Raw genomic sequence first — 72089 nt, forward strand, 5'->3', positions numbered from 1 at the left:
GGCTTGCCAGAGTCAAAATTCAGTGCCCTCTGGAGGAAGATAGAATCAGCCAGCACCTCACATTCTCTCTTCAACTCTTTCTATGTCCAACACTCAATCACTAATAACGAAACATACAAAAAGGCAACCACTGACTGAAAATCAATAGAAAAATAGACAATAGATACAGACCCACAGAAGACCCAGATGTTAGAGTTCTCAGACATAGACTTTAAAATAATTATAATTAATATATTCACAAAATTAAATGACCTGATGAAGAATTATAGCTATACAAGATTGTTTACATATAAGAGGATTATATTAAGAAAAATTGGAGCCAGGTTTCTCATCATTAATCCACTGAGAGGGCCTGGGAGCGGCAACACCCTTGTCTTAGTTAGCTCCAGCTGCTATAACAAAATGTCATAGACTGAGTGGCTTAAACAACAGACATTTATTTCCCACAGTTCCGAAGGCTGAGAACTTGAGATCAGGGCGGCAGCCTGGTCAGGTTGTGGTGAGAAGCCTCTTCCTGGTTTGCAGATAGCCACCTTCCCACTGTATCTTCATGTGCTGGAGAGAGCTCTGGTCTCTTCCTCTTCTTGTAAGGCCACTAGTCCCACCACAGGGGCCCCATCCTCATGATCTCATCTGCACCTAATTATCTCCCAAAGGCCTCATCTCCAAATACCATCACACTGGGGATTAGGGCTTCAACATATGAATTTTGTGGGGATACAAAAATTTAGGCCATAACAACTCTAGCCACAATGAGTGCACCTAGCACCCAGACCTTGGTTTCTAAATACCATTCTCCACTAAAAGGAACCAGGGCTTTTTGGAGAAAAGGTTAATTCTAGGACTGGGGCATGGAAAGCATAAGAGGAGCTTGAAACTTCTTTTTGTCCCTAAAAGTAAAGAAGTGCTCAAAGAATGATGGGGGATGGTCAAAAGGACACAGAAGCCAGCCTAAAAGGGCTCCCACTGGCTAAATTTGAGCATCACAGTAAATAAGAATAGTAATCAATTAAAACCCACTGAATAAAGTAGGAAGTCAGGAGTCCCTACCGATATGAATGAATGAATGAATGAGAAGTTTGATAAGGAACTGGGGAGTTATATAGATATAGATACAGATATAGATATAGACATAGTTTTAAAGTACCTCTCTACAAAATACTTACTAATTGCAAAGGGAAAAAGAATAACATTACAGTGGAGAAGCTTGGAAGACACCACCTTAATGCAATGAAAGAACAAAGCATCACTTCCATGCTATTCCTACCAAAAACTTATAAGCTATTAATATAATCATGAGGAAACATCAATAAAACCAAGTTATGGGACATTATACAAAGTAACTTGGCTGTAATCTTCAAGTGTCAAGGTCATAGAAGTAAAGGAAAGACAGAGGAACTGTTGCATATTGAAGGACACTAAATAGACATGACAACCAAATGTAATGCTTCATTCTGAATTAGAATCTTTGGCTATAAAGGACGTTATTGGAAAACTGGCAAAACTTGAATGGGATCTGAGTATTGAGTAATAGCGATATATCAATGTTATTTTCTGATTTGATGGTTATATTGTAGTTTTGTAAGAGAATGAATGCCCTTTGTTTTTTAAGAAATATACATGGGAATATTTTGAAATGATAGGGCATCATGTCAGTGACTTACTCATAGAAGGATCAGGGGAAAAAGTTCTTTGTACTATACTTAAAATTTTTCCGTAGGTATGAGATTTTTTTAAAATGTCTTAAGGGGTTTTAAAAAAACATGAATTAAAATCCATGACATTAACAGAACATGACAACAGCTCAATTTACAAAGGAATAAATGGAGTTAAGGTGTTGAAAGTTCCTTACATTAAGCAGCGGTAAAAGTACTAATTGCAGGCAGGTTTTAGTCAAGAATGGGTGTTGTAATTTTTAAGTTAACAATTAAAAGAGTAATAAAAGGCTGTGTTAATAGTAAACTAAAAGATGGAAAATAGAGTAATAAAAAACACTTCACTTCACACTTACTGACTCACCTCCAAAGAATAGAGTATGGAAAGGGAAAAAGATAATAACTTCACAATGGAGTAACCTGGCAGACACCACCTTAATGAAGGTTAATGTACCAGTAATAAGTCATGATGATAGCATGTACCCTCTGATATGACGTGACGAGAAAGGCACTTTGTCTCCATGGTACTCTTTCTCAAAACCAAATAACCCAATCTAATCATGAGAAAAACATCAGACAAACCCAAATTGAAGGACATTCTACAAAATACCTGACATTCTGCTCAAAATTGTCAAGGTCATGAAAACAAAGACTGAGAGATTGTCACAAATCAGAGAAGACTAAAGGGACAAGACAACTAAATGCAATGTGGTATTGTGGGATTGGATCCTGAAGCAGAAAAAGAACATTAATGGGAAAACTAGTGAAATCCAAATAAAATCTTTAGTTAATAGTGATGTGGCAATGTTGGTGTCTTAATTTCAAAAAATGACAAGATTGGGGAAATTGAAACTGGGTAAGGGGTATATGGGAACTTTCTGTATTATCTTTGCAACTTTTCTGTAAATCCAAAATTGTTCCAAAAAAAAAGTTTCCTTAGAGCCGGCCCTGTGGCGCAGTGGTTAAGTTTGCACGTTCCGCTTTGGTGGCCTGGGGTTCACTGGTTCAGATCCAGGGTGTGGACCTACACACCACTTGTCAAGCCATGCTGTGGCAGGCATCTCACATATAAAGTAGAGGAAGATGGGCACGGATGTTAGCTCAGGGCCAGTCTTCATCAGCAAAAAGAGGAAGATTGGTGGCAGATGTTAGCTCAGGGCTAATCTTCCTCAAAAAGAAAACGTTTACTTAAAACAAACTTCATAAATCCAAAAGTAGACAAGAAAGGGGAAAAAGGAAACAAAGAACAGATATGGCAAATAGGAAACAGAAAGAGGGCAGATATAAACTTAAATGTGTCAATAATTACATTATATATAATTTGATTAAAGAAACAGTCCAACTATATGAAAAAACCACATGCTGCTTGCAAAAGACACATTTTAAATGTAAGGATACAAAATAGTTAAAAATAAACAAATGTCAAAATGACATACCATGCAAGCAGTAACCAAAATCAATCAGGATAATTATGAATATCAGATGCAATAGACTTTAAGGGAATCAGCATCGTAGAGATAAACAGGGACTTTTCATAATGACAAATGATTTGACTCAATAGGAAATGATAACAATCTTGAAATTGTATATACCTAATAACATAGTCAGAAAGTATATAAAGTAAAAGTGACAGAACTAAGAGAAGAAATAAAGAAATTCACAAGCAAGTTGGGAGATTTGTACACATCTCCCCCAGTAATTGGTAGAAAAAGCATATTGGTAGAAAACATCATTAAGCATCTACAAGAGTTGAACAACATGATCAACAAACTTGATCTGACAAATATAGAACACATATTCAACAACTGAAGAATACATATTCTATTCAAGCGTAAATGAAACAGTCACCAAAATTGACCATAATGTGAGCAATAAAGCCAGTCTTAACAAATTTCAAAGGACTGAAATCATACCGAGTATGTTATCTGACCACAGTAGAATTAAGCTAGGAATCAATAACAGAAAGACAACAACAACAACAACAAAAAATCTCTATTTGAAAATTATGTAATACACATCCAAATAACCCAAGGATCAAAGGAGAAATAAATAATAATGAAAAAATACGTTGTACAAAGACTTATGGGATGCTCCAAAAATAGTAAGTAAAATTAGAACCTGTAAGACAAATATTGGAAAAGAAGTGTCTTAGCCATGGTTCCCCACAAAACAACATCATTTGAAACAAGACTTTGAGTGCAAATAGTTTATTTTGAAAAGTGGTATCAAGGAATAGGAGTGGGAGATTTGGATGAGTGGAAAAGGAAGAAGGGAAAGCCAACCCAAGGGTATGAGGTTACCAATCAGGTTCACCACTGTGTCCAAGTGGGGCTCAATCTCACCGGAAGGTCCTCTGAGGAAACGTGGATTATGACAGAATTGTCCATTGAAGGAACAAAGAGGGAAGAATTTATCCACAGACTCACCCCCAATGGGGAGGGTTGTCCAAAGGGGAGTTAACACCCTTGCACTCCCAGATTACATATGCATCAGAATAGCTGAGTGAATTCTAGCAAGCATCCCACAAGGTAGCCCCAGAAGAGCCCTAGAACAGAAAGAAAAAGATGAGCACTCCAGCTGAAGTTAACTAGTGTCAGTTTATACCTATACACAGCTGTATGCCTCAGCGACAAAATTAAAAAGTGGGCAGAGATATATGAGGAGAGGCGCAAGATTTGTCTGATAGAAGGAAAACAAAGGTTAAATACATTTTCAGATCAATGATAGGTAAGAGAATTCATCAAAAGCATACCTGTACTGGGAGAAATGCTAAAGGAAGTTCCTCAAGTGGAAAAGAAATAATACCAGATGGAAATTCAGATCTTCAGGAAGAAAAGAAGACTATTGAAAATGAAAATATGGGGGCTGGCCCCGTGGCTGAGTGGTTAAGTTCATGCACTCAGCTTCGGCAGGCCAGGGTTTCGCTGGTTCGGATCCTGGACTCGGACATGGCACCATTCATCAGGCCACACTGAGGTGGCATCCCACACGCCACAACCAGAGGCACTCACAACTAAATATACAACTATGTACTAGGGGGATTTGAGGAGAAAAAAGCAGAAAAAAAGAAGATTGACAACAGTTGTTAACTCAGGTGCCAATCTTAAAAACAAAAAAATTAAAATATGCAAATATTTTTTAAAATCTACTTTTTTCTTTCCTTCATTTTTTAAAAGCCAATTGACAGTTTAAAGCAAAAATAATAACATGAATTTTGGGGTTTGTAATGTAGAAAGAAGTCAAATATGTGATAACAATAGCACAAAAGACAAGAAAGAGTGAAAATAAAATTATGTATAATGTTCTTATATAATATGTGAAGTTGTATAATTTTAATTCAGGTAAACTGTGATAAATTAAGGATACCTATTGTAATCTCTATAGGAACCGCTAAAAAATTATACAAAGAGTTATAGCTAAAGCCAACTATTTATATTAATTATATTATATTATATTATATTATTATACTAGATATAGCTAAAGCCAGGTAGAATAGAATACTAAAATATAATTAATCCAAAAGAAGATAAGAAAGGAGGAAAAAAGAAACAAAAACAGGGGACAAATAGAAAACAAAGAACAAGATGATAGACTTAAAATCAACTATATCAATCCTTACATTAACTATAAATACCAATTAAAAAGCAAAGACTGTCAGACTGTATCTAAAAAATGGTAAGGCTCAACTATATGATGCTTACAAGAAATATGCTTTAAATATAAAGACAGATAGATTGAAAGTAAAAGGATGAAAAAAGATATCCCATGCAAACATTAAGGGTAACGAAGATTGTATGGCTCCATTAATATAAGGCACAGGTATAATGCACTTCTAGACAAGTATTACCAGAGATCAAGATAAAGAAGGTCATTTCGTAATGATAAAAGAGTCAATTCATTAAGAAGACATAACAATCCAAAATATAAATGAACTTAATAAGAAAGCTTTAAAATACACGAGCAAAAATTGACAGAATTAAAAAGAGAGAGAAATCCACAATCACAGGCAGAGATTCTAATATCCCTCCCTCAGTATTGATACAAGTACACAAAAAAATCTGTAAGGCTATGGAGGATTTTGACAACACTATCAACTAACTTGATCGAATTGATTTATATTTATAGAATAGTATACCCAACATCTGCAGAATGCATACTCTTTTCTAGAACACATGAAGCATTAACCAAGGTAGATGATATGTTAGGCCATAAAATATGTCAACAAATTTAAAAGACTTAAAATCTTACAAAGTATATTCTCCAACAACAAAGAAATTAAATTAGAAACCAATAATAATAAGATATCTAGAAAATCCCCCAAATGATTGTTTCTGCTTCTAGACCAGATGGATTAACAGTTACTGGATCTACCCTCCCAACCTGAAACAATCAAAAAACCTAGACAATATATATATATGAAATGGTTGTCAAAACACTGGACATCAGATAACAAAATACAATGATCCCTGAGAGGTGGGGAACAAATGAGGATAGCCCTACAATTACTCCATCTTACTGCCTGGAGACAGTTTCAAGGCTGTGGCACATGAAGGATGAACCTAGTTTGATGCCAGCAGACTCCCAAAGTTGAGATGGAGCTGAGAGTTCAGGAACAATATGGTGACTAAAGTTCTCAGAACAGAGTACCAGAGGGAAGAAAGCAGCATAGAAAGAGAACTTGAGAGATTTTCAGAGGGTCCTCCTCAAGGATCCATCTGAGTACTGACCAGCACATGTGTGTGAGGAAACTACCCAAGTCTGGGGAAAGAACACTCTAAAAGGATTAGAGGTAACAGTGCCCGGCACTCTCACAAGACCAGGAAAGTTGTCTGTTGTCAACTGACCAGATTGAAAAGTTCAAGATTCATGAGCCATTGGGTAGAGTACACAGAAAGGTCACACCTCAATAGTGGGGAATAATTAGTGCTAAACTAAGCACTACTCCAGTCCCACATAACAAATCCTAAATGCAAGACCCAAAAGGATCAAACTGTTTCTGAGTAACTTTCAATGCATCTGAAAACATAATTCAAAAATATTTAGGGGGCTGGCCCCGTGGCCGAGTGGTTAAGTTCGCGCGCTCCGCTGCAGGCGGCCCAGTGTTTCGTTGGTTCGAATCCTGGGCGCGGACATGGCACTGCTCATCAAACCACGCTGAGGCAGCTTCCCACATACCACAACTAGAAGGACCCACAACGAAGAATATACAACTATGTACTGGGGACTTTGGGGAGAAAAAGGAGAAAATAAAATCTTTAAAAAAAAAATATTTATAAGAATACAAAAATATGCAGCACTCAACAAGGTAAAATTCACAAGGTCTGGTATGCAGTGAAAAATTACTAGGCATGTCCTAAAATTAGATTGTGGTAATGGTACAATTTATATGAATGGAACATATGGTATATGAATTACATCTGCAAAAGTGGTTCAAATAATGACTTCCAGAATGGCCCAGTGAGGACCTTGCCAAAGCCTCTCCTCAAAAAAGAATGATAAAACTGGATGAAATTGTCAAAACCAACAATTTCAGACCCCTGGAAATTAACCAAAAGCATACAAGACATTGAAGAGTGTTTATATGAGAAAAGCTGCTGAACTACAGCAAGAACAGCAAGATCTGTGATATTTTAATTTGAGGCTTCTCCCATACCCCCAGTTCCAAAGTGCAGAAGCCTTGGGGACTGGAGAACTGGCAGTCTCAGGTAGCTAAAGGGGCTGACCCAATCTGACGCTCCACAGAAAAGCCCTGCCCAATAGTGATCTCAGGGGAAAATAATCAAGGAAGGCCAGCATCACAGCTATGATACTAAAGCTGTGATACTGGTTAGAGCAAGCAACAGACCAATCAAAAATTTATAAAGAAGATCTGGAAAGTGAGATGACCATAAGGAGCCTTGATAACCTCCCATACATTTGGGGGGATCTGCAAGGCTGTGCGCATACACAGGGCTTTACACATGCTCAAGGGAGATCAGAGATGGCCCCAGTTATGTACTCATTCATGGCTGACCTTGAGGCCCTGTACAAGTAGAAAGTGAAAATCAGAGAAGATTTGTAAAACTGCCTGAATTTAGAATGAGTGTACCAACACATGCACAGATTCCTTAGGAAACTTTACTGGCTCAAAGTGTTTAAGCAAAATCTCTGACCAGTAATTAGCTGACCACTAAGCTATCATGACCGAAGGGTGAACTCTAGGTAGCTAGGCTTAAAAATAAGAACAATCATTTTTTTTTTAATGGAGCAGAGATTCCGGTTGTCACACACTGCAGGGGAAATACAGTCTACATAATTAATCCAAGCACATCACCAAACAAAACCCCAAAAAAATTAAAATTAAAAAAAGAAACAAGGTGCAGCCCATACACAGAAAAAAAAAAAAAAGCAGCTTATATAAATTGTCTCTGGGAGGGCCTAGGCGATAGATTTAGTACATAAAGACTTCAAATAAGCTACTACAAAAATGTCCAAAGAACTAAAAGAAACCATGTTTAAAGACTTAAAGGAATGGATGATGACAATGACTAATTGCATAGAAAATGTTAATAAAGAGAGATGAATTATAAAAAAAGAATGAAAATTCTGGAGTTAAAAGGTACAAGAACTGAAATGAAAAATTCACCCAAGCAGCTCAACAGCAGATTTGAGCTGATAGAAAAAAAAATCAGCAAACTCTAAGGTAGATCAATAGAGATTATCCAGTCTAAAGAACAGAATGTAAAAAGAATGAAGAGAACTAAAGAACCTCAAAGGCCTGTGAGACCCCATCAAACACACCACATGTGCATAATGGGAGTTCTAGGAGAGGGGAGGAGAAAAAAGGGACATAACAAGTATTTGAAGAAATAATAGGTGAAAAAGTCTCAAATATGATTTAAAAAAAACACATTAATGTACACATTCAAGCTCAATGAATTCCAAGTAGAATAAACTCAGATATTCACAGCTGAAGAGATCATAGTCAAACTGTTGAAAGCCAAAGAGAAAAACTTGAAAAGCAAGAGGAAAATTACATGTTATATACAAAGAAACCACAGTAGGATTAACAACTGACTTCTCATCAGAAACAATGGAGACAAGAAAGCAATGTTGTCACACATTCAGAGTGCTGAGGGAAAAAAACTGTCAACCAAGAATTCTAGGAGTCAGTTCACCATAGCAACAGTTCATGACAACAATTCCTCCTCCCCAGCTTCTGGGTGTCCCTTCAGGTCTGCTCTAAACTGTGCTGAGAGGAAAGGCGTGGGAGGTCTCTGACTTGCCACCATGGGAGATGAAAGAGGTGACAACTTTGAAGGTATGAGCACCGAACGCCTTAAACTGGAGTTAATGGAAGAAATCCATATGAGAAACTTAGTACAACTCTCAATACTTGAAATAGGAAACATGATTGTGGAACTCAATACTAGAAATAAACCCAGTAAGTGGGAAATCCGTTATAAAACACAACTTGAACTGAATCATCAACTAGAAAAGCAAATTGCTACTCTCAAAGAGAAAATGGAAATGGTCCGTGGAAATCCTTCAGATAGACTATCTTCTATTCATCTCTATGAGCAAATGCCAGTGGAATCCTTAAATATACTACTTAAACAGCTAGAAAAAGAAAAAAGGATCCTTGAAAATCAAGTGAAAGACTATGCACTTAGACTGGAACAAGAAGCAAAGGCTTACCGCAAGGTCAGTAATGAACGCCGTATATACCTAGCTAAAATGTCTCAAGTCTCTGGCTCACGCCAAGTTCCTAAAAGGCAACAGATGGATCAACTGCATAGAATGAAAGACAATCTAGTGCAAACGGGAAAACGTAATCCAGCTAATCAGAAGATAGTAAATGCCAAGAGAGAACCAGCAAAAAAGACCGCAAGATCAAACTATCTTCCCAAACTCAATCCGTGATTCCAGAACTGGGTGGATTTCTATTTCTTCTCCTTTTTCATCTGTAATATTCAACTTGTGAAGTTAATGTTCAAGACTTTTGTCAGGGAATGAAATAGATAAAAATGAGCTATTAAAACTCTTTAGTTCCTTTTCCAGAAGTTTGTTCCTTTGTCTGCATGAAAGTAATTTTCTTAGTAATTTAGTTTAGATTCAAAAATAACTTTAGAAAGTAATTGCAGTGACCCTAAAATATCTAATAGCAGTGTTTGTGATTCTTAAAATATCCTATGAAACCTGAAGTTTGTCATCATTAAACTTGCTTTTAATAATATACCCATGCTCTGATCTGATAGTAACATTGTTATTATATTTGGTTTCTAGTTGGCTGTTAGCTAAAAATGTGAGTTCATGAAAACTTTTTGCTATTCTCGGCATATTATGTTCATTTTTTTTAAACCCAAGGTTTTAAACAAAGTTGCAAATCAGATGCATTTTAAACTTGGGCTTGAAATATTATAATATTGTGGAAATAGCGTTCAATCAGGAATCAGCTTGGTCCTGGTCTCCACTCTGCCATGAACTTACGAGATCTTGGGAAAGTCCCTTTACCTCATCTTTATTTCCCATGCCTGTGAAATGACTGAGGCAAACTATGCAACTTCTAAGGTTTCTTACCATTCTAGACAACCAATACTTATCCAACTACAAGGTCCTGCCACTTAGCACACGGTGATTTAAGTCATTTTGTGACGTTTAGTAATTTATAGTGATGCCCTAGTTTTTTGGACCAAACTTTGCAAGTGTCCACCATACTCAAGTTTAGAAATGAAGATGGAAAGAGAATAAGAGAAGGGTTCTTTTAAGGCATTTTAAAAAATTATTTAATTTTCCCATTCACATTTAGACTATTTTTGTAATGGTCACATAGGTCTGGAACATATATATCATTTATTTGCCCAACGTAATAAATGAAACTATCAGACTTCAGATTTCCAGAAATCACCCAATGGTAAGTATAGTTTCTAGCTAATGGTGTTCTCACCTTATATCTGGCATTAAAACCTAAATTCTCTTCAGTATCACCAGTAATGAATACCAAATGCATTTCTATAACTATCTCTATATTCACTTTATTTATTTAAGGAAGAATGCATAAATTTTATATAGCCACATAATTTTTATATGACTTTAAAATGTAATGAAGTGAAATATAAAGTAACTTCCTATAAATTACTCTACATTGGAGCTGTTTGGAAATATTTTCCCCTGTTCTTAACCAAGCTAACTACAGATATTAGCTACCATGACCCATATCATTAAACAAATACTAGATTTTTATGTTGTATGCCATCTTTCTTAGCATTAGCAGCACATTGATCATTTGAATATTAGTAATAAGTATAATCATCACAGATATTCACTGAAGAATAAACAAGTTCGTTTCTATCATACTGAGGTAAGCCGTTACAGGGACTGGATTGAGGAACATCTAAAATTATCTCAATCATTGTGATGGTATATTAGTTGAACATCTTATCATGGGGACTCTATCATGTTTAAGTATTAGTTCTGTAGGAGCTACTTTGGAATATTTTCCAGATGTCAGAAAACATTTGTCTTAAACTGAGTGGTGGAATATTAGTGGGGTAGTATAAAAACTGAAATGGGAGGAGTGACGTCAGCAATATGGCAGAGTGAGCTGTTCCCTTTATGTCTCCCCCTTTGAACTACAACTAAATGGACATTCATTGATCAATGCAAGATACCTACACAGGACAACAGGACTCCTGAGAGACCCACACAGCTATACATCTGAGGGTGGACGGACTGCCCCTTGGGAAGTGGTAGAGATTGGTGAGCACTCTTCTGCCCCCCAGCAGCCCTGTGCAGGTGCATGAATGCTCTCCTGACTGGTGAGAGCACCCATAGTACCACTGCAGCCCTGAAACTGGGAGCAAGCCTCAGCATGACTGTGGGAACTCAGACACGTGAGGAAGCTCCACCCACCAAGCACAGCAGCCGGTGCAACCATAAGAGGCAGCCGCAGATCTACACACCTGGGTGAACAATTCCCCAGTGCCCTGAACACCCATAGTACTGCCATGGCCCCAAGGGTGGGAGTGCAGCTCGGCACAACACTGGGAAAAAGCAGTGGAAACCTGAGCCCCCACATGATCACTTTCCCTTCTGATGGGAGAGCCCACAGTCAGACCTGGACCCGGTGGGGAGGCCTCGCCCACCAAGCACAGGGGCCAATGCCACCATAAGAAGAGGCAGCAATTAGGCAAGAAAAAGAAATAAAATGAATCCAAATAGGCAATGAAGTGAAACTCTCGCTGTTTGCAGATGAATTGATTTTGTATACAGAAAATAAGAATCCATCAGAAAACTATTAGAAATAATCAATAGCAAAGTTGCAGGGAACAAAATCAACTTACAAAAATCAGTTGCATTTCTATACTCTAATAATGAACTAACAGAAAGAGAACTCAAGAATACAATCCCATTTACAATCACAACAAAAAGAATAACATATCTGGGAATAAATTTAACCAAAGAGGTGAGAGACCTATACAATAAGACATTAGTGAAAGAAATTGAGGGGCCGGCTCCGTGGCCGAGTGGTTAAGTTCGCTCACTCCGCTCTGGCAGCCCAGGGTTTGGATCCTGGGCACGGACATGGCACCGCTCGTCAGGCCACACTGAGCCGGCGTCCCACATCCCACAACTAGAAGGACCTGCAACTAAGATATACAACTGTGTACGGTTGGGGGGGTGGTTTGGGGAGATAAAGCAGGAAAAAAAAAGATTGGTAACAGTTGTTAGCCCAGGTGCCAATCCTTAATAAAAAAAGGAAGATTGGCAACAGTTGTTAGCCCAGGTGCCAATCTTTAAAAAAAAAAAAGAAAGAAATTGAAGAAGATATAAAAAAATGGAAAGATAGTCAATGCTCATGGATTGGAAGAGCAAACATAGTTAAAACGTCCATATTACCTAAAGCAATCTGCAGATTGAACGCAATCCCAATCAGAATCTCAGTGACATTCTTCACGTAAATAGAACAAAGAATCCTAAAATTTATGTGGAACAACAAAAGACCCCAAATAGCCAAAGCAATCCTGAGAAAAAAGAACAAAGCTGGAGGCATCACACTCCCTAATTTCAAAATATACTACAAAGCTATAGTAATCAAAACAGCATGGTACTGGCACAAAAACAGAAACACAGATCAATGGAACAGAATCAAGAGCCCAAAAATAAAACCACACATCCATGGACAGCTAATTTTCTTTTTTTTTTTTTAAAGATTGGCACCTGGGCTAACAACTGTTGCCAATCCTTTTTTTTTCTGCTTTATCTCCCCAAACCCCCCTCCCCCGTACATAGTTGGATATCTTAGTTGCAGGTCCTTCTAATTGTGGGATGTGGGATGCCACCTCAACGTGGTCTGACGAGCGGTGCCATGTCAGCGCCCAGGATCGGAACCCTGGGCTGCCGCAGCAGAGCACGCGAACTTAACCACTCGGCCACAAAGCCGGCCCCACAGCTAATTTTCAACAAAAGAGCCAAGAACATACAATGGAGAAAGGAATATCTCTTCAGTAAATAGTGTTGGGAAAACTGGACAGCCACATGCAAAAGAAGGAAATGAGACCATTTTCTTGCACCATACACAAATTAATGCAAAATGGATTAAAGACTTGAAACCAAAAAAGACCTGAAAACCATAAGACCTGAAACCATAAAACTCCTAGAAAAAAATATAGGTAGTATACTCTTTGAGATCAGTCTTAGCAACATCTTTTCGAATACCATGTCTACTAAGGTAAGGAAAACAAAAAAATTAACAAATGGGACTTCATCATACTAAAAAGCTTCTGCAAAGCAAAGGAACCCATGAACAAAATGAAAAGACAGCCTACCAACTGGGAGAAAATATCTGCAAATCATATATCTGACAAGGGGTTAATTTCCAAAATATACATAAAACACAACTCCATAACAAAAAAACAAACAACCCGATCAAAAATTGGGCAGAGGATGTGAACAGACATTTTTCCAAAGAAGATATATAGATGGCCAACAGACACATGAAAAGATGTTTAACATCACTAATTATTAGGGAAATGCCAATCAAAACTACAATGAGATATCACCTTACACCTGTCAGAATGGCCAAAATTAACAAGACAAAAAAATAACAAATGTTGGAGAGGTTGTGGAGAAAAGGGAATCCCCATATACTGCTGGTGGGAATGCAAACTGGTGCAGCCACTATGGGAAACAGTATGGAGATTTCTTAAAAAATTAAAAATAGAAATACTATACAATCCAGCTATCCCACTACTGTGTATTTATCCAAAGAACTTGAAATCAACAATCCAAAGAGACATGTACCCCTATGTTCATTGAAGCACTATTCACAATAGCCAAGACGTGAAAGCAACCCAAGTGCCCACTGACTGATGATAAAGAAAACGTGATATATATATACAATGGAATACTACTCAGCCATAAAAAAGACAAAATCGTCCCATTTGCAACAACATGGATGGACCTTGAGGGTGTGATGGTAAGTGAAATAAGCCAGACAAAGACAAACACCACATGATTTTACTCATATGTGGAAGATAAATAAACACATGGACAAAGAGAACAGATTAGTGGTTACCACAGAGGAAGGGGGTTGAGGGGTGGGCAAAAGAGTCAAGGGGCACATATGTATGGTGATGGATAAAAATTAGACTATCGGTGGTGAGCCCAATGCAGTCTATATAGAAACTGGTAAATACTAATATACAACTGAAATTTCACAATGCTATAAACCATTATGACCTCAGTAAAATAATTATTTAACAAAACTGAAAAGCGAGACTCTCTAAGATCTGTGTTCTGATATCAGTTTTGCCACTTCTAAGCTTCTGATTGAGTAAATCACTTTTCATTGCCTCACTTTCATCATTTGTAGAATTGGGAATATTTACCCTAACTATTGCCTTGGGACTGCTGTGCAAGTCAAGGGCACTTACTCAATATTTATTTATTTACTTCTTTATACCTTATTTCCCTTTAAAAAGGAGTTAGCTTTACTAAATATAGAGGTATAAAAACAACACTCATCTTTATAAAAGATAAAAATAAGAGTTAGTTTTGGAAGAACTCATGACTAAGAAAAACTCTAACTTTAAGCTTTTTAGCAGCCAGTACAAAGAAGGAATGAGTTAGCAAGCTCTCACTTTTTTTGTAGAAGGCATATACAAGTGGAGAAAAAGGTTTACCGAGTTCTAAGCTCTGAATATAATTTGTCATGTGAGGTTTTATAAGAAAATGCAATTATTTATTGCAATATGCAATTTATTGCAATAGAGCAAAATTGATAGAATGGCGCCTTTTTTGGTTTAATACTGAAATTTGTATTAATGTAAGTATTTTTTAAGTCCAGAATTCATAAAGCAAAAAGAATATTTTTAAATATTTATAAATATTGTTTATCAGTAAAACAATATTTAATATAGTTCAAAATTTAAAATGTATTACAAAATATCAGAAATACTATTTATAAAAACAAATGTTGCTATAACCAAAAAGACAAATAACGAGTGTTGGTGAGGATATGAAGAAACTGGAAACCTCATGGACTGCTGGTGGGAATGGAAAATGATGCAGCCACTTTGGAAAACAGTCTGTCAGTTCCTCAAAAGGTTAAACATAGAGTTATCATATGATCCAGCAATTCCACTCCCATGTACATAGCCAAGAGAAATGGAAACCTATGTCCACATAAAAACTTGTACATGGATACTTAAAGCGCCAATATTCATAATAGTCAAAAAGTGGAAACAACTCAAATGTCCATCAACTGATGAGTGGATAAACAAAATGTAGTATAGCCAAACAATGGAATATTACTCACCAAAAAAAAGAGATGAAGTGCTGATATATGCTGTGATGTGAATGAACCTTGAAAATAATATTCTGAGTGATAGAAGCCAGTCACAGAATACCACATATTGTATAACTGCATTTATATAAAATGTCAAAAATAGGCAAATCCATAGAGACAGAAAGTAGACTAGTATTTGCCAGGGTCTGGTGGAGCCAGGGGGAGGGTCGATGATGGGGAGTGACTGCAAAGGGTACAGGGTTTCTTTTTAGGGTGAGGAAAATGTTCTAAAATTGATTGTGATGGTTGCACAAATCTGTGAATATAGTAAAAACCATTGAACTGTACAATGGGTTAATCGTATGTTGTATGATTTTTATCTCAATAATGCTGTTATTAAAAAATAATTCCACACCTTGCAAAAGAACCCTTAAAAAATGAAGGCCCCACAAAAGAAGACATTCCTAGAAAAAACAAAGCCAGCAATTCCATTGCAGTTTCTGTATACTATTGGAAATAAGTTAGCATTAATGTGAAGTATACTGTTTTAAGTTAGGTTGTATATTGTAATGCCCAGAGCAACCACTAAAAAATTATTCAACAAATAGAGTAAATACAGAGAATTAAAATGGCACCCTAGAAAGTATCTATTTAATGCAAAAGTAGGCAGTAAAAGAGAAATAGAGGAGAAAAAATACATGAGACATAGAAAATAGCAAAATGGTAGTTATAAATAATTATATTTACTTTATAATCAATAATTATATTAAACGTAAATGAAATAAGCACTACAATAAAAAATAAGAGGTTATCAGACTAGATTAAAAACCAGGATCTAACTGTATGCATCTAGGACAGATACACTATAGATTCAGGACATGAATAGGCTGAAAGGATGGAGAATGATATACTATGCAAACAGTAACCATAAGAGAGCTGGAGCGACTGCACCAATGCGTTAGTTTTCTATTGCTGTGTAACACATTGCCACAAATTCAGCAGCTTAAAACAATACTCATTTATTAGCCCACAGTTCTGCAGGTCATAAGACCAGACAGGTTCTCCGCCTAAGGTCTCAAAAAGCCAAAATCAAGGTGTCAGCCACCCCGGCCTCTTATCTGAAAGCTCCAGGAAAGAATCTGTCTCCAAAGAAAGAAAGACTCTGCTTCCAAGTTCAAAGACTCTGCCTCCAAGTTCACGTTGTTGGCAGAAATTCAGTCCATTGCAGCTGTAAAACTGAGGTCCCCGTTTCCTTGATACATGGTTTCCACTGTCTTCAAGGAAACAACAGAGCATCAAATCCTTTTTATGCTTTGAATCTCTGAATGATGACCTCTTCCAGTGCCAGCCAGAGAAAACTCTCTGTATTTAAAGGGCTCACCTGATTGGGTCGGGCCCACTTAGTATGTGAAATAATCTTTACACAGTAAGGTTAACTGACTTGAGACTTTAATTACACCTGGAAAATTAATCACTTCATAGCTTCAGGTTAGTATTTGATAGAATAAGAAGGGAACAGAAATCTTGTGGAGCCATCTTTAGAATTCTGCTTACTGCAACTAATATCAGATAAAACAGACACAAAAAATATTGCTAGAGAAAAAAACATTTTATAGTGACAAAGGTTTAATTCATCAGGAAGACATAACAATTATAAATATACGCCTCACAAAGGAGCCCCAAAATAAGTGATACAAAAACTGACGGAACTGAAGAGAGAATAGTCTCCAATTTCTTCTTTCAATAATTAATAGAACAGCTAGAGAAAAAAACCAGCAAGAATAAAGAAGACCTGAACAACACTATCATACAATTTGACCTAAATGATATGTATAGGATTCCACCCAACAATGGCAGAATACACAATCTTCTCAAGTGCACATGGAACATTCTATGTTGTCTATGTTTGTGGCCTATGCTAGGCCATAAAAGAAGCCACAATAAATTTTAAAGGATTGAAAATTTTTAAAAAACAATTTAAATTTTACAATGTATAAATCTGACCATAATGGAATTAAATTAAAAATCAACAACAGAAGGAAATGTAGGAAGTCAAGAAATATTTTCAAATTACACAATATATTTCTAATAACCCATAGGTAAAAGAATAAATCACAAAGGGAATTAGAAGGAAATTTGAACTGAATGAAAACTGAAACACAATATGTTAAAATGTATGGCATGCAGCTAAAGCAGTGCTTAAAGGGAAAAATTATAGCTTGAAACGACTATGTGAGAAAAAAGATTTCAAATAGATAATCTAAGTTTTTACCTTAAGAATCTAGAGAAAGTAGGGCAAACTAAACCCAAGGCAAGCATAAGATGCAAATAATAAAAATTACAGCAGAAATCAATGAAATAGAAAACAGAAAAAGAATAGAGAAAAATTAATGAAATCAAAAGTTAGTTCTTTGAAAAGGTCAGCAAAGTTGATACATCTTTAGGTAGACTGACAATGAAAAAAGACAAAGGAGTTAAACTACTAAAGTCAGGAATGGAAGAGGGGACATCACAACTGACCCTAGAAAAATTAAAAGGTTTATAAGAGAATATTATGAACAAGTTTATAACAACAAATTAGATAACTTTGATGAAGTGGACAAATTCCTATAAGATGACTGCCCGAAGTTTGGCCAAGTGTGTTGTTTTTTGGTTCTGTCCTTTGTTAGAGATATCCTGGCTAAGGGATGGAAAGCTGGAAAGCAGCAACGTTTCACTGAGCTCTACCATGTATGATCATTAGCAGTGCCATTTGCATAGTCTAACAATCCCCATTGTTGTTCATCAGTTAATCCCAGGGGGTTTCCCAGGTAGCCAAGGGTGAAGGAGAAGGGTGACTTCCTCCAGCACCCTGGCATCTGGCAAGGAACTGAGGACATGGGATGCCACCTGCTCCTGCAGGTGGAATATGTCAGAGGGCCCAGGTTTGGTTCCATCCTGTTTTAAGGCGGTCTTAGTAACTGTACTGAGCTTGTGGGGTGCTGTTTCCATGACTCAAAGCATAGTGGGCACCTGAGTTTGGAGGGTTATGGGCTCAGTGTCTATGATAGCCTCTATTTTTAGGAAAGCCCAGTAGGCAGCCAGTCATGTTTTGCTTTAATAGTGTATTGCATGAGGCTGAGAGGGACAATTTCTTGTGCCAAAAGCCCGTGGGCAACTTATGGCCATCAGAAGTGGTCCAGAGACTCCAAGAGGTATGAGAAGAGGTTGCCAAAGTTTCTTTAGTGAAGGAGTTTGGCGGGGGCACTAACAGGAGTGCCTGTTGATTTTAATTTGGAAGTAAAATTTGTGAAAACGGAAGATGTTGTCATTAGAACCCAAGAAGAACTAAAAGATGTTGGAGTTGTAAGTCCTTAATGAGTGTGTCAAACAAATCTCCTTGGAGGAGGATGTTATCAATGTAATGTCATACCTGTGCTCCTGGAGGAAGGTGGATGTAGTTAAGGTCTTTGTAAACACTGTGTGTGACGGCAAAGCTGTTGAGATGCCCCATGGATAGCCTGGAGAAGGTGTATTGTGTCCCTTCAGAGGTAAAGGCAAACTGCATCTGAGGGGCTATTGAAATAGCCAAATCTGTATGAGCAAAGTATTTACCAGCTGTTGACTGAACAGAATCAGTAATTTTAATAAGATTGGATACCTGGTATGGGGGCCTTGATGGATGGGACCACAGCATAAAGGTAGTGGTAATCTATCATGAGGAGTACCCCCACAATTGCCTTTTTCTTTTTTTAGATTTAAGAATGGCAAAATTGGGCTGTCAAATGGAGAAGCAGTGGGGATAATCTTATGCCCCTTTATTAATTAGGTCTTATGTAATAAGTTTTAACCCTTGATCTCCCTGTTTGAACTTATATTAGGCCAGGTTAACTATTGTAACTGGGGGTCCATGGGGTCCCATTTTATAAAGCCAATTTGTAAGTGTCAAAGACTTACTTTAATTTTAATATATTATTTATTGTGTCAGAGCACCTATGTCCAACATGGAATATTTTAGGGCTATGGGAATTATGATTTTGGAAATTTAGGCAAGGCGACAGTTAGAGTGAGGCATCTCCATTTTTTCTTCACTTTATATTTACTTTCTTGAGAGTACAGGGGACCCAGTGTTTAAATTTAGTGGGATCCCTAGGTATTACTATAATTTGAGCCCCATCTTGATTAAGTCCATAAAGTTCTGGTCATTTGGTTTGTTTCAGCAAATGTTAAAGTTAGTTTAGAACCAAGGTTGTAGAGGGGCAAAAGCCAATTAGCAGTCTGTTTACCATTTTGCTATATAAATACTTGAGTATATAAATTTAGTATATAAATTTTGGATTTCCAATTGGGTCAAATTCTGGGACTTTTAAAAATCCTATTTTTATATTACATGCATGTATATACAATTCATCTATTATATATTTATATTAAAATATATGTGTATACATAATTCTTTAATTGCCTTTTATTTTCTCCCCCTGTATCTGGGGGCTTGTTTTCTATTTATTTATTTATTTTTATTGATGTATAGTTGACATACAATATTACATTAGTTTCAGGTGTACAACATAATGATTTGACATTTATGTACATAATGAAATTATCACCATGATAAGTCTAGTTACCATCTGTCACCATACAAAATTATTTACAATATTATTGACTACACTCCCTATGCTGTACATTATATCCTCGTGGCTTAATTTTAAGCTTTCGCACAGCAAAGGGAACGATCAATAAAACGAAAAGACAAGCTACTGAATGGAGGAAAAAAATCTATTAATATGTCGGATCTTTGGGAGATGATTCATTCATGAGGGTGCAGCCCTCATGAATAGGATCAGTGCTTTTATAAAAGACATCCCACAGAACTCCCTAGCCCCTTCCACCATGTGAGGACCCAGAGAAAAGGCCTCAACTCTGAACCAGGAAGACAGCCTGCACCTGACCATACTGGGGCATTGATTTTGGACTTCTAGCCTCCGGAAATGTGAGAAATAAATTTCTGTTTTTTCTAAGCTACCCAGTCTGTGGTGTTTTGTTATAGCAGCCCGAACAGACTAAAGTAGGTAGCAGGCAACCCAAGTGGCCATTGGCAGATGAATGGATAACAAAATGTGGTCTATATATACAGTGGAATATCATTCAGTCTTGTGAACGAAGGAAATTTGGGCACATGCTACAATATGGATGAACCTTGAAGACATACGCTAAGTGAAATAAGCCAGTCACAAAAGGACAAATATATAATTCCACTTATATGAGTAGTCAGTCAAAGAGACAGAAACTAGAACAGTAGTTTTCATGGGCTGGGGGGAGCGGAAGTAAAGTTAGTGTTTAATGGATACAGAGTTTCAGTTTGGAAAGTGAAAAAGTTCTGGAGATGGATGGTGGTGATGATTGCACAATAATGTGAATGTACTAAATGCCACTGAGCTGTGCACTCAAAAAGGGTTAAAATGGTAACTTTTCTGTCTTGTATATTTTACCACAATTAAAAAAATTCTCAAAAAAGTCAGAATAGAAGGTAAATTTCTTTTTTAAAGATTTCATTTTTTCCTTTTTCTCCCCAAAGCCCCGCGGTACATAATTGTGTATTTTTAGTTGTGGGTCCTTCTAGTTGTGGCATGTGGGATGCTGCCTCAGCACGGCTTGATGAGCGGTGCCATGTCCACGCCCAGGATACGAACCGGCGAAAAACTGGGCCACCGCAGCGGAGCGCGAACTTAACCACTCGGCCACGGGGCCGGCCCCGAAAGTAAATTTCTTAAACCGATAACGGGCATGAGAAAAGCCTATAGTTCACTTCATAACATCATCGTAGCATCAATGGTGAAAGAGTGAAAGCTCTCCTCGTAAGACTGGAAACAAGTCAAGGACATCCACTCCTGCCACTTGTATTAAACACTGTACTGGAGATTCTAAGCCAATGCAATCAGGAAAGGAAAATAAATGAAAAGCATCCAGATTAGAAAGGAAGAAGTAAAACTGGCTTTCAAAGAAGAAACCAAATGTAAAATTATAAAGATGGACGATAACAAAGTTTTGACCTGGCTGTGGAGAAACTGGAAGCCTCATCCATCGCTAGTTTGAATGTAAAACGGTGCAGCCTCGTTGGAAAACAGGTTGGCAGTTCATTACCATATGACCCAGCAATTCCATTCTTAGGTATATACCCAAGAGAAATGAAAATATAAATCCACATAAAAACCTGTACAAGTATGTTCATCATGTATGTAATACCAAAAATAATACCATCAAAAAGTGGAAACAATCCAAATATCCATCAACTGATGAATAGATAAGTAAAATATGGTGTATCTATAGAATGGAATATTATGCTAAAATAAAAACAAAGTACTGACGCACGCTATAACATGGATGAACCTTAAAAAATTATGCTAAGTGAAAGAAGCCAGTCACAAAATACCACATACTGTATGGTTCTATTCATATGAAATGTCCACAATAGACAAAAAGTAGATTAGCGGTCGCTACAGCTAGGAGGGATTGAGGGGTCCATATGTGTTTTTTTTCCACACCACCAAGCAGTTCTCCAATTCTCAGTGACACTGAGAGGGTGTCCCACAAATTAAACTCAATTCTGACACTATGTACCTGGAGACAGCATCAGATCCCACAGGTTAAGGGCCCAGTCCCCCAAACTCTTCCCATCCCACTTCAGATGCCAATCGCAAGTCCAGATTGTTACCTGTGCTTCTCACCGACTGACTATAAGTCAAGGGTTCCTATGACCCTTCCTCAGGTTCAATTAATTTGCTAGAGTGGCTCACAGAACTCAGGAAACCAGTTTACTTACTAGATTACTAGTCTATTTTAAAAGGAGGTAACTCAGGAACAGCCAGGTGGAGGAGATGCAAAAGGCAAGATATGTGGGAAGGGGCGTAGAGCTTCCTTGTTCTCTGGGCACGCCACCCTCCCTGCATCTCCATGTGTCTACCAACCTGGAAAATCTCTGAAACCTGCCCTTTTGTGTTTTTATGGAGGCTTTATTATGTTGACATGATTGATTAAATCATTCGCTATTAGTGACTGAACTCAATCTCCAGCTTCTCTCACCTCCCCGGAGGTTGAGGTGGGGGGAGGGGGGAGGGGCTGAAAGTTCCAACCCATTAATCATGGATGGTTGCTGGGGGTTGCCAGCCCCCACCCTTAGGTTACTTAGGGGCTTTCCAAAAGTCACCTCATTAACACAAACTCAGGTGTGGTTGAAAGGGGCGCCTCATGAATGGCAAAAGAATCTCCTGTCACTCAGAAAATTCCAATGGTGTTGGGAGCTTTGTGCCAGAACCCAGGGACAAAGACCAAAAACACTTCCTATCATACCACAGGGGTGGTGGCTAAAGGGTACAAGGTTTGTTTTTGGGGTGGTGAAAATTTTCTAAAATTTATTATGGTAGTGGTTGCACAACTGTGTGACTATACTAAAAACCATTGAATTGTACACTTAAAAAACAAACAAAAAGAAGGAACAAACTTTTTTAAAGATTTTGTTTTTCCTTTTTCTCCCAAAGCCCCCTGGTACGTGGTTGTGTATTTTTAGTTGTGGGTCCTTCTAGTTGTGGCATGTGGGATGCCGCCTCAGCATGGCTTGACCAGCAGTGCCATGTCTGCACCCAGGATCCAAACCAGCGAAACCCTGGGCGGCAGAAGCAGAGTGCACAAACTTAACCACTCGGCCATAGGGCTGACCCCAGGAACGAACTATTGATAATCTGAATGAACCTCCAGTGAAAAACATCCAACCCCAAGATGTTGCATCCTGTATCATTCTATTTATATAACATTCTTGAAATGATAACATTATAGAAATGGAGAACAGATTAGTGGTTGCCAGGAGTCAAGTAGGAGGCAGTGGTGGGAGGGAAGTGTTTGTGCTACAAAAGGGCAACATGACTGATCCTTGTGCTGATGGGATTTTTCTGTACCGACTGTATCAACATCAATATCCTGGTTGTAACATTGTGTTAGAGTTTTACAAGATGTTACTGTTGGGGTTAACTGGGTAAAAGATACACAGGAACTCTCTGTATTATTTCTTACAATTATATGTGACTCTACAATTATCTCAAAACAAAAAGCTTAATAAAAAAAGAATAAAATGGCATAATGGCTGTAAAAGCACTGTCTTACTCAGTTCAGGCTGCTATAACAAAATACTACAGACAGGATGGCTTATAAACAACAGAAATTTATTTCTTGCAGTCCTGGAGACTGGTAGTCCAAGATCAAAGTGCCCGTGTGGTTGGGTGACAGCCCTCTTCCAGGTTCATAGCTGACACCCTCTTATTGTGTCCTCACATGGTGGAAGGGGCAAGGGAGCTCTCTCCGGTCTTTTTACAAGGACACTAATCCCATTCGTGAGGAGCTCCACCTCAGCACCCAAAGGCCCCACCTCCTAATACCATCACCTTGGGGATTAGAATTTCAACATATAGGACCGGCCCAGTGGCGTACTAGTTAAGTTCACATGCTCTGCTTTGTTGGCCCAAAGTTCACAGGTTTGGATCTCGGGCATGGACCTGTACACTGCTCATCAAGCCATGCTGTGGCAGCGTCCCACATACAAAAAATAGAGAAAGATTGGCACAGATGTTAGCTCAGGGGCAAAAAGAACTTCAACATATGAATTTGAGGGGGACACAAACATTCAGACTATAGCAAGCACTCTGTAAATTCCAACATTATGTACAAATAATTATTATGCATCTTTTATGAGAATGAATAGCATGGAGCTAATATGACTTTATTTACTTATTAATTAAAAAATACTTATTAAGCCCTTACTATGTTGGAGGACTTGGTTAGACACTACAGGACATACAACTTCATAGATTTATGGCAAATTCACAGTTGTGGCCATGTGACAAGTTTTGGCTGAGCCTGGGTCCTTTTTGTGAAATGTAAATCAGTTGAAATATAAACATACTTGTGGGGGGAAAACATCTTTTTATTTACTGATAATCACTAATAGCTCTAATCGGGATCAAAGCTTCTTACCTAATTATCTTTCACAACTCCTGTACCCAACTACATTCCTGATATCTCCACTTAGGTATCTTGTTTTCAAACCTCAAAAGAACTAAACTGAACTTTTGGTCTCACTCCCCAAATCTGTTCCCTCCATCGCTAGTCTTCTGCATCTTAATAAATAGTCTACTGCGCTTGTTCAAGCAAGTAACACAGGCTTAATCATTCTCTTTCTCTTACCTCCTACATTCCTCTGGTGGGCCCATCAATGACTATCTCCACAGTCACTACCTATTCCAAGCCATTGCCATCTCTTGCTGTACTACACAATAGCTTCCCAACTGGTCTCTGCTTCCACTTGTGCCCTACTCCAATTCATTCTCTACACAATAGCCAAAGTGATTTTATTGAAATTTAGATTATGTCACTCTCCTACATAACCCCTTCATTTGTGGCCCATTTTATGTAGAGTAAAATCCAAATTCTACCATGGCCTACAAGGCCCTACAATCTCTCCATCCTTCTCTGTTATATTTACCTTCGTTTTTTTTTTTCACTTGAGGAAGATTTTCCCTGAGCTAAAATCTGTGCCAATCTTCTATTTTGTACGTGGGTCACCGCCACAACATGGCTTGATAAGTGGTGTAGGTCGGCGCCCAGGATCCAAACCCGCAAACCCAGGCCACCAAAGCAGAGTGTGCAGGACCTTCTTGATCACTGCTATTCAGCTACACTGGCCTTTCACTTGCTAAAATATAGCAAGCTCTTCCCAGCCCAGAGGACCTGTGTATACATTCTTTCCTTTGCCCAGAACACTCTTCCCCAGTTTTCTGCAGTGCTGGCTCCTTCTCCTTTAGGTCTCAGCCGAAACACTGCATTGACTGTTTCATAACTCTACATATGAGAGAAATGGAGCAACAATCTGGTTAGAGCTGGGATGGGGGAGTACCTAGGGGACATGTCCCAAAGCTGTATTTGCATAGCAAACACACTGTCTTTCCTTAGATTAAGTATAGATCAATAAAAAATGTCAATGCTTTCTTAAAATGCTTTTATTCATACTTTATATAGGATTAATAGAACATCATCTGTTCATAAAAATATAATTTGGAGTGCCTCGGGGGTAGTAGCAAGCAATTCCAAGAGGTTAGAGAGGTAGACAGGGACTAAAGTTGATGAGGGTCTATCTGCATCTTTTTAGTAGGGGCCTGACACCACCAGACTTACATGGTTGGATAAGAGACTAAAGACTGAAAAGCCAGTAAAAAATATTATAGCTAACCTTTATTGAGCATTTAATGTGTGACAGGTATTATTCGAAGGGCTTTGCATTTATTCTAGTGCTTTATGTATATTAATTTAATCCTCACAACTACCCAATGTATTATTATCATACCAGTTATAAAGATGAGGAAACAAAGGCACAGAGAGGTCAGGTGACCCACTCAAGAATTACAAAGCTAGCAAGCAGCAGAGATAAGATTCAAACCCAGAGAGTTCAGTTCAAAATGCATGCTCTGTGTCAAGATGCTTTAATGCTCCCCTTTTCTATAACACATTAAGCAGTACCACAGGCTTGAAATTCTAAGTCTGATACAACGGCAATAATGATGGAAAGGTGGGGATATACATCAGACACATTCAGAAGTAAAACTGACAATGTGAGCGAACAACTGTGAAGCATAAGGGAGAGAGGAATCTAAGACTTTTGACTTGACTAAGTGGGTAGTTGACACCAATTAAAGAGATGGGAAATACAGAACTCTGGCGGAAAAGAAAGAAATTATTGGTCACTTCATGTTTCATGTGTCTGTGGGACAAAAAGGATTGCCAGGAGGCAACCAGAGAGTCTGGAGCTAGTCTGGAGCTCAAGAAAAGTGATCTAGGCTGGAGATGTAGATTTTGGAGTTCTCATACAAGTGTTAAAGGCTTAGGAAGAGCATGTGGAATATACAAACAGGTCTGAGAAAAGAACCTGGGCATCATCATCATTTAAGAAGTAAGTACAGAAAAAGTATCCAGCAGTGAAGACAGAGGAAGATAGTCATAAAGCTAAGATACCAGGAGAAGGTGGTGTTATGGCAGCCCAGGATGGAATTCCAACAACACAAAATTATATTTAATCCCACTAGAAAGTAAGCTCTATGAAGCCATGGAACAGGTCTGTTTTGTTCACCAGGGTATCCCCAGTGCCTAGAAGCCTGGCACACAGTAAATGGTCAAAAAGATTTCCTGAATAGGAATAAGAAAACAATCCAACAGGATCAGATACCACACAAAGTTCGGGTAAGACAAAGACTGACAAGTGTCCATTTTATTTAGCAACCTCGGGCGTCACCGATGATCTTGTTCAGAGCAGTCTCAGTGGAATGGTGAGGCCACAGCAAAATGGGAGCGGCTTTAAAGAATAAATGCCAAGAATGTTTTCGTGTATTACTTTCCTACATTTTTTAAACTAAAACAAATTTCTTAAAAGTGATGGGAAGGGAGGACGTTGCAGCCACTGACACAGCCCGTTCTTGGATGAAACTCTGTTCCAAAGGGAAGGAGGAACCTAGAGCTGCAATGACCAGGGAGCACAGGATAAAGGGGAATTTTTCCTCCCGAGGGGAGGAAACCGGCTTCGTTCACTGTCGAATCCCCAGGGCCTCGCACGATGCTGGCCACCCCACGGGCGTTCAGCGAAGCCTCGAGCTGGCCGCCGGCGGGCTCCAGGACGCCGTCGAACACGGGCGGCCGCTGAGCCTCGCCTTTCGCATCAGGCAGGGACAACGCAGGCTCGGCCCGTCCCCGACAGCCAGCACCCTCGCCCTCAGCTCACCCACTCTGGGCCGCGTGGAAAGGAGAGGCCGGAAGGACCTACAGCGCCGCCCCGGGAGACGGGGAGGGGCGGGGAAAGCAGAGCTCCGCCCGCGGGCAGCCTTTCATCTCCAGGCCCCCGGTTTCCCCAGGCCCCACCCGCCGCGCCTCCGCTCGCCCGCTGGCCCCGGGGGGGAGCGGAAGTGACGTGCGTGTCGCACGGGATTGGCGGAAGCAGAAATCGCTTTGCGGCCGGCACGGAAACTGCTGTCCTTTTGGCTTCCGCTCCAGGCCCATGTGAGGGACCGGCTGCGGCGATGAGCGCACTCCGGGCTGAGGAGAGGTAAGGGGTCCAGACACGAGGAGAGTGTCCGCGTCTCGTTGGGAGCCGGGCTTCCCGGCTTCTGAGAAGGAGAAGCCGCCTTTATGACAGACGACAGTTGTTCCCCTCCCGCGAGCTCGCCATTCCTTACTATTTCTGCGATCCATCCTTTAGAGCCCTTTTATTTGACTTTAAATGGCTCCCTCGGCTCCCCAGCTCTTTAGCCTCATCCCTGTTGGTCCTGATGCGGCTTCTCCTCTCCAGCTAAGTTAATATGTTGCACTTTCCTCGTCACGTGACTCCTTTTTCTGCCGCTCTCGCGGCGCGTTTCAACCCTCTGCGCAGGCAGTGCCTGCGTTGTAAACTCTCTTTATCTTGGAAACCTTTGCTGATTGGAGTCATCCAGCACGTTTTCTCTCCTCTGATGTTTCCTGTCCCTCCCATAGGGGAACTGAATATAATCCGTTTAGTAATGGTTGCCTTGCAAAGATTGGTATATACTGTTAGGTAGTAATAGGCTGTAATTTACTTCTAGGTACCAAGCTCCTTAGTTAAGCACTTACTTTGCCGGGTAAGCTCCAGGGAAAATGGCTTACTCCACTGCTTTCATCCAATTTCCTGTTTCCCCATTTCAGGGAACAAGTGATCAAGATGCCACCTTGGAGTAAGCTGCACCTATAACGGTGTCTTCCATATGGAGGATGCTTAGAAATATTAATGGTGAAACTAACTTGCCTCAAGGGCCAGCAACAGCTTCTTCTGCCACCTTACCTAGGGTCTGGCATTTTTACAGCCACAAGAGGTGTGGGAAATGCAGTGCCAATCCCTGAAGAGTGTTAGGTCTTTTCCATGCAGTTCTGTGTGGATATCAGCATCCACTGCTCACCTCTTGGAGGTGATGCCTGCCTTCTTCAGTCTAAATTCAATGTCTTGACAAATTTCCAAAGATGCCCACACTGCTCAGTTTTTCCTTCTTCCAGGGTCTAGAGCCATGCTGTGCTAGGAACTGAAGTTATGTTCTAGAGATTGTTTTAAAAGAAGGAAAGTTAGTTCAAGTAATACTATTTCTCTTTTGTCTCCTTTAACAGCCTTCTGGCTTTAAGGCAACAGGAAGAACTAGAGGATTTGCCGAAAGAATACCCCTTGAGCACCAGTGAAGATGAGGTGGGTGACAACTGCTAACCTGCCTTCTCCACTTTCCCTTCTGCCTCAAAATCAGAGTAGAGGCACATTCCTGCAAAGGGAAGGGGTAGCAACTTGTTTATATTTGTTCAGGTCTTACAACTAAATTACAGTTTGGTGTTTCAGGTATAAGATACTGTATTAAGTGCTATGGGAATTTGAAGACTATAAGATACAGTCACTCTCCTTAAGTTAACTAAATATAATTGATTATATAAGATCAAAACATATGGTCCTCGTTATATGATTTCCCTATTTCCCAGGTTTGGATTTCTGTAGAGAGTTATTTAAGTATCTGACTGAAATACAATTTACATAATTAAGCTGGATCTCCAGCAGATGCTATAGGAATTCCAACTCTTCATTCTCTTGACAAAACTTGAACTGTTTTTTTTAATGTCAGAGTTTCTGTGTCAGATCATACTATATATTCTACACAGCAACATTATTCTCATAGCAAGAGACTTCCCCAAACAAGCTAAGACAAAGGCATAACATTAGCTCCCAGTTACTAAGGCTCTGTGTTCCTTATAATGAGGGAGTTTGGTTTTGGAAGCAGTTCTTTTAGTTGGAGCCAGAATGCCTGCACACCAGACCTCATCTGGTTCCCCAGTTCTCCACTGACCAAAAGAACGAGAGGTTTTACATGGGCATCAATTTCCACACTGCCTTTTCCCTCCCCTCATCATTCTGCTGGTTTTTCCTTTTCTGTGTCTAGGGAGACAGTGATGGAGAAAGAAAGCATCAGAAGCTTCTGGAAGCAATCAGTTCCCTTGATGGAAAGAATAGGTAACATTCTCATCAGTTTGGACATGTTGTAACTAGCTGATTCCATGAGACTTATCTGCAACTAACGTTTATTGAGTGCCTATGACAACGAAGACACAACTGTCAGCATCGTTATTAAGAGCACATACTTTGGAGACAGACTGTGTAGGCAAATTTTTTTTTATTCTCTCTGCACCTCAGTTTCTTCAACTAGAAAAGAAGATTTATAATAGTACCTACCTTGTAGGGTTGTTGTGACATTTAAATGAGTTAATAAATGTAAAGATCTTAATCCAATGCCTGGCATATAGTAAGCATTATGTAAGTGTTAGCTCTTATTGTGTTAGGGGTTCGTGCATTTGAATTCTGACTTAATCCACACTTACAGTCTTTGGAAGCATTGAGTAGGCATTACTTATCCCCATTAGAGAAGTTAGTTGACTTGCCCCAAAGTCACTCAGCTCATAAGGGGCAGATCCAGGATTCAAATCCAGGTGTGTTTGAATCCAAGTCTAGTGCCTTTCCCACTATGCCTAACTTGTATTGCCTTGTGGTTTGAGGGACTGAGTCTACATTAAGAGATGGTTAGACTACAAAGTCCCGGTTAGGGACAGATTTCCTGGTTGCTTTGACAACCCTGACCCTAGAAGAGAGATACATGACACCAAAGCCTTGTTTGAAGAGAGAAGTGTTTGTTCCCCAGCAAAATGCATCCATTCCTACTATATTCTGTTTTGCCTAATTTCAGGCGGAAATTGGCTGAGAGATCTGAGGCTAGTCTGAAGGTGTCAGAGTTCAATGTCAGTTCTGAAGGTAAGTTGAACAAAGGAAGCTATCAATGCAGGGAGCTTGTGGTGTTCCGAAAGCTTAATGGTCACTTGACCCCGCCAGGAACCGGTTTTGATGGGTAAAGGAATCATACCACAAATCCTTGCCCTGTGAGTGGGTGAAGAAGGGGAGTCAGGCACCGTTGAGTTTCTTCCATTTCTAGAAGAAAGCCTAGGAGGCCATGGTCCAGGGCTCCTCCTGAGCTTGATGAGCTGCTCCTGCAGTAGAGGGACATGAATGAAGATGGCTGCCTCTCACTGAGTCACGTTCCTGATTTCATTTTTATTTCAGTTCTCAGTATTTTGAGTTGAGACGAGCAGCTGATCTCTCCTGCTGGAGCTCAGAGAAGTCAGGTTACTCAAGGGCCTTCACCCAGTACAGTGCTTCTCAAACTTTTTTTTTATTGCTCCCCTGAGGAGCCTTTTTAGATACTTTTTTCCTCACTGCCTCTCCTGCCCACCCGACTCCCCCGAAATTAAATGCTAAGGAAAGAGATTTTATTGGGTAGGTTTGAGCTTTGGAGGGACAAAAAACTTAAGATCTAAGGTTTTTGTCACCCCCCACCAAGACCCAGCTTTCACCCCCTGTGGGGAGTGCTGTCACCCCTATTGAGAATATGTGATGTAGTCAACGGCAGAGTCAGGATTTTCACCTGCTAGCAAGTCTAGATGCCGAATCTTTTTCACCATATTTACAACTAGGCAGCTTGAATGAGTGAGTCACACTTGCGGTAACCACTGACGTACCAGCCCAGAACAAGTAACAGTGTATTCTTCCAAGCTTAGTCATTCAGCAGAGACCTACTGTGCCCAGAACAAGTAACAGTGTATTCTTCCAAGCTTAGTCATTCAGCAGAGACCTACTGTGCTTCTACTAAAGTGAGAAAGTGGCTGCTTTAGGTTGCTGGTGGTGAAAGGTCTCTGGAGAGGCAAAATTTAAGCTGAGATAGGAATGACGAGAAAAGTCAACTGTCCAGGCAAGGGGGCAGCTAGTGCAAAGGCTCTAAGGAAGAGACACGCTTAGCATGTTCAAAGAATAGGAGGAAGGCCAGTGTGACTGGAGCGTTGTGGAGATGGGAATAACATGAGATTGGAGAGGCAGAGGGGGACCAGATCCCATGGGGCTGTGTCCTTTAGATCAGTATAATCCCAATGGGGAGTCATTGAAAGACTTTAAGCAGGATCCTGACATGCTGTGATTTACATTTTCAAAATATTACTCTGACTGCTGTGTGAAGACTGAATTGCGGTGCGGCAAGAGTGGAAGCAGACCAAGAGAAAAGCAAATGACTTTTTTTTTTTTTTTTAAGATGTGCTTTTTGGTGAGGAAGATTGGTCCTGAGCTAACATCTCTTGCCAATCTTCCTCTTTTTTTTTCTCCCCAAAGCCCTAGTACCTAGTTGTAAATCATTCTAGTTCCTCTATGTGGGATGCTGCCATAGCATGGCTCGATGAGCAGTGTGCCATGTCCATGCCCGGGATCTGAACCGGCGAACCCCGGGCGGCCGGAGCAGAGTGCACAAACTTAACCACTTAGCCACCAGGCCAGCCCCTGAGTTTTTGAAACAACTAATTTTCTTTTCTCTTCTACCTTCCAACACGTTTGGGAATGTAGGCAAGTGATGGTGTCATTATGGCTAGCGATTGAAGTAAGAATTATTCCTGTTTTGCTGCACATTTGCCTGTCTACCAGCATTTTCTCCTGAGGCCTCTCCCTAGGTGATATGGAGATTTTGCCTCACTTCTCAGTCTGACCAGAAAGTTTGGTCTTTCTACAGGATCACGAGAAAAGCTAGTCCTTTCCGATCTGCTTGAGCCTGGTAAAACTTCATCCTCGTTGGCCACAGTGAAAAAGCAGCTGAATAGGGTCAAATCAAAGAAGACTGTGGAGTTACCCCTTAACAAAGAAGAGGTTGAGCGGGTGAGTTATGGAGAAAGTGGTCCATTAAGGGGAAGAAATGGAACCGACAAGGAAAAATAGGGTAAGCAGAGAAGGGGGAAAACCTGGAAAATGGGAGGAGGGGAAGTTGTGATCGCCTCACCATGGAAAAGATTAAAACTAATCTCAGGGAAGGTGCAGTCCTGAGAAGTAAGCAAGAGCTAATCTCTAGCATCCTGGTTCTTTCTTGGGCTAAGAAACATTGCCTCCTAATTTCCTGCTAGTCCTTTGAGTTTGAGGCTTAATTTCGTGGCTCTTTCTTTTTGTGTACTTTGCCTTCTTCAGATCCACAGAGAAGTGGCATTCAATAAAACCTCACAAGCCCTCTCCAAATGGGATCCCATTGTCCTGAAGAACCGGCAGGCGGAGCAGCTGGTTTTCCCCCTGAAGAAGGAGCAGTCAGCCTTTGCTCCCATCGAACATGTGCTCAGTGGCTGGAAGGTGAGTGCAGCACAAGGGAACCTCACCTTGGAAGGTGAGATTGCACAGCATGGAGGTTGCAGAGCCTATGGTCAGTTTGGTTGGACAGGTTAAGCCAGAATCCCAGCTGTGGTCATTTTAGTTTAGCAGTCAAGGCAGGCAGAGAGGCGGGGAGCAAGGTTCATGTCAGTCATGCAATGGCCAGAGTAGCTCTGTAGTCGCCTGTCATCAGTTTGTAGCATACAGTACATGGTTATTTCCATGTTTTTGTGTTAAACATCCAATTGCCAGTAGAGAGGGAACATAATGGATATCTTCTTTTTTACACCCCAGTTTTTAAAAAGCTTTCAAAGCCACATTCTGATCTGGGGAAAATCAGGAACTCGGCAGCATTGCTGGTATACGAGCAGCAGAACCCCAAGCTTCCTTGTAGGAATACCTCATTCGAATATAACGTATTGCTGAGAATGACTGGAATTTTAGCAAGTAATTCATTATCTCTCTGAGCTACAGAAAATGAAAAAGATGTTTTAGAGCTGGCTTTCCCAAACACTGAGCCCTGGCAAACCTTTCATCCACCTGAAGCAAAAGGATAATTGTGAGTATGGTGGGTGTAAGGTTGCCAGCCCTTTTGTATTGTGAGGTTATTCTTTCCACTTTAATGGTGCTGAAATAGCTTTTCTTTTGGGAAATGACGGTGGTAATAAATGATGCCGTTGGGGTGGAATGGTAGTTATGCCCTTGGCAAAATTAACAGTTGGTAATCCTTTCTTGGTCCCTAAAGTCTCAGAAACTTTAGTCTGTGAACAGCTGCTTCAGAACAGCTAGCCTTTCGTTTCCAATACACCCTTGGTCTATAATGGGATGTTCTGTCTTAAGTAGAAAAATAGGCAAAAACAGCAATGCGCAAACCAGGGATAGATGCCCTCTTTCTGCTTTTCCTCTGCCTTCTAAAAATCCAGGAATAATAGTGTCCTATGTTCCGGGAACTTGAGGTAATTCAAGCTAATCAAAGCTAACATGACCCGTCACCGTAGCTAGAAATTGAGCGAGTAGTTGCTTATTGCGGGGATAAGCTCTGTTTCTGATGCTGTTGTTGAAGTCATTGCCATTCTCTTTCTAGGATGCTTCCTTTTCCTCATGAAAAAGAGATCAGGTTTAAAGTGTGGCTGCAGGATGGAAGGGAGACTTTAGGAAAAAAATTTTAAGAGGTAATACACTTTGCAGGATTCACAAATGAAAAGTATAGAAGATACATAGTGGAAAGTCTGACCCCACCCCTGTTCTCCATTTGCTCATTTTTACCCCGGTACTCACCCAAAGTAACTTACCACTTTTATACGTTTTTTGTTGTTGTTAACTTTTGAGTTTTATGAATATATTCATGTTTACCGTGTTTTTTAAATCAAAAAAGTAGTAGTGCACTGCTACACACTGTTGTGCACCTTGCCTTTCCCAAATGACAGCGTAAGCTTGGAGATCGCAGGAAAGTGCCAAGTTGGTTATTGAAGATGAGATGATGGAGGAGGAGGTTGCAGTAAGAATGGCACGTCCTCTGCTCTCCAGGAACTCCCTATCCAAGACAAAAGGGGGCCCAGACGCTGTACATTGAATCGACTGTACCATTCGTTCTAAGATTCATTTTTGAGAAATTATGCCAGCATGGCACAAAGAAATAAGGAACTGCCTAGGCCAGGGGCTGCTTCCTGGCCAGCAACTCGCAGTTCTCTTCGTACACCTTAGATTGCAAAGTACCGAGGACTAGTAATCTACCAGTATTTCTGGTGATTAAGAATCCAGAAAGTCTGCACTGTAGTTTTGGTCCAGCTTCCCAAAATTCCATTTGACTCTAGCCAAGAAGCCTTAAATGGGATAATGCGTGAGAAAGCGTTTGTAAACTGCAGAGTGCTGGAAAGGATGTAATTTTTCCCACCACCTAGCAGCCTACACTAGCACTTCCCAAAGTGTTCTCCTCAAAACCGTAGTTTCTCAATATGCCTTCACAAGGCGGGTGGCAGGGTTCCCTTGCTAGAAAATGCTGCATGTCCCTACTGGAGATGGACAATTCACAATGTATGCTAGTCTTTTAAAGGCTATGAAAAGATAGTAAAGAAACCCCTTTGATTTACTCTAACCCAGGGTGATTTTATTAAAGGTGATTTTATTAAAAATCCAATAAATTGAATTTTGAACTTCTAAAAATTGAAGTAAATCTGATTAGCGGATGAGGAACATGCTTTGGAAAGAGCTGGTCTCCACTGTTGTCTCTGTTCTTTTACCTTCCTCCTCTGCTACCCTGCCAAAACTTCTCAAAGGGCATTGGTCAGAGGGCACCGAATCGCCAGATCCCGAGGCCTCTGAGTCTTCAGCCCATGTGACACTACTAACACATGACATTGTGCAAAACTCTTCTCGCTTGGCTTCTGTGTCATACCCCTGGGTTTGTTTTTTCATCTGACTTTTCTTAGTCCTTTTTATTCTTGCTCTGTAAATACGCTATCGGTCACTCTCAACCCCTTCTTCTGAGCTCCAGTCCCATAGTCCGCGTGACTAGCCAGCCTCACCTGGGTCTCCATGAATACCTCAAACTTCACACACTACAAAGTACGCCTGGCATTTTCCTGCCCCAGGCTCCCAAACCCTGTACCACTGCCTTCATTCTGTAACTCAGGCAACAGCATAACACCCTATCCCAGTTGCTTAGGTTGGAAGCCTCAGCCATCTGATTCCTCCTCCTCCCCTTAGCTGCTCCCCTCCCCAGCCCAGACAGTGGGCTCGTCCTGTAAACACTGTCTCGGTAATAGCTCTCAGATCCCTAGTTCCTCTTCTCATTGTCATTTGCACCTTTCATTTGGCGCTTTACAAATAGCCTCTTAAACAATCACTAGGGTTTTCTTTCCAAAACACTGATTGTCACTCTCCTGCTTCACATCCTTCCAAAGGCTCTCCACTTGGAGAATAAGACAGACGCACCTAGCATTTTAGCTACACTGGCCAACACTTCGTTCCTTTACCTACCTCTCCTTTCTGCATATCTGTCTTTTGCTTATATTCATCTCTCTTTGGCTTTTTTCCCCCTCTTTACAGAATTGTACTTAATGCCTCAAAGCCTAATTGAGAAAGTCTCTTCCTTCCCCAAGCCTAACCCACCTCCTAATGAGAATTAACTGGTCCTTCTTTTGTGATGACTCCTATGGACTGACATTTAACCCACTATGTTAGGGGTGCATGTGTCTCTTTCCTCTGAAAGGCTATGAGCTCTAGGAGGACAGGAATGATCTTAATCAATTGTGCATTCCTAGCACCCTGCACAAGTACCTGGAGTGGAGCTGCAATCAATAAATGTTTGTAAATTGAATTGAATTGGAGGGAGATTACAACATTGTAATATAAATAACTTGGTAGCCTGTGATTGACCACTACTGCAAATACTAAAAATGGAAGAACACGCACCTTTACTATTCAGTAGAATAGGCTTATGGTTAAATCAACAGCACCGTGTAACGTGTGATGATGTGTGTTTATGCATTTGTCCAGGTATTTGTAAGTTTCATACTGACCATGATCTATATGGCTATTGAAGAAAACCACGTATAACATTGGAAACTGGCTCTGTTGCCTAGGGCTATCTTTGTGCCTTGCCAAAGTGGACCATGGCATGATCGGCCTGCTTATTTTAGCCATCCTCACAATACCAGTCAAGCAGCAAATGGGATCTTTTGTTGACACATGAAGCCACTGGTTCACAGTCCCTTCGTTTCATACGCATAGACGCTACCTAGCATGCCCAGTTAACTGGAAACTGAGGAATTGGAGCCAAAGTTAGAAAATGACTAGAGTTAAATTTGTACTGTCAGGAAGCAGGCCAATTACATGAAGGTCATATTCTGAAAGGCAGCGTCTTTTGTGCTTAAGACCTCACCTCCCCTTTCCTCTAGAAACATTATTAGAAGGAGGCTTATAGGAATCTGAGATTCCTATTTGCACAGTAATAGTTCTGTACTTCAAGTGTACATAACAATACAGGGACCATTTTGTTTTGCAACTATCAAAACTGACAATTTGGTGCTGCTGTCCCTCTGTCCTGCCAGCATCTACCTTAGGGGCATCCTGCTTCGATTCCTAAGAGAATGGTATTCTGTTTTACATATATATTGTTAATCTGAACAGAGTGATCCCCTCAGTAATATTAGAGAGTAGGCTCAGAGTTCCCTTGCTGAAGTTGTCTTAAATCAAAATAAAAGCAGACTATCTACACAGCTGGACAGCAAGACTAGAACACCTTCTCTTATTGTAACAGCCAATCCTATCCAGTTAGTGATTCCAATTATAGTGTCATAAAGTAGAGGGACATAGGATTGTAAAGAGGGAGACTGTGGGAGCATGGCTTAAGACTTAGAATGTTCTGTTATCTCCTTAAGGCAAGAACTCCCATGGAGCAAGAAATTTTTAACCTCCTCCATAAGAACAAGCAGCCAGTGACAGACCCTTTACTGACTCCCGTGGAAAAGGCCTCTCTCAGAGCCATGAGCCTGGAAGAGGTAAGTGTGATAGGCCCTCTGATACAGCCGGGCATGCTGTTTCTCCCAGCACTTGCCCTCAAGCCCAGGAGTCACTGAATGTCACTCATTGTAGGCTAAGATGCGCCGAGCAGAGCTGCAGAGGGCCCGGGCCCTGCAGTCCTACTATGAGGCCAGGGCTCGAAGAGAGAAGAAAATCAAGAGCAAAAAGTAAGGAGGCCCCTGTGGCCCGGCCTTGGGTTCCATGGAAGAAAGCGATGTGGTTCAGCACAGGTCCTTAGGAAAGAACCTCTGGCGTGGCAGCTGGGGCCATGTAGAAGAGGTCCCAGATAGGAGTGGCTAGCCTTTTTTCCCCCTCACACCAACCTCACAGAGCTTTGCCTGCTTCAGTAGTGCCCTCTCCTCTAGCTTTGGCTTCCAGTGTTGATTTTGCTAAAAAGAAGACTGTTCAATTCTTTGTTTCCCTCCCAGGGTGTCACAGAATGGTTCTGCAGGATGAGCTGTGAATTCTCCCACTGCTGGGGCCAGTAGGGCTTCCTTGCTGCCTTTTTGCCACTTTGGAACTTGTTCTCCTGTTCCCTTGAGCTATAGATGCAGAGGGCACTCTGCTCTGCAGAGGTCTGCCCCTGGGGGCTGCAGGGACTGAGTCCTGCCAGTTCTCTCAGGTCCCACACTGGCTCCCTGCAGTCAGCTAGCTCTGTGATGTCCGTTCCAGCCCCTGCATAGGGAAGCCCCTTGGGGAGCGGGGGCACGTTTATGTTTGCATCAGTGTTCCAGCTCACTCTCTTCGCTTATACCCCTCTCACCCTTTAGGTATCACAAGGTTCTGAAGAAAGGAAAGGCCAAGAAAGCCCTAAAAGAGTTTGAGAAGCTGCAGAAGGTCAGTCCTTCTGCAGCATTGGAAGAGCTGGAAAAAATTGAAAAGGCCAGAATGATGGTGAGGCTGCCTCTTTCCCCTACCCCTTGAACCAACCTTCCCCGGAAAGCGAGAAGGATCTCACTCTGCCCTTTCTTTCCAGGAGCGAATGAGCCTTAAGCACCAAAACAGTGGGAAATGGGCAAAATCAAAGGCAATTATGGCCAAATATGACCTGGAGGTAAGAGATCGTCAGGGTGAGAGAAGAGATGGAATTGGAGGAAAGAAAGGAAAAGCAGTCCATAAGGATGCTAGCAGAAGCAGAGTTGGGGAAGAGCCATGAGGATGAATGGAAAACCAGGAATCTAAAAAGGCATCAGAAAATCTCTAAGGCAGAGAGGAAAATGACCAGGAACAAAGTGGAAAAGGAGAGATGAAAGGGAAACAGCATTGAAGGCAAGTCCAGTTAAAGGGGAGAGGAGCTACTTTTTAGCTTGTGTCCCTTGTTGATTCCTTGAGGACAAAGAATTTGTCTCCCGTTTTACTTCATAGCTCTTAACACAGTGGTATATGTGCAGTTTAAATGGTAGGCACCAGTAAGAAATACTGAAGTCAAATTGAGAGGAGGCAGAAATGGACCAGGAAAGGTGTTATTGCGGTCACTAATGACAAGGCACTCCTGCTGTGACTCCTCCAGGCTCGCCAGGCTCTGCAGGAACAATTGGCCAGGAACAAAGAACTGACGCAGAAACTCCAGGCGGCCTCCGAGAGTGAGGAAGAGGAGGAAGGCGCAGAGGACGAGGATGAAATGCTTGTCCCCGACGCGGTGAATGAGGTGCGGATGAATGCAGACGGACCGAACCCCTGGATGCTCAGGAACGGCCCCGGTGAAGCGGAACAGGTCGACATCCAGAAGGACCCTGAACAACCTCCAGAGCCTGTGGCCCACGAGGCTTCTGAAAGTGAGGGAGAAGAAAATCCAGTGGCAGAGGAAGAAATGTTGTTGAAAGAATTGGAGGAAAGGCGATCACTTAGAAAAAAGCCTGGGCTCAACCAGGATGCCAAGCCGGTGGGCAGACGAGAAACAAAAGGTGAGTTGCGGTGGCCGGAAGGCAGAACTGCCTGGGGCTAGTGTTACAGACGCCTGTGAGAGGAAGACTGTCCACCCACACACGCCGCAGAGTGATTAGGCTCTGGGGACTTTCACAAGAGGCCCCTGGGGCCCTGGAGAGAAAATAAATTCATAATAACCATTTTTCTTCAAAGGCATTTCATAAGCGGTCATCTGCATGGCTCTACGATGTATGTTCCAATGTGTTTTCTGCTCTTGAGGGCTTCCAGTCTTCAGAAAGACAGAACTACACGATCCTGGAAGTGAGGGCAGGAGTTAACATTGCTGGTCCCCACAAAGCAGAGAGAAGGGCACGAGGTGGGACAGCAAATCTGAAAATCGTTCACACCACAGGCCCAGGTGGATTTTGAGGCATTATGAAACATCTTCAACTTGCTGCTGCAGTTTCTGTTTCTAAAGTAGGAGTGGCATTTTTAGCACCTCGTAATGCTGGTTGATACGTGTCAATACGGGGTGAGACTTTCTTGACAGGAATGAATGACTCCACAAGGCACATGGGAAATTAGAATTGTTACCTCGTGCTCAGACTCGATTTGAGTGTTATATTGTCTACTTGTTATCTTGATGACATTTTATATTAACGTTTAGTGCCCTTGAGAGTGGTCAGAGAACTCCCGATCTGGGGACAACGCAGGGCATTAGACAGCCTGCTCAGGAAACTGTCTACATTCACAAGTCACCTGGCCAGCTGGGTACATTCTCAGGTCTGATTTTATTTCCTGTAGGAATAATGCATGTAGATGACAGCAAGAATCTGTTTTTCCATGGCAAAAAAAAAATTACAAGAGCTGTCAGTTAGAATGTGTTGTAGGACCCTGACTTCGGGCTTTCAGCTGGAGCGTTCTGGGATTGATAGTTACAGGCAGTCACTTCCGGGAGGAGTTTGGAAAGTAGCACTGCAGGCCGAGATTGTGGGGTCGTCTCTGTACGACCACGGGGCACCAGCTGTGTCCTCCTGAGTCCCCTCAAAAGCTGGGCACCTCGCTAACCATGCAGAGCAGTTGGTTGTGGGATGAAAGGTGAATTTGGATTTCCTTGGATAATAAATAGAATGTTCTCAAATCTTTAGGGAAATAGTGTCCTGAAATAGTGGGAAGTCATGGACCCCAAACAAAATGAACAAGGAAACTTGCCCTTGAGTAATAAACACACGTATCCAAAAGCCAGATCTAAGCAGCTTCTTCCAGTGGCTCCAAGCCAAAGCTAGAGAGCAGGATGAACTGGGGAATGGAGGCAACTAGAGGTGACGCAAAGGACAGTCTAGAAGTGTGTTACTGCCGGGTTTCCCTCGGGGCTCTCAGAGACTAGTGGTAGTTGCTCAGGTGCTGCTGGTGACTGGAACGGGCGAGCTACTTGATGAGCCCCAGCAGGTTAGGAAATGCTGCTTTAAGATTAAACAATACTGGCTAAGGTTTTTACAAATAGTAAATCACAATTTTTAGAAATTACAAATAATAAATGACAATGAAGTTGCATTCAGAGGCCACCTGTTAAAACAGCTTTTTAAAAACTTGGAACTTGGGGCCATCTCCCCAAGCAGGGTATACTGTATGGGGAACTCAAGCCACAGTTCTGGTTTTACAGTGAGTCATTGGAAAAGCTGGGAATAGGACCCAGGACATCTGCTTCCCAACATGCTGCTTTTAACTACTAAACTCCATTGCCTGCTACTTGACAGGTAATGATTAGTGAACTCTCCAGGAGACCCAGCGAATGGAATCTTCTTTTACCCACTTGTCCTCGTTGGAATGTCTTTCATGGTGCTTAGCACCCAGTGGGTGCTCAAAAAATGCTTTCTGGTTGTTGAGAGTGCTCCATAAATGTTTGTTGACAGGGCAACTTCCAACCTCCTTTTTTTAAAAATATTTTTTATTCTCTAGGGTTCTGTCTTGAACCAGCATTACTTTATTTTATTTTCTGCTGAGGAAGATTTGCCCTGAGGTAACATCTGTGCTAATCTTCCTTTTTGTATGTGGGTCATTGCCACAGCATGGCTGCTGATGAGTGGTGTGGGTCCGTGCCTGGGAACCGAACCCAGGCCACTGAAGTAGAATGTGCCGAACTTAACCTCTAGGCCACAGAGCCAGCCCGCCAACCTCCTTTTCTGACAGCTGTCATTTCTTCCCCCAGATTCTAGCAGCCAGGAGGTGCTGTCCGAATTGAGGGCACTTTCCCAGAAACTCAACAAGGAAAACCATCGGTCCACGAAGCAAAAAGTGAGTTCAGCGAGAACAGTTCTGCCAGTTCAGAGAGAGGAAGCTGCTGACGAAGAAGAGGAGCCCATGCTGCTGCAGAGGCCAGAGAGAGCACGGACTCTGGACGAGCTAGAGGAGCTGGGCAGAGAAGGATGCTTTCAAGATAAGGAGCGTCCCAGACCTGCAGTAAATGGGCAGTGGTTGGAGAGGAAGCCAAACAATCAGCCTGGTGCCCCCAAGGAGAAGCCCAAAAAGGAGCAAATGATTGATCTACAGAACCTCCTAAGCACAAAATCGCCTTCTGTGAAGTCTTTGGCCGTTCCCACGACAGTAGAGGAATGGGTGAGCAGAGCCAGGGTCGTGGGCCATTGTGGGGGATCAGAGCTGGGGCAGAAAGTGTCCTTCTTGCACAAGGAGTAGAATCAGGGACGTTGTGCTGTGCGGGGGGCATATTTCGGTAGTCGTGAGGTCCGGAATAGTATGGGGCCAGGCCGGTCCTGGTGACAGTTTACTAGATGCAAATATGTGAGTGCCACTGAGACTCCCACATCCTAAACCTTGAGCTGCCAAACCTTCCCTGGGGTGACTCTAAAACTGCCCTCAGAGGAAAGACGAGTCATCCCAAGCTCTGACCAGATCCCAGGCAGGACAACTCGAAGGGGAATCATTGAGCTGTTGCCAGGATTTTTCTCTACCCAGTGGGATCCCAAATGGTCCGGGACCCCCCAATTAAGTAACTGAAACTACTCAAGCAAGGAGCCCCGGTGCCTGTCTTTCCAGGGGTGTAAGCTGGGGGATGCCCACATTCTGGCCAGACTGCTTGGAGCACCTCCTCCTAACAGAGGCCATTCCTTCCTCCACCCTGCAGCTTCCTTACTGAAAGTTTAAAATTGTGTCCTATGATAATGAGCTAGGGATAGTTACCCTAGAGAAAAGCAAATTGGAGCATGATTGGCCGCCAATCGGTTGGTATTGCAAGACCATCATTGTTCAGTGCTTGCCCCTAGGGGGCGCTAAAATGCCACAACCCAAAATTCAAGCGGACCTGCCTGGAACCACAGCTCACAAGGGAGGCTGTAGCTCTGCTCTTGTTTCTTCCCAGGAAGATGAAGAGGAGAAAGATCAAAGGCAAATGATAAAGGAAGCTTTTGCCGGGGATGATGTCATCAGAGACTTCTTGAAAGAGAAGAGGGAGGCTGTGGAGGCGAGTAAGCCAAAGGACGTGGACCTGACTCTGCCTGGCTGGGGCGAGTGGGGCGGTGTGGGCCTCATGCCCAGTGCCAAGAAGAGACGCCGGTAAGAACGGGAGAAGGCCTGTCAGAAGGGCATCAGGTTCTCCACCTTGCTCTCAGGCGTCCTCCCTGCCCTTTTCACTCAGTCCTTAATGCTCTTAGTCAGACCTCCTGCTGTTCTGCTTTCCAGGTTTCTTATTAAAATCCCTGAGGGTCCTCCAAGAAAAGACAAGAATTTGCCAAATGTGATTATCAATGAGAAGCGAAACATCCATGCAGCAGCTCATCAGGTGAGGGAGAGAGCGCCCTCTGGCTGCCTCTCTTTGCTGCCTGGCTCTCTTGCTTGGGAGGAGGGTTCGAGTGCTCTGGGGTCAAGAAGGATGCGTGATCTTGATCACAGAATCAAATCTGTTCTTGTTTCACTGACCGGCTCTGGGATGAATAATTCCGAATCGACTCTGCTGTTTTAATTACTGACCAGGAGGAACGCTGAGGCTCACAGGACAATCTGTGCAGCCGTGGTGAGGCCCCCAAATCTGCATTTTCAACTAGTACCCCAGATAACTCGGATGCAAATGGCTGTTGCTAAACTAAGAATTACTATTCTCCAGGCCTGTATTTATAGTCAAGGTAATGTTCAGAGGCTATAAGCTTTGAGCTGCATCTTAAGAAAAATGGACAAATGGATACTTGTTCAGGGCAGTGAAAGGATTTTAAATTGTGTCATCTGATAATGAGCTAGGGACATTTACCCAAGAGAGAAGCAAATTTGAGCATGATCACAGTCTTCGAATATACTGAAGGCTGTCATACGGAGCAGAGTCACATAAAGTAGAAAATGGAGGAAAAACAGCTCAATTTAAGGAGAAACTTTCTGCCGGTCCAGGGAGAGAATGGGTTGCACTGGGGGTATGAGCATGCGAAGAGGGGACTCAGGAATGAGACGACTCAGTGACCTTTATGTTCCCTTCAATTCTGAAAGTCTGTGACCCTGAGCTCTGTCCCCAGCCAGGAGAACATTGAAATGAATTATTTTTCCCTCTGAACAAAAAGGGGAGAATATTTTAACAGGTACAAAAGAGAGGTGAGGAAATCACATTTCAGTAATACTCTGTTGATCTTATTTTGTGAACCAATTGCTGCAGAAATGGAATTGCAACCCCTGTCACCCCAGTTGAGGACGTGAAGCAGCAAACAGGCAATGAGCAGGCAGGCGGGGGTTAAGGGAGAGGACAGAGGGGCGCTTCACCAGGCCAGGGTTCTAGGTGAGGGGTGGAGTGCGGGCCTCAGTGAAGGCCACCCTCCCTTCCAGGACTCTGATCTGTTTGTTTTTAATAGTCACTGCAAACCCACAACTAGTTTTCCAAGGGTCTCCCTTGATTTTCCTCGTCTTTTTAATAAGCCATGGACTGCAGGTCTCAGCACGCAATAGCTGAAGGCAAAAGAAAAAAAAATGCAAGCCTCCCGAGACAGAATTCTTCGTCCAGGAGTTTCTCTTTTTCTCTTTCCTGGGGTGACAAGCACAGATCTAGCTATCAGCCCCAGTAAGACATTCCCTTCACCCAAAGAGAATCTGTGTCCTTCACCACCACTGGGACCACCCGGCAGGGTGCAGCTTCTCGAGTGTTCCATTGAATATCTCCAAAGACTGCTGACCGGAACTTCCCCCTCGTCTGCTTACATTTTTCCCTCTTTGGCCTTTGGGGAAGTGTTTAAGATTATTTCAATGTCAGAAGGCAGCGCTGTGGTAGAGTAGAGAAGAGTACTAGGTCGGGAAAGGCGACCTGAGTCCTGTTCTCCCTCACTGCCCATAATTCACCTGGGTAAATCGCTTCCCCTGTCTAAGCCAAATTTGGGGCCAAGGGAGATGACTTTTGCCATTATCTAGGACCTTCCAGCTCTGACATTCTGTGATACCGAAAGAAGATGAAGCTAACTGAGCGGTAACAGCCTGGTTGAGTTCGGGATTCAGGAGTAAACCTTCGGGTTCCTGAAAATATTAATCGCATGTATCAAGGAGAGGAAAGGAAGGGGTTGGGAGCCTGAAGAGGGTAGGAGGGCCATAAGATCCACAGGGATACACAAATGCCCCGATGCTTTGCAGTCACCGTGTTGGATGTGAAGACCCAGGTGGGGACAGCAGCCCGGTAGTATTCCTACAGCTCCAGGGGCAGTCTTGGGGTGGTTTTTCAATCCCTAGATTGTTGGGTAAGCCTGGGGGAAGGGAGGGTCCTAATACAAATTAGGACCAAATGACCTCAAGCAGATTGGGACTCCAGAGGTTAGCTGGGGGCATTGGGATGCCTTGACCGCCTGGCAGCTTCACTCACGGCAGCCATCGTGTAGAACTGTGGCCTGTGTACTCACACTGCCTGACAGTTACCATTTCTACCTTCCCTTCCAGGTCCGAGTGCTTCCGTATCCATTCACCCACCATCAGCAGTTTGAAAGGACCATCCAGACCCCTATAGGATCCACATGGAACACCCAGAGGGCCTTCCAAAAGCTGACTACACCCAAGGTCGTCACCAAGCCAGGCCATATCATTAAGCCTATAAAAGCAGAGGATGTGGGCTACCGCTCTTCCTCAAGGTCAGATCTCTCTGTAGTACAGAGGAATCCAAAACGGCTCTCCATCCGTCACAAAAAACAGCTGAAGAAAAACTCTGTAGATTGAGTTGCTGGAGAGTGACATCTTACTGCCCAGAACTAGGAACCGACTTCTCGATTTGCCCGGTTTTACTCCGAGCTACAAGATCAACTCCAAAACGGGCTTAGCACACTGTGAGTGTAGTTAAGCCACATTTTAAAAATAAAGGCATTTTTATCTATTTAACTGGAGTGTATTCTGTGTTGTCTCCCAGTTGAATCATTTTCTTCAAGTCAGACAAGACACCTTTGGACGCTCCCCATTGCATTTCTCCAGCCACACTTGTCAGGGGAACCTCGTGTTCTTACCAAGGATTATGTAGTTAGTCCGAAAGTGAAGTAAAGAGAAGTTACCCTAGCCTGTGATCATAAATACATCACATCAAACATGATCCACCATAAACCAATTTGAAGTGTCAGGGATAGTGACTAAATAGTGTATATTCTTAAGCTAGAAATACCATGCACAAACTATGCAATGGGATTGAGTCCTGGGCTCGTCCTAGGATGGTGCAGAAGCTGGGTTCAGCTGTAAGTCTAGCCGCTATCATTCTCTTCGTGTGTGACAGCCTCCTGGCTTGCACAGGTTGCTGTCGAGAGTAGCTAGCACTTATTTTCTCATTTGTAAGATAGGTTTTACAGATGAGGTAGGTGAGCTTTCAGAAGTAAAGCTCTATTCCCTTTCCTACCTAACTCGGCCAACTGCTCACCATCGATTCAAAGTATGGTTTATTCGAGCATTACTCTGCTATGAGGCAGTTCACACGGGTGGAACCTGTGAGGAACCTGCCATTCTTTGGATGACAAGAAATATAGGTACGTGGGAAGAGCCCCTGCAGCAGAGATTTCTAACAAGGAATTGGAGAACCCCCTGCCCCCTGTTCCCAAAGGACATACCACTACTGTGCCTCACCTGCCTGGAAGGTTGGTCCCCTCCAGCCTTTTAGACCAAGATGAGGGTTAATTTTTGTGTGTCACAGACCCGTCTATGAATTTGACGAAGTTCTGAGCCCTCTCCAGAAAAACGCACAAACATGTACACCATTTTACAGTCTGAGTTGCTTTACAGACGTTTGGAATCCCGAGGCCAAAAGCTCTCTGTCACTCCACAGGTTTTCTTTCGCCATAACCCCCACCGATACGGCCCTCTTTTCCAAGCACACCACTCTCCACAGCAGTTCCACAACGTTTAGACATCAAAGGTAACTAGTCCCGATACCTTTATTTGATAGGTGGAAGATTATTTAGAGTACAGGGATGTATCCAGCGTGACACATTAAATTAGTGACTGAGTGGGCACTAGGACCCTAGGCTCACTCCGAAGCCAAAAGCCACGCCATAAATTTGTGAAATTCGCAGGGGTAGCTGTGGGCCCCTAGTGCCATTTGCTCATCCTCTCAAGAACCAGCCAGGAGCTGGGAAGGGAAATGACTATGTTGATCATGCTCAGAGCCCAAGGGGCATTTTTAAGTTATCCACTGGCTCGAGATTATCCGTGATCCACTTGCTGGTTGACACTTAAGTCAGTAGCCAATGGGAGGGAACGGAGGACCCCTACCCACTCCTGCCTCCGTTTAAGAGACCATAACCTTTTGAGCACAAAGCTGCCACCTCCGTCCCACCCACCCCCCAAACTAAAGCACCCAATCAAGAGTCCCCAGTAAACGGCCAATTCCCGGCTACTTTCCCGGGACCCTCTTCAGCTCCGTGTTCCCCGCAGCCGAGGAGTGATGTAAGCGACCCCATCCTTCAAAGGGGAGGGCAGGCTCAGGAACGTGCTATAAACGACGCCCACTCCCAGCCTTCCAAGCCCCCAAACGGATTCGATTGTTGTTTCGTGGGGCTTTTTTTTTTCTTTTCTTCCTCCGAACCTCCGAAGTGTTCTCCCTTCCCATTGGCCAAAGCTGCCCCTTGACGCCACCCTGGCCTTGCTCGCTGATTGGTCCATTCTGGATGTGCCCAAGCCTTTTTCCCAGGGTGTGGCCCCCCCGCCCCCAACAGGGTTCTGACCCCTGGCTCCTCCCTTCCCCCCAAGCCCCCCTCTCAGTTCCGAATGGTACCGCCCTGGCTCGGCTCCCCCAAGGCCCAGGCCGCCCTTAGGGCCCCCGGACGGGGCGGGGCACGCTGGGGACGGGCAGAGGGCGGTGGTGGCGCCTTCCTGCCGAGCCCGAGGCCGCCCCCGCCACCTTTCTGCAGCCCTCGTACATCCCACTTTCCCCTGGGCAGTCTTCGTCCTGCCTTGGCAGCCCCGTCCCGTCTGTGCAGCCCCCACCGTGGTCTTTTGGTCATCCCCATCCCCAGCGTTAAATCCCTGCCTTCAGCGCTCCACACATGCCCAGCCCAGCCGCCTCCACCCTCGGGTTCTCGCAGCACTCCCTTTCCCCGTGTCTGCTCACCCTTCCCCTCCCGAGCCCGCCGAAGCACCGGCCCCCCTTCCTCGCGGACTGTCCATCGCCAGGATCCCCCCCCCGTGTGTGGCCCTTCCTCCCAGCGGCCTCCCCTCCCCTTCGTGGCCAGCGTGGTGGAGCACTCCCGGCCCACTCCCCCTTTCTCCGTACCCCCGCGCTCCCTTCTTATGTTGTCCCTTCACGTCCCTCTCTAAGTCCCTCCCACACCATGCCCCCCCCCCCCGCGCCCGTACACACACACACACCCCTCCCTCCTAGGCGTCCCCCGGCGCCCCTCCCCTACCCCTGCTTGTCTATGCCCCTCCCACCCACCCCGTCCTTTTGTCTCCTCTTTGGTCTCTAAGTCCCCCGCCCCTCCCTCACTCCCGCCCTCGCTCCCCGCGAGCACGCTCTTATCTTCCCCAGGTCCCGGCGCCCCGCCCCCTGGCCGCGCCCCGCCGGCCCCCTCCCTCCCGCTGCCCCGTCTCCGCCCTCCGCGCTCCGCCCTCCCCCCCGCCGCGGCTCTGGCCCGCCAGCCCGGCCGCCCTCCCGGCTTCCCGGCTCGCTCCTCCCGCCGCCGCGGCCGCCGCTCCCGGACCCACCCTTCCCGGCCGGCGGCTCGCGCTCCCGCGCCCCCCCGCACACGCCTTCCCTCCGCCCCGCGCCGCTCGCCCGCCCCAGCCCTCCCGCGGCCCGGCCCGGCCGGCGCTGTGCAGCCCGCCCTCGGGGAGCCTCGGCGCCCCGCGGCCACGGGCACCTCGCGGGCGGGCGCGTGGCCCGGGAGCGCGAACGCGGGCCGGGTCGCCCCCGCCCAGCACGGCCCTGGGAAGCCGCCCGGGACGCAGGCGCCCGTCGGAAGTGTTTAGGGGACGGGCCGGCTGCGGCGCCTCCCGCAGCCCGGGCCAGGCCCGCGCGCACTGGGGAGACGCCGCCGCCGCGCCGCCCGGGACGACTTTCCCCTGAGCCTCTTCCCAGCTCCCGCCCCAAACCTGAGCCCGCGGCGCGCAGCGCGCAGCGGAGACATGGGGCTGTCGGGACAGGGGTGGGGGACTCTCCGAAAATGCCGCGAGGGACCTTCGCTGCGGACCGTGAGGCCCGCGGAGCAGAGGGCCAGTGACACGCCCCGGCCACCCAGGGAGAAAGGGCGAGCCCCCGCGGGCCGCCTCGCGCCCGCCTCCGGGCCTGGGGCTCCGCACACGCCACGCGGAGCGACGCTGCCGCTGGCCCTTTGTATCGACCCCGCGCGTGGAGGACGGAATTAACCCCTCAATCCGGGGTGGGGGGGCGCGGCTTCAAGCGGACAGAACACCCAGCCACGTGCCAATAGGCACTTACAAAAAGAAGTCTGTTCGATGATGCCCAAGTTGACCGTGTTTCCTCGCCTGAACCTCTTCTCCCGAGCCCTCCCTCAGTCTTACCTATTTACCCACCAGACTGGAAGCTCTTTGAAGGGGGCCCTGTTTGCCGCTGTGGCTCATTCAATGGGTCCCTTGTGATTGGCGGACAAGTGGATGTATTGGTTAGCTGCCCGCCTTTGGGATCTGTGTCATTATTGTGTGATTTAAGGTTGTTAACTCGGGAGGGCCAGGACCCGGTTGGGATTACTAGCTCGTGCCAGGCACAGCATGATGCTCAAAGGGATGGGCCATCAATGTTTTTTGAGACTGATGTAGCTAATTATGCAGGAGGCCAATGCCTACCTCCTCCTCGTCCCCAGAACTCCCAGTTCCAGAGCTGGATGTCCTGAGTGAGGAAGAAACGAAGGAGCTGCCTTAGCTCATTCCCAATCCGAGGCCGACTTGCTGGGGTCAGACCCGGCTGCGCTGGCCGTCAGAAGACACTGAGTGATGTGACTTTCCAGTGCTGGGAATGGGTTTTCAGGGAGCCCTAAACTCCGCGCTTTAACTCCCATCAGTTTGCAACTGGAGCTAGGAGGAAGGAAGTAGCCAGTTCCTCAGTGTGAAGCAAACTGTCCCATATAAGGATCAAACCTGTAGCTCTTCATCTTTTTACCCCAAGGTCGAGCTGAACCCCCACGTGTCAGAGGAAGAAGACTACACAAACTGGACGGATCAACAGCCGTTACCCGGGGAGGAGGGGGGCGTGGGAGTGCTCCTTCATCCCATTTATGGCCGCAAGATTCACCCTGTCGTTTGCAGCAGTTCATTTGTAACCTGGGCACTTTAGAGCCGGTCCAGCTCCCTGCCCACCTCACACCCCACCCCCGACAGGTCCTCTCTGTCCTCGCTCAGCCCTACACTATCTTCACCCAAGCCAGCCTGCTCTAAATGGACGCGGTCAGTGATCCAAGCAGAAACTGAAACAGTAACAATCAGACAGTGTCAAGAGACTCCGGCAGAGATGCCTCGGAGCTCTCGGCCTCCTCCTCTGCCTTGGCACAGAGGTTCTTATTGTCCTGGAAAGAAATACAAAATTCCCTCCCCAAGCTGCGGGGGCTGCTCCAGGGCTTAGCCCCCAAAGACAGAGTTGTGGACCCAGCCCAGCCTCTCTGCCCCCTAATTATTCAGAATGGGACTGTCACCATCGCTCTTCCCCATCCTACCCAAGGCTGGCCCCCTGGGTCATTTGTCCCCCTCACCAAGGAGATTAGGGGGAGCGGGGCTGGAGCTGCATGAGAAGATTACTAAACTATTCCGCAGGTCTCTTTAGGGACCGTTAGCACATCAAAATACATATTTGGAAAATGCTCACAATTAACACTGGGAGAAAAACAGTAAACACAGTGTCACTTTGCCAGGCTCAACAGTTTTGTTTTGTTTTGTTTAAATGCTAATGGCCTTAAATGGGGAGCAGCATCCATCAGTTAAATAAACAAGCCATTAGACTGAGACTAGAAGTGTCAACACATGACTAATCTACTAATTGGGAGAAGGCATCGCTAGTGAGGAGCAAGACAGCAAAGCATGCTGGAGACTGGAGCAGACAGCAGAAGCACATAGTATGCGGGTTTGGAGACCGAGACCTGAGTTTGAATCTTACCTCTACTCGTTCTTAGCTGTGTGGCCTTCAGTGAGTTAAGTTCTTTCACTTCTCTGAGCCTCTGTTTCCAATTCTGTAAAATGGGGACAATAGCAGTACCAACATCACAGGGCTGTTGTGGGGATGAACTGAGATAATACAAGGTCAAGTTCTCGGTACTGAGCCTGCCACGTCATAAGTGTTTGATACCTGTTAGCTATTACTGATAATGATAAAGAACCTAGCACATGGTAGACAGTCAAAAAATGTCAGCAATGAAGATGAGAAACAAATGATTTATGGTTGCTAGATATTAGCCATAAAAGGTGAACATGGACCACTGATGTCCCCAGAACCTCCTAAATACAACTGGCAAAAGGATGATTTGATTGGTTAATTCCAACTTCTTAAGGCCATCCCTTTAACCTGGGATTAGCTCCAGCCCTTACGGATCACTGTCCTGTCCCAGGATTGCTGGATTCTGGGGCCTTCTCTCCTGGCACTTGCCAAAGAAGCCTGAGTTCAGCTGGCCCTCCCAAGTGGAGACCAGCTTGGCAGCATCCTGGGCATCCTTCCCCAGCCAGCCAGACTCATCCTGTAGAGAGTATTCTGGGCTGTGCTTGCTTGCCTCCTTCCCGCTGTGTGGAGACAGGTGGGGATCACAGTATTGAGAAGGGCCAGAGTGAGGCGGAAGGGGGCAGGAAGGGGAAATAACTGTGACCTGGACCAAGTTGTTGGTCTTTGCTTCCTTGCCCCCACCCTCTCCATCTGAAGCCCACTGTCCTCCCTGTCACCTGCCAAGTTCTATCCTCAGCCAAATGAAGTCTCCCTCTTCACTTGCCAGCCCTCTTCTCCTCCACGGACGCCCCCCTCACCCTCTCCCCTCTTCCCTTCCTGTTCCAGGGGAGCCTTGCTCTCCATCTGAAAGGTTGGTAAGTACTGGTTTAGAGAATTCCCTCAGCACAGGTAAGGACTTAATAGTGGCTTAATACGCCACCCCCCCACCCCCAGGTCTTGTAGTTGCATAGAAGCCTCTTTAACTTGAAAAAAAAAAAAAATCCGGGGCCAACCAGGTGGCGCAGCGGTTAACTTCGCACGTTCCACTTCAGCGGCCCCGAGTTCGCCGGTTTGGATCCCGGGTGCGGACATGGCACCGCTTGGCACACCATGCTGTGGCAGGCATCCCACATATAAAGTGGAGGAAGATGGGCATGGATTAGCTCAGGGCCAGGCTTCCTCAGCAAAAAGAGGAGGACTGGCAGTAGTTAGCTCACGGCTGATCTTCCTCAAAAAAAAAAAAAAATCGCCTAGGTGCCTATAAAAAGAATGAAAACAGGAGCCGGCCCCATGGCGTGGCCGAGTGGTTAAGTTCTCGCGCTCTGCTTCAGTGGCCCAGGGGTTTTGCCAGTTTGGATCCTGGGTGCGGACATGGCACTGCTCATCAAGCCATGCTGAGGTGGCATCCCACATGTCACAACTAGAAGGACCCACAACTAAAAATATACAACTATGTACCAGGGGGCTTTGGGGAGAAAAAGGAAAAATAAAATCTTTAAAAAAAAAAGAATGAAAACAGATGGCAGGGGATTTCTGGGCCTTTGACAGGCCGAGGTGACAGGGGCAGGAGAAAAGTTTCACCCTTCATTGCCCATCATGCTTTATTTCGCCTCCTTGTAAGTTCTGCCCTGAACTCAGGGCCTTGAGCAGACCCACCCCTAACCCCACCAGGTACTCTCCTCTCCAGTTCCCACCTGGAGTCCCCCCTACCTGCCCCCAGCAACCAGATCCCTTCTCAAGCTCCTTTCTCCTTCATCCGCATCTCCCAGCGGAGCCCTGAAATAGGCTCTCTCCTGGCTTTGCGCTTAACCAGCAAAGAGCAAGTTAAAGTGATCAATCAAGCCCTCTCCACAACAGTTTATCAAGTGCCGAGGGGTTAAAGTGTTCTCCCTCCTGCCACACCCACTGGACTGCAGTTCTCAAAGCATACCAGTGACAGTCACGTCTGTCCCACAGCCTGTGCAGTTGGCAGCTGTCCTCTGAGCCTGGACCACTGGAACCAGGCCCCCCACCCTGTTCTCTGAAAATCAAATTCTCTTCCTCGCAGGCCCAGCTGAACTGCCCCTGCCTCCAGGAAGCGGCCCACAGTGCCTCAGGTGAAGTCATCTTCCCCTCCTGCACGGTTTGCAGCACTTCTGAGTCCCTCTTGGAGGGCCTCCTTGCACGTTCTGCCTGGCATAAAAATTAGTTGCTGGCTTGCTTCTCTCCTCTGAGACAGATGTAACACTCTTGCAGACAAGAAGTGCTTCTGCGTTCTCTTAGAGTTTGTTTTTCAAACCTGCACGAAGAAGTGGACGGTACAACGAAGCCCCAACACCTGGATTCTGCAACTATCAAGACTTTGCCACATTTGTTTCTGCTTCATGTTTGTATCGTCCTCCCACACAAACAGTGCCTGGCGCTGCCTTGAACAGCACTTTCAACAAAGGAGCTGGGAATTCAGGCTCACAGGGCAGGCTCCTGAGGGTAACATGGGATGGGGGAGTGGGTAACTCATACAAAAAGTTGTCCAGGGGCCGGCCTGGTGCTGCGGCGGTTAAGTTTGCACGTTCCGCTTCAGCAGCCTGGGGTTCGCCGGTTCGGATCCCGGGTGCAGATGGCACCGCTTGGCCAGCCATGCTGTGGCAGGTGTCCCACATATAAAGTAGAGGAAGATGGGCACGGATGTGAGCTCAGGGCCAGTCTTCCTCAGCAAAAAGAGGAGGATTGGCAACAGATGTTAGCTCAGGGCTAATCTTCCGCAAAAAAAAAAAAAAAAAGAAAGAAAGAAAAGTTGTCCATGTTTGAGTACCTATTATGAGCCCGGCACTTCACAGTTTATCTCATTTCATCCTCGCCTTATGAGGTAGGTAATTTTATCCCCATTTTACAGATGAGCAAAATGAGGCTCAGAGAGGTGAAGGGTCCTCCAGTTGGGCAGTGAGTCAGGATTTGAATCCAAGTCTTTTGTCCATCTCACTCTGCCATGCAGCCTGCCTTAAAGGGTGCCAAATAGGTTGCCACCTGCTCTGCTTCAGTTTTACAGAGTACAAGACATGCTTTGTGTATGCCTTTGCAGAGTAGTATGCACGCACATGCACACACACACACGCACACCCACACAGCAACCCGCATGCTTACAGTAGGACTGTAAAATAATTACACTGATTTTTGTCTGCAGGATCAGTCTCATCTTCTAAGTCACCCCTTAGCGCTGCAAGCATGGAGGGGAGGAGGTGGAAGGCTGAGCCTGCGTATGTGTGTGGGGGGCTGCGGGGGAGTTGAGGGAATTGAGGAAGCCTCCCCCATGCTCCCCTGGGGCCATGTCATTCTCAAAAGGGAAACAAAGTCTATTTCCTTGCTCCCACCAGTACAGTATGTTCCTTTCACATCTGCACAATGACCTTGCAACCCGCACCCTCCTCTTCAGCCATGCTGCCTCCCTCAACAAACATTGCTCTTTGCATCCTTTGTTCTTTTGCACCAGTCCCTGCCCCACTAGCCTGGGATACCCTCCCCACCGCTCTCCATGCCTCAACTCTCCAAGTCAGTGTTCAAGACTCGCCTCCTCCCAGAAGCCTTCCCTGATTCTCTCTACCTCTCATCTTTTTCATCTGGTCTGATTTTTTTTCTTACCTGAATCCTGATGCTCTGCTCTCTCGCCTCGTTCTCTAGTTGTTTCTTGGAAGCTGTTTCCTTGACCACACTGGAAGGCCTTTGAGCTCACAATTTCAGCTACAGAGAAACAAAGGAAAGTCTTTCAAGAAAGACATGTGGTCAGCTTCCTGTTTCTTCTCATGGTCCTCTTGCTTCCTCCATGTTGTCACTTGGGTTTCTAGCTTTGCTGCCACTGACGTCTTTTCTACAAAGATCATGAGGTAAAAAGGAGATTTACATGTTTACCGTGATCTCTCCTTTTTATTTTTTCATTCCTGTCTTTCATTTGCCCAGGTGGGCAGAGGGCTAACTGGGGTCTGAAAAGCCTTAAACCACAGAAAATTCACCCTGAAGCCACTCTCCAGCTTTGCAGGTCTTTTTTCCTAAGCATTTATGGGAGGGAAAACAAAATCTATTGGGCATGTTAATGCCTGTAACACTACCTCCCACTTCCCGCCCCTTTATCTACTTCACCTCCCCCTCTCCCCACCCCCCTCCCCCTGCAAACCCCCCCCCAGGCCCCTGCCACACCCCACACACACACTTACATCTAGAATGAGACAGCCCATTTTCCAGATTTCAGGAACTCCGAGTAGGGACGTGTTGGACAACAATGTTCCACAGACTCAGAGATGGTGCCACCTCATGCCACCAAAGGAATTCTTTCCACTTGGCAAAATGCTGGGCATTGAGGAGTCACCTTAATCTTCGAGACGTGACAGTTGGGATAGGTCTCCCCTGCCAGGCCGCAGAGGATTGAAAAGCAAAGGTTGAAGCCCCCTTTCTCCCCTTGGAAATTTAAGCTGGGGTGGGGGGAAAGCAGTATCCTAGCCCTTAAAAAGGCCTAGGCCGCATGCGCAGCCTTCCAGTGCCTGTCCATAAAGTCACCAAAATTAATTCTAACTCTCTTAGTGTTACGCAGACCTCCCTCCCCGCTGGGCCTGAAACAGGAGATGCTTCAAGAATGTGGTACCCCAATCTGTCTTATGCATTCTCACATATCCCCCAAGGAGGCAGGACCAAGAAGGTTATTGCTGCCCCGTTGTACAGATGGGGGGAACTGAGGCACCGAGGGAGACATGACTGGTCCAATTATCTCTCAGGAAGGGAAATTCTTTTCCAGCTTTGGGGACCTCCTTATCCCTGGGGGAGTCCCAGTCACCTCTGCTGCACTGAGGAGTTCTGACAGAGCTTCCGGGAATGGAGGGGAAGTGGGGATGGTCCATTCCTCTCTGTCACTCTAATTCCTTTAACCAGGTGTCACGGTGGCATCTTCTTTTCCCTCAGTCTTTTCTGGCACACCACGGGCAGTTCTCCACACTCCCTACCCCTGTGCCCCGCCCACCCCCCGCCCCCCCACTCCCGTTTCCCAAAGGCCTGTCAAGAACCACCCTATGCCCGGCCACTCCCTTCCCTCAGCTAACTCAGGGACCCAGGCAAAGGCGTCAGGGGCTGGCCCTTCTGATCCGGCAGGCTGAGAGCCCCAAATAGCTACATGGACTAGTGAGAGAGATGTTCTCAAGAGAAGCCAGACTCCCCAAGTTAGAATGCTGGCTCTGAGCATCCTCTCTTGGAGTCATGGACTTGCCCTTGCCCTTCTAGTTAAAAGGTGCCTGCCTGCCTATAAGAAAGTGCTGCCCTTGACCCTGGAGAGGAGCAGGCTGTATTGATTCACCAATATTCTGCCCCAGTCCCCCTTTCAACCATACAGATTTGTATGATGGAGGATGAGGGGGAGGAGAAAGGGCTCATTGTGCAACACAGATCAGAATTCAGACTCTGGTCAGGGTTGGGGAGATTGGTTCGTGTGTGGAGCTGAGGGGTCCACAGCCTGGATTAACCAGGGGAAGGTTCAGTCTGTGGCCAGGGTGACGGCCAGGATTAGAAGTCAGGGCAATTGTCTCATCTTTGAGGCATCCTATTCAAGAATGTCTAGGCCTGGTTCCTGTCAGGAACGGGGTTTAACTGGAATCCTTTGTTCTAAGAGGCAGCGAAAGGTCCCTATAGTTGACTTCAGGGGGCTTGACTTCTAGTCCTGGCTCTGACACTCAGTTTCATTGTGCCTGGTGGTAAGCAAGTCACTTCCCCTTTTTGATCCTCAGTTTCTTCATCTAAACAATGGGGAAATCCGTCTTAATCTCTAGGGTTCCATCTAGTTCTGAGAATGTACTACTTTGGGTCTGTGGGAATATAGAAAAAGCTGTTCTATCGATCTTGTATGGGGTAAAAATAAGACAATGTAAGGGAAAAGAATCTGAAAAAATTCCAACTACCAAAGAGAAATGAAGTACTATTTTTCCTCCATTAAAAATATAAAAGTATGGGGGCCGGCCCTGTGGCCAAGTGGTTAAGTCCGCGTGCTCCGCTGGGGCGGCCCAGGGTTCGGATCCTGGGCATGGACATGGCACCGCTCGTCAGGCCACGTTGAGGTGGCATCCCATATGCCACAAATAGAAGGACCCGCAACTAGGATATACAACTATGTACCAGGGGGTATTTGGGGAGATAAAGCAGAAAAAAAAAAAAGATTGGCCACAGTTATTAGCTCAGGTGCCAATCTTTAAAAAAAATAAAAATAAGAAATGAAAGTATGGGCCGGCCCGGTGGCACAGCGGTTAAGATCCCACATTCCACTTCGGCCGCCCGGGGTTCGCCCGTTCGGATCCTGGGTGCGGACATGGCACTGCTTGGCACGCCATGCTGTGGTAGGTGTCTCACATATAAAGTAGAGGAAGATGGGCACGGATGTGAGCTCAGGGCTCTTCCTCAGCAAAAAGAGGAGGACTGGCGGATGTTAGCTTAGGGCTAATCTTCCTCGAAAAAAAAAAAGAGAAAGAAAAAAATATATCTATAAAAGTATCACATGCTCAGTGTAGAAATTTTGAAAATACAGGAAACTACAAATATTATAAAAGTCATTTGTAATCCTACCACATAGTTTACCATCACTAACATTCCAGTCTTTATATTTATTATATATTTTATTTTATTTTATTTTTATTTATTTTTTTAAGCTTTTTATTTTTATTTTTTTTTCATTTTTCTCCCCAAAGCCCTCCGGTACATAGTTGCATGTTCTTAGCTGTGGGTCCTTCTAGTTGTGGCATGTGGGACGCCGACTCAGCATGGTCCAATGAGCAGTGCCATGTCGGCGCCCAGGATCCGAACTGATGAAACACTGGGCCGCCTGCAGCGGAGTGCGCGAACTTAACCACTCGGCCACGGGGCCGGCTCCCTATTATATATTTTAAATAAAAATGCAAACATGCTGTATATAATTGGTTTGTAACCTGCATTTTTCATATAAAATGTGCATTGCATTTTTCTTTTTTCTTTTTTTTAAAGATTTTATTTTTCCTTTTTCTCCCCAAAGCCCCCCAGTACATAGTTGTGCATTTTTAGTTGTGGGTCCTTCTAGTTGTGGCATGTGGGATGCCGCCTCAGCGTGGGTTGATGAGCAGTGCCATGTCCGTGCCCAGGGTTCAAACTGGTGAAACCCTGGGCCACCGAAGCGGAGTGCGTGAACTTAACCACTCGGCCACAGGGCTGGCCCCTTCATTGCACTTTTCAATGTCATTAAATAGTCTTTGAAAACATGATTTTTAAAGACTCCATAGTATTCCATTCAATGAACATGCCATAATTTATTTCCCCCATCTTTCGTTGGGTATTTAGATTTTTACCCTTTTTCTGTTATTATACACGTAATTCCTTATGAACATCCTTTGTGTATATCTGATTTTAGGAACAACTGCATCAAGAGGTACATGTATTAAAATTTTGTGATGGAAACTTTCAAACGTATACAAAAGTAAAATCGTAGAGCAAACCCCATGTACCCATCTCCTAGTTTCAATAATTATCACCTGATGGCCAATCTCATTTCACCTAAACCCTCACCCATTTCTTCCTGCCAATGGATTATTTTTTAAGCAAATCCTGGACATCATGTAATTTTGGTAAGCGTATTTTTAATATTTTGACACACAGTACCGATGTGACTTATTGAAAGATTTTTCTAGTTTACACTCTCACCAGAACGTTCATACCAGCTTTAATCACAATAGTCCAATCACCACAAACTGGAAACAACCCAAATGACTATCACCAGGTGAATAAATAAAAAAATGGTCTAGTTATTACAACAGAATACCACTCAGCGACGCGAAGAAGCAAGCTACTGATATATGCAACATGGATGAATCTCAAAAGTATTACCCTGAGTGAGAGAAACTAGACCAAAATACTATATGCTGTCTAATCCCATTATATAAAATTCTAGAAAATACAAAGGAAACTACAGTGACAGAGGCAGATCAATGAGTACCTGGGGTCAGAGATGGAGGAAGAGATGGACTATAAGGGGCATGAACAAAGTTTTGGGAGTGATGGGTATATTCTGGATCTTGATGGTGGCAGTGGTTTCAAGAGTGGATATATATGTCAAAACTCATTAAATTGTAGGATTTAAATGGACGAGGCTGGGGGTGGAGGGAGGGCAAAAGGGGTAACAGATCGTGACGGATAGCAACTAGACTTTGGGTGGTAAACACAAGCAATCTATACAGAAGTTGAAATATAATGATGTACACCTGAAATTGATATAATATTATAAACCAATGTGACCTCAATGAAATAAATAAATAAATAAATGCATGAGGCTAATTGTAGCTAAATTATCTCTCAATAAAGCTGATTTTCAAAACATGCCTCCCTAAACCCTTACTGACAAAGTATTATTTAAATAAATAAATATTATTCAAATAACTAAAAACTTAGACATATATATTTGCCAATTTGGATAAAAAATTGTATGTCGATATCTCAATATTTGAATTTGTGCTTCTTTAGTAATAGTGAATATTTTTCCCAGTTTATTGGCCATTAGTATTTCTTGTTTTGTAAATTGCCAATTCATGTCCTTTGCATAGTTTTCTAATGAGATGCTTATCTTTTTCTTGTGAATTTGTAAGACTTCTTTATATATCAAAGATACTAAAACTTTGTCATATATTGCAAATAGTCCTTGCCAGTAGGCCTTCTAATTTTGCTTGTGCTGTTATCATTTTTAAAACACAGAAGTTTTATTTTTGTTTAAGTCAGACCAAGACAAATTTGCGAGGGTTCGGCAGTTTGGATCCCGGGTGTGGACATGGCACCACTTGTCAGGCCATGCTGTGGCAGGCGTCCCACATAGAAAGTAGAGGAAGATGGGCACGGATGTTAGCTCAGGGCCAGGCTTCCTCAGCAAAAAGAGGAGGACTGGTGGCAGATGTTAGCTCAGGCTAATCTTCCTCCAAAAAAAGATAAAAATAAAAAATAAAAAGCAACAGGAATCTATACAATGGTCTATAACATGGCTACTAAAATGATATTTACAAGGATCTTTTCTAATAACATGAGGAAATTCTTGTTATAATTTTAAGTAAAAATTTTAAAAGGCAAGCTGTAAAGTGGCATGACTTGAATCACCAACTGTTGGAAAAAATGTATATTTTTAAAAAGACTGAAAGGAAATGCACCAAAACGTTAACAGCAGTTGATTGTTTTGGATGGGAGTTATTAGCAATACTAGGTACCTGCAAAATATTAAGGACTTATTAAGTACCAGGTTCTGTGTTTGGCATTTTACTTACATAAATTATCACATCTTTGCACAACAACCCTGTGAGGCAATTACTCTCACTTTATAGGTGAGAAACCTGAGGCTCCCAGAGACTCACTAGCTAAAATCCACACGGCTCACAAGTGGCATAATTAAAAATTATTGATTAAAAATTGTGTTCCTGCTGCAAACCAAAACCACAATATCACTTCACACCCGTCAGAATGGCTACTATTAAAAAGACAAGAAATAACAAGTGTTGGAGAGAATATGGAGAGAAGGGAACCCTCATACACTGCTGGTGGGAGTGCAAAGTGGTGCAGTCACTATGGAAAACAATATGGAGAGTCCTCAAAAACTTAAAAATAGAAATACTATGGCATGATCCAGCTATTTCACTTCTGGGTATTTACCCAAAGAATAAGAAAACACTAATTTGAAAAGATACATGCACCCCTATGTTCATTGCAGCATTATTCACAATAGCCAAGATTTGGAAGCATCCTAAGTGCCCATCAAGGGATGAATGGATAAAGAGGATGTGGCATCAGGGTGGCCCGGTGGCACGCAGCAGTTAAGTGCGCATGTTCTGCTTTGGCGGCCCAGGGTTCACCGGTTCAGATCCTGGGTGTAGACATGGCACCGCTTGGCAAGCCATGCTGTGGTAGGCGTCCCACATATAAAGTCGAGGAAGATGGGCTCGGATGTTAGCTCAGGGCCAGTCTTCCTCAGCAAAAGGAGGAGGATTGGCATTAGATGTTAGCTCAGGGGTAATCTTCCTCAAAAAATTAAAAAAATTAAAAAAGAGGATGTGGTGTGTGTGTATATATACATATATATATGAGTACTACTCAACCATAAAAAAGATGGAATCTTGCCATTTGCTACAACATGGATGGGCCTTGAGGGTATTATGCTAAGTGAAATAAGTCAGATGGAGAAAGACAAATACCATATCACTCATATGTGCAAGATAAACAAAAAACACATACATACGGAGACCAGATTGGTGGTTACCAGAGGGGAAGGGGGTGTGGGGAGGGTGAAAGGGGTAACGGGGCACATATGATGGTGATGGATAGAAACTAGACTTTTGGTGGTGAACATGATGAAGTCTACATAGAAGTTGAGATATAGTGATGTACACCGAAATTTATATAATATTATAAACCAATGTGACCTCAATAAAAAAAAAAACTATGTTTCTGCTTTTCTCTACATTCCCAGTTTTTGACAATGAACAGGCACTTTCTACCTTTCCCCAATTATCCCTTTCTTCATCTAATGAATCCTTCTTGGATTAGGAAATAACGGAAGCATTCTCTCCTGCTCCTTAGAATTTGCGATCGCTTTCTCAGCAGAGCAGGCGCTTCTGGTGGGGAGGGATTCAGTGCCCAGGCCTGAGTGTAGAGGGGCACACAGTGATGCCGAGGAGAAGGGATAAAAGAGTAACAGTCACGAGAAGGTTGATCATGAGGATGTGAATGCCTTGTACATACAAGGTGCTTGGGGAGGGGACAGCCTTTTCACCAGAGTGTTGAGAAGGGTGCCATTAGGTCTATAGCCTTTCTATGAGACTTGGGTCCCCTTGCCCTGAACAACCCAGCCAGCCATTATCTCAAGCGGCGTCCCTAGCCTTGGGGACTCCATGGTCTAGGCCTGCCACTCAAGGCTTGTAGCTACCATATCCCTCCTCCCACTGAAACGACCCTGTGTTTGTCATGCCCCAACTCCTAGCAGGCTGGAGAGGGGTCAGCGAGGTCAGGGAGATGCTGGAATCTCAGAGCACTTGCTGATAACAGGGAGTTGACCTTATTTTGCAAACTAAAAAGGATAACAGATAAAGGAATTCACAGGATTAATATGCCATTAAGAAAGGGCCAGGATGGCCACGGAACACCTGACCTGCTCACAGGGACCTGCAATCTGGATTTGGAATCCCTGCTCAGTGAGTCGGATGGTGAGGCACGCATGTGATGAGAGGTCGGCAGGGCCAAGGCACACCTCTCCGTGTCCCTGGTCCATACTCACCCAGTGGGTGGCCACCTCCTATCCCTGTGGGGCAGGGGCACGGGGGACAGGATACTGACTTCATTTCCTCCTGGCCCAAGCTTCCCCAATGGAAAAAGTGGGCTGAGGAAAGTTTTGAACTGGTGGCACTCTGGAAAATTATAGCCAATTCTCAGTAATCAGCACCAACAAGAGGCCAGCAGTAGGGCCTGCAATTAGATAAAGAAAACGAGCAATGTTTACAATCCAATTTGTTTTAAAACAAGATTTACCTTTATAATTATGAACCAGCGCAGGTTTCTGCTCCAAGGAGCTGGCCTTTGCTCCAGGCCTTCTGCTCAGAAAAATCCCTCCACTTGCACCTACATTCCCTGGACTCTGGAGCTCTCCTCAGCCCTCAGGGCCTTGTTCAAATCTTACTTCCTCCAAGTAGCCTTGTGGTTCTCTGTCATTTCTCCTTCCTCCATACTCCCTCTAGCACTTTCCTAGCACTGGGTAAAGCCCCTCTCACAGTCAGCTCTGTCTGACTGTCTGTGACCTCCTCTCCCTCTAGAAGCTCCCAGAAGAGAAGTCCAGCCTTTCAGCCACGTTTTCCATCTCAGCAGCCCCCTGAACCTAGCGCAGCGCCTGGCACAGCAGACACCCAGCCCAAACCTCATTTGTTGTTGTCTGGTGGACTGGACTGGCCTCCCCGAGGCCCCAACTCCTAGCGGACTTGGGGATGGGGGAGTGCCGAGGTCTGGGAGACTCCGGATTCCCAGGGCCCTAGGGAAGCCCCCTGCGGATAACAAGGAGTTGCTTGCATTTTGCAAGCCAGAAAGGAGTTATTTACCAGGCCCAATTACAGCTGATTTTGTCTTTCCAGGAGTTGGGAAGCGTCAGGCCAAGCCTAGCTGCCTGGGCCGTGAGACAGCGAGGGAATAAAGGGCTCCTTCGGCGGGAGGACAGGGTCTGCGGCCCCCATTCGGTCAGTGGGCCCCCCAAGTGTGAGAGCAGAGAGTTGGTGCTGGGCAGGAGTGGGAAAGAGAGGGGTCGGGTCGGGGGCGCGCTGCCCGCTTCCCTCCGGCTCCCTCCTTTCTCTCGCGGTCCCGCAGGCCTTCCTCTTGGGCTCTTTGTCTGTCGGTCGGTCTGTCTGTCGGCTTGCTCTCACGCTGGCTCTCAGGAGCTCGCTCTCTCTCTCCCTCGCTCGCTCTCTCTCGCTCTCCTCGGTTCACGTGACCGCCTCCTCTCAACGGCTCCGATCACCTCTTCCTGAGGCAGCACCTTTCGGTTGGTAACAGGAGACACTCGCGTGTTGGGGGCAGGATGGGTTTCCTTCCTCCGCTTTTTCCTCCTCGCCTTCTCGGGCCGCTCCGGCCGCTCCTCTCTCGCTCGGCCTCCGGTCCTCCACCCCTCCAGCCTTCCCAACACCCATAGTGCCGGCTCCCTCTCCCCTCCCCCCCACCCCGGGCCTCCCTCCTCCCCGCTGCCAGCCCGCTTTGGGGAGGGGGCTTCGGCGCGGGGGACAGACAAAAGGGCCTGGACAGACTCGGGGCACCCCTCTGCAGCTCCCCACCACGTGGCCCCTCCCTCCGCCGGCGGCGGGCGGCTCCCCCTCCCCTCCCAGCCAGAGGTCTGGGGAGTTCGGCCCCGAGGCATCATCCTTTCCGGGCCACGTTCGCGCCAACCGCTCTGCCGCCGGTGCTGAGCCTTCGGGCGCTTCGAATACCAAGGAATGCACCGGGCGCGGTGGGGGAGACGCTGGCAGGACGAAAGCAGCTCTCTCGGTTCCCAGGCTGGGGAATGACCAGCCTAACGGAGGAGACTCCAGCCTCGCCGTCGGAAGGCTCCTGGTCCAGTGCGAGTGACAAGGTCTCCAACCTCAGGGAGCCTCGAGTCTGATGAGAGAGACTCAATGTCCCTCCCCTTTGCAGTACAAACTCAATAAAAAAGGACGAAACCAGAGGTGTGATGAAAGTGCCCTGCAAAAGCAGAGCTGGACCTACATATTTGTGAACTTCTGGCAGAACCAGATTGTGTTTCTCTGCCCATCTTGCCCAGCACAGAGCGAGCTGCTGCTCCCCAGCCTTCCAACCCCTGCCGCCAAAATTGGGAATTAAAAGTGAACTCTGTCTCATCCCATACCCAGGTCAATTTTTAAACAAAGGCCATTTAAGATCGAAGTTATCAAGTAAATCACACAAAACAGTTTCAAAGCCGCCTCACTGTAAAGGCACACTTAGCTAGTGGCTAGAGCCCTGGGGCTAGCCTGACCCTAGATAGCCCGGGTATGGGTATGCATTGTAGAGCCTGTGAAGGGACAGTTTCGCTTAGCCCCCCAGCAGCCCACTGAAAACCGTCTCAGTCAATAAAGCTAAATTCCCCCAGGGGACGTTGCCTGTGGCCAGAGTCACACTTGCTGCACTGTCGGCATATCCCAGACAACAAATTACCCAAATGCTGGGAGAGGAGGGGTGCCAGAAAGAATTCCATCTCTCCAGGATCTTAGGGAGGGACTTGAGCTGAGAAGTGCCCCGAGTTTGACAGATACCAGGCAGATCAGTACTTACTTGCAACAAAACCTAGTAAGAATGGTCACCACAGCTATAATTCACTGAGCACCTACAAAGTGCCAAGTACCTAATACACATCACATTTAATCCCAATAACAGTCCCACGTGGGAGGCACTATTATTAACCCTATTGAACAGATAAGGAAACTATAACTCAGAGAACTTGAAGAGGTCACACAGCTGGTTAGTGGCAGAGCTGGGTTTGGAATCCAGGTCTGGCCAAGGCCCAAGTCCAGGCCCTCAACCAATAGACTACCCCACCTCTTTCCCACAGAGAGGGAGTCTAAAACTCTCCCAGAAGGAACAGGGACAATCACGGGCCAGGGAAATTTCCAATCTTGCTGGAAATTGGCTGTTTACCAAAATGTGGAGGGATCAACAGGGGCCTTAAGTCATCCCGCTGGCTTTGTAAATGCCACAGACTCCCAAATAAAAGTCCAGACTCCTAGATTCCTAACCTAGAATCCAAAGGACGCATCCTATCTGCCCCTGCCCACGGAAATCATCCCACTTCCGGTTTCTGTCTTTTCTGGGTAGTGGCAAGATTTGCAGGATGCCAAGCCATGAGTGAGCCTCTTGGAGGCAGGGTTATGGGGGATGGGGGTGGGCTTGATAATGGACCCCCATTGCCCTACCCCCAGTCCTCCCTGGAGGGAGGACAAATAGGCCCATTGATTCGAAACTCTCCCAGAGGGCATTAGAGTAATGACTCTGGACTGTGTGATGCCTACACCCCCTTTGACCTCCCGACTGACCCCTGCCCTGGGAGGTTCCAAAGGCCACAAATCTCTGTTGCTTGTGGGCCATGTGGTTTGTGGCTGTTTGTAGTTTTGGAAGGGAGGGGGAAACGACAGGAGTAGGGGACACTGCTTCTCACTGTGCCGGGCTTCCCAGGAGAACTAGCAAGGGGCGGGCAGGGCCCCTTCCAAACCCTGCCAAGACACACTGCAACTACTGATATGGGCTCCATCATTTATTTTTGAAAGCAGCAGGGCTCTTGGCTCATTTGCATAAATGTTTGCACTGCCTGCTATATTTTGGTTCGGGAGAAGGGCACCAGGGCACAGAACATACATAACAGATTTGTAACTGGGCAGCCTGAGCGTGCCCCTGGCTAGGTGAGCTAACCAGCCAGCTCCAGACGGCCCCTCATGCTCTATTTTTGAAAGCCCCTCTAAGTGCAGAACCCAGCACCAGGGATATGTGGCAATAGAAAGATCTTGCCCCCAAAGGAGTACTTTTAAGCCAGGTGTGTAGGTAGATGGGTAGATAAGGCAGCATTTTGATTTGTAAAAGGCTGGGAGTCTGGACTCCTGACTTCTATTGTTCAATAAAGAAACATTTATTGAGTGTCTTCTATGTGGCAGGCACTTTACTAGGCACTGAGCTAACACCATAAATATCAAGACCCTGTCTCCATCATTGATGTACTCATGGGTGACAGAAACAATCAAATATCCCTAGCGCCTGTGCCGTCAGAGAGAGGATAAGAGAGGATTGCTAAAGTAGCACTCAGCTAGTCGTGGGGAGAGAGTGTGGAGAGATGTGGTGAGAGATGTGACTGCTTTAGCTTCGTCTTAAGCATCACCCCCCTCCCATCTCCTAGCTGTGTTTTAACCTCTATTACAAACTCCCTGTGTGAGCTCAGCCAATGATTAAGCTCTCTGAGCAGCCTCAGTTTCTTCATCTTCAAAATGGGGGCAATGATCTGGGAAGTGGGCCCCTGTGTGTCCTGCGTTCCCTACCTCCCACCTTGCCTGGTCCTATTGCCAACATAGACCCCAGAGTGAGAGCATAACCACCAGTTTCCTCAAGATGCCTTGCAAACCTGTGGCAGAGCCGGCGAGTAAGGAAAATTGAGAGGCAGTAGGAGTGGACGGGAGAGGCAGTTGCGCGCAGAGGGTGTGGCCTCAGAGGAAGGAGCGGCTAGAGGTGGGGGTTAACCTTCCATTCTAAGGTAACCCTCTTTATGTATTTAAGCATCTTTCCACAGCCGCTCCTCACCCCCACCGTCTTGAAGCGGGAGCTAAGTAGCAGCACTGGGGAGGAAAGCGGGGCTGCCGGGGAGAAGGCACGTCGGGAGGGGCAGTCAGGGGTCGCCTGCTTCAGCACCCCCACTTCATGCTGTCCATCTCGAGGACGAGGACGGAGGCACCAAGGGACGGGCTGTCCTTTCCGAGCCCTCCACCCCTCAACGACCGGGATCGCCTTAGCTTCTCTCTGGAGGCGAGCATTTGCCCGCACTCTTGTTTTTTTAAATCCCGAATCTGGCCCACCTTTGGGGAGGGGGTCACTGGTTCCGTTAACTTTTCTCCTCGCAGAGTAAAGCAGGACTTCCTTTCACTTGTCCTGAGCGACCCCCTTAGGGCTTCAGGGGGCCGCGAGGGCTCGGGCCGGGCCAGGGCCGCGCCGGCTGCGCTCCCCTCCAGGATTTCCTGCACCGCGCGCCGCGAGAGCGGCTCGAACTTCGGCCTCCGCCGAAGGCAACTCGGCTTCCCTTTAAAATGCAGAAACTCCGGCCCACACCTCCGCCCCTTCAGCCGCCTCCCTCTCCCCCACCCCCGCCCCCGCCCCGGCTCCTCCCAGAGCCCTCGGCGTGGGGGCCTCCCTGCCACCTGCCCGCTGCCCATCCCACATGCAAAGCGTGACCGCCGGGGAAGGAAGCCGAGCGCGCGCGCACCCAGCGGCCTGCACCGCGGCGACAGCGAGCAGCCCGCCGCCCCGGCCGTCTGCGCTTACCCAGCATGCACTTCCAGGCCCCGAGCTATCTCGGAGCTGCAGCCCCGGGGTCAGAGCGGCCGGAAGAAACAGGAAGTTTGGGACGGTCCTAGTGGTGGGGCCGGGAGTCCTAAACGGCAGGCCCTTCACTCGGCGCTGCCTCTCCCATCCCCCGCCCCCTCCCTCCCGCGTCCTTCCCTGGGGTCCGTTTAGGGGGCTGGCCTGAACTCCAAAAATCCAGATGTGTTTGGGGGTCATTCAAGGCACACTCCCAGTGTTCCCTTCGCCGTAGCATCTCCGAGCTTTACGGATCGAGGGGTGGGTGGGGAGGGAGCGCTCCGGCCCTGGTGGGGTGGTAGGCCCCAAGGGTGGTTTGTCTTCTGCCCGCAGAGAGGGAGAAAGACGCTAGATCGGGTGGAGGTGGAGAGCTGCAGATTAGGCTCCCACGGCCATCTCTTGGGCAGGTAGGGCAGAGGTCGGAACCTGGTGCTGAGGCCAGGGTTACTGTCTCCCCTCCCCTCTGCCACTTGCCAGTTGTTTCGCTCTAATCGGCCCTCCACACTGACTAAGGCTGCCCCATTATCCTCATCGACCATCTCACTAACTGCACTGCTGTTCACCAGGGGCACCGGGCCAAGGAGAGGAGATGCCTAAGGCAGCCCCTTTCCTCAGATAGAAAACGCAAAGGGCATGCCTTGTTGAAGGCGATCTCCCCCGCACACCCCTTTGGCCAGACAGGAGAGAGTGGAGTCTCAGTTCCCTCGGCCTCCCTCTAGGTCTCCATTCCCACCCCAACATGAGCTGAACCAGTGACACAGGCAACCTCCTCTATCCCCACTTGAACCTCTCCTGGCCTATAGCTGAGAGGGGTATGGATCACAGTAGTTCCCAGCGGGCTGTGTTGATCCTAGCATGCCACTTGGCCAATCCTTTTCCGGTTGTGTAAACAGGTCCTTTGTGTGGACACACTCATTCTCTTCCCATAGCCTTACACTCCCAGCCAGGGACTTCTCACTCCCCGCTCGCTAGGGGTTTCTAAGTTCTCCTTGTTGCCTTGACTCATTGTGCATCTTCCTAGATTTCCTGAGAGGAAAGGGGTGGGGGGAGAATCAGGATGAATATTTTGGAATTAGGAAAGTGAAGGTAAAAACTCATTGGCTGTAGAATGATTGTGAGAGTGTCACAGACATAGTTTCCATCCCAGACACCCCCAGGCAGAATTAATTGGTCTTTCCTCTGTGCTCCCATAGCGTATGATTTATACCTCTATTATCACATTGGATTGTAATTATTTGTTTACATGTTTCTCCCCCCTGCTAGACGGTGAGCTCCTGGAGGGCAGAAACTATGCCTTATTTATCTCTGCAGCTTTCTGCACAGATCCTAGCTCACAAAAGGGCTGTTGAATAAATGAACTAGAAGTGGAAGGGATTCAATTAGATGACCTCCAGGATCTCATTCAGTTCTAATATTCTGTGGTGAAATTTACACATGCATCTATAGGTGCACTTGCATACATATAAACACACAGAGCGAATACAGACGCCATCGTGCCACAATTCGGGTATCAGTATAAGACCACTTCTTGGAAAGTGAACAGATGTTACATGGTGCCAAGTAACTGGCCTTTTGAAAGCTGAATCTCCAAACCTAAACATTTGAAGTGTCGACAGCCAATGTCACAACTGGTTTGGCTGATTTTTTTTTTTCACTGCCCTGACTTTTTAAGCAGCCACAGCCCTACGTGTAGAAACAGTGGACATTCAAGCTGAAAGGGCCCGCTGAGATGCGCTGGTAAAAGTCTCTTCATTTTACAGATGAGAAGGTCCAAAGTCAGATGGGAGCAGAGATGTCAGTCCTGCATTCTCGCTGCTTGGAGCATACACATGTATGATACATGTTTGCATGCAGACACCTGCCTAGACCTGCACGCATGGCTGCTGACATGCATAGACATGGGTGCATCCCCAAAACATGTGCCACCCCTACCCCTGGGCACACCCTCCCCCCAACACCCACCTAGGAAATGAGGAGAGCCCCACCCCCATGTGGCTGCTGATCAGGGAAGGGAGGGCCTGGGTCACAGGGCGGGCCTGGGCAGCCCTTGCCAGAGAGCGAGGGGGACTGAGAAGCCTACAGGTTTGCAGCTGTCATTTAACGTGCTCGGCTCGCCCAGCTCCCCTCGGCTCTCCTCCGTCTGCAGAGGGCGAGGAGAGGAGACATTCCGGGCTCATTCCAGCGAGCCGTGTGCACGCTGCAGGCGTGGTATGTGAGTAAGCGGCGCGCTTCCAGCTGCTGCCTTACACTTCGAGGGCTGTCAGGCAACCCCCTCCCCCAAACAAAACTCGTTACCCACCTCTGGCCTCTCTTCCCGTGGGCATGACTAAGGCAACCAGGACCGGGGCAAGCCCTTCTCAAAAGGAGAGAAATGATGGCTTTTGCTCCACCTCTCCCGCCCGTCTTTTCCTAGGGGATCTCCTCTCTCAGACCCACCTCTAACTGGAAGCTGGGGCAGACTTAAGCCCCGCCCGCCTCTGGTAGCCCCGTTACAGCGTGCTCGTTTAACACTCCTGTGGATAGTTTGCACCCTAATCATTGGTGCCTACTCTTTTTTCCTCATCAGGGTCCACTCTCCCACCTCCACCCCGCTTAACGTGAGCCTCCCTTCCTTGCCTCGTAGAGGGCTTTATAGCTTTCAAAGCACTTTCCCGTACGTGTCTGATTTTACCTTTATCACAACCCGGTAAGGCAAGTCTTCGTAGCTTCATTTTACACACCAGGAGACTGCAGCTCAGAGAAGATAAGCAAGCTGCCCAAGGTCACACAGCTAATACATGGGGATGGGGCAGCCACAACCTCCATCTTTGACTGCAAAGTTCACATTTTGCCCATTCTGCCCCCTAATGCCCAGATTGTATCCAGCTCCCTAAAGGGAGGGAACTGCCTTTCTGCTTCTTTTGTACCTCCAGGGGACCTGATGTAGGGTTGGCTCTGTACACAATGGGTATTCCGAGGCTTGGGTAGGCAGAAGGACAGACAGATGATACAACCAGCCAGTGAATCCTGGAAGCTCGAGCAGGGGAGAGGCACTTGCAGACTAACGGTGTTGTGTACCACCAGAGGCTTTCTAGCAGCCCCCACCCCTTATGTGTCTTCTCGGGCCCACCTTGCTGAGAGAGAGCAGTGCCAAGGCCAGAGAGAGCATCCCAACGACATAGACTCCGGCTCTCCCCTCCCCCTCTCCTTTGGCGCTTCGGAGTGTTCAGAGCTCATGAATACAGCTAATATTGGAACTAGTCGCATACTAGTCAGAGAGGGGCTGTTGTCTGGATCCTTCTTTGCAAGGATGGACTGTGCCAAAAGAATGCCCCGAGGCACCAGCCCATTCTCGGCTGGCTCGAAGAGAGGGCGCCCCTCTACCCTTTTATGAGCCTCAGCTGATTTCCCTTGAGGGCGGCTCCACTCGGCAGCCCCCCCCATCGGACTCCCTCACTGTACCTGGGCCCCGCCCTGACTGTCCTCAGGGGCGGGGCCAGCCCTAGGGCAAGCTGGGGCAGGAAGTGGTTGCAATTACACACTCCCGCCCCGCACTGGCTGCCACTGCCAGGCGACAATGCTAACTAGGGCGGCCCCAAACGTCAGGGTAGAGGCTGGAAGAGGGCTCGGCGGGCCGGGGGCTCTTGGGCTGGAATGAAGCTTCTTTCCTGAAGGAAGGGAGTTTCCAAGGCTGGGAGAGGCTGGAAGCCTCAACTGACTGCTAGTCACATCCAGGGTCGTGGGTCTCAGTCCTCACCTCAGCATGGCAGCCACTCAGCACCATCATCTCTTTTTAACCTGGCCTCTAGCTAAAAGCAGCTTTTCCCTGCTGTTTCGGCCCCTGCTCCAATTGCCAGGACAGACAGCCCTGACTCCTCCCACCAGGGGAGGACAGGATTTGAACCTCTACTGCTGCAAACCAGTCAGAGCACAGTGACTTTATACCCCCCCATTCCTCCCTAGTTTCTTGAGCATTTCCATCTGGGGCCAGCTCTGGGCCAGGTGGAGGGTGTGGCTGGTGTGGCCACAGCCAAGGGCTAAGTACCATGTACAGAGAGATGGAGGAGTTTGAGGATGTTGGGCTGAGATGACTTCAGAACTCTCTGGGGTAGGCTTTCACTGAAAGCATCTTTAGATCAGAAAATTGGGGCTACATTAGAGGAAAGGAGGTAGAAGCGGGCTTAGTGAAGAGACTGGTGGAATGAAGGAGATATGGGAGTAGGGAGGGCATGGGGATGAATGAAGTAGTTAGGTTAAGAAAAAAAGGCCCACAAAGCCGGTGGATACAATGGGGGCTCCTCTTTGCCCTTCACTAGCATCTTCTCCTGCAAACCCTAGGTTCCTCCAGTATGTCCGCCCCCTGCCAAGCCTGCAGTCAGTGGTTGCCTCTTCAGCTTCAGAACCCCATTTCACATCCTACTAAAATCTTCACAGCACCCTCTTTTCCTCATTCTACTGAAACTGCTCTCCTTCTCCAAGGCCAGGCCTGCCCAATCCACTGAGGTGGGTTGGGGCTCACACTGGGGCTTCCAAAAGAGGAAGGTCTCCCCTCCCCATCCTGCCCATCCTGGCGGGAGCCAAAGGCTTTGAGGCCCAGCTTGGGGGGCCACTCATCAGCAGCTCTTTTCCCCAAGGTTCCAGGTTCCCATGAGACTGGGAAGCTGAGTCATAGGCAACTTGAGGCTCCACAGACAGCACGGCAAGAGAAGGAGGGGAGAAAAAAAGAAAAAGGTGCAAAAAGAAAAACCCACCATGCTGTCTGTTACCAGGGGGCAGGACGGACTCTTAGCTCACCTTGGTCTTGCTTCACTCACAGATGGAGAGTCAGAGGACTGTCTTTGAATATGAAAGATGACGACAGGACACAGGATCAAA

At 45.5% G+C, this 72089-nt stretch overlaps 1 protein-coding gene and 1 pseudogene across 1 annotated transcript; both read left to right on the plus strand.

The window, feature by feature from the left end:
* The first annotated feature begins 8828 nt into the window (after positions 1–8828).
* LOC103543170 (coiled-coil domain-containing protein 169 pseudogene) lies at positions 8829–9697 on the plus strand (annotated as a pseudogene).
* A 17692-nt stretch (positions 9698–27389) lies between these two features.
* On the plus strand, positions 27390–45421 carry UTP14A (UTP14A small subunit processome component). The gene is made up of 15 exons (XM_070604754.1): positions 27390–27535; positions 28603–28678; positions 29415–29485; positions 30213–30277; positions 32070–32212; positions 32516–32671; positions 37072–37191; positions 37286–37380; positions 37984–38107; positions 38190–38267; positions 38724–39117; positions 41289–41695; positions 42456–42649; positions 42776–42875; positions 44990–45421. Exons 1-15 carry the CDS (start codon positions 27510–27512, stop codon positions 45260–45262), a joined length of 2322 nt encoding a protein of 773 aa, XP_070460855.1. The 5' UTR covers positions 27390–27509; the 3' UTR covers positions 45263–45421.
* Positions 45422–72089: the final 26668 nt, after the last annotated feature.

The sequence above is a fragment of the Equus przewalskii genome, chromosome X (genome assembly GCF_037783145.1).
Source record: "Equus przewalskii isolate Varuska chromosome X, EquPr2, whole genome shotgun sequence".
NCBI lineage: Eukaryota > Metazoa > Chordata > Mammalia > Perissodactyla > Equidae > Equus > Equus przewalskii.

Excerpts from the sequence above, each read along its gene's own strand:
- UTP14A (XM_070604754.1), top strand. The coding sequence starts at position 27,510 with ATGAGCGCACTCCGGGCTGAGGAGAG. Across the intron at positions 29,486-30,212 it reads TCCCTTGATGGAAAGAATAG|GCGGAAATTGGCTGAGAGAT; the intron begins GTAACATTCTCA and ends GCCTAATTTCAG. Across the intron at positions 37,381-37,983 it reads AAGAAAATCAAGAGCAAAAA|GTATCACAAGGTTCTGAAGA; the intron begins GTAAGGAGGCCC and ends CTCACCCTTTAG.